Genomic DNA, 72,089 nt, shown 5'->3' on the forward strand with positions numbered 1-72,089 from the left:
ACCTTTTCCACTAAGATCAGGAACAAGACAAGGTTGCCCTCTCTCTCCACTATTATTCAACATAGTTTTCAAAGTTTCACAGCAATCAGAGAGGAAAAAGAAATAAAAGGAATCCAAATCAGAAAAGAAGAAGTAAAGCTGTCACTATTTGTAGATGACATGATACTATACATAGAGAATCCTAAAGATGCTACCAGAAAACAACTAGAACTAATCAATGAATTTGGTAAAGTAGCAGGATACAAAATTAATGCACAGAAATCTCTTGCATTCCTATACACGAATGATGAAAAATCTGAAAGAGAAATTAAGGAAACACTCCCATTTACCATTGCAATAAAAAGCATAAAATACCTAGGAATAAACCTACCTAAAGAGACAAAAGACCTGTGTGCAGAAAACTCTAAGACACTGATGAAAGAAATTAAAGATGATACAAACATATGGAGAGATATACCATGTTCTTGGATTGGAAGAATCAACATTGTGAAAATGACTATACTTCCCAAAGCAATGTACAGATTCAGTGCAATCCCTATCAAACTACCAATGGCATTTTTCACAGAACTAGAACAAAATATTTCACAATTTGTATGGAAACACAAAAGACCCCGAATAGCCAAAGCAATCTTGAGAAAGAAAAATGGAGCTGGAGGAATCATGCTTCCAGACTTCAGACTCTACTATAAAGCTACAGTAATCAAGACAAGATGGTACTGGCACAAAAACAGAAATATAGATTAATGGAACAGGATAGAAAGTCCAGAGATAAACCCATGCAATATGGTCACGTTATGTTTGATAAAGGAGGTAAGAATATACAATGGAGAAAAGACAGCCTCTTCAATAAGTGGTGCTGGGAAACCTGGACAGCTACATGTAAAAGAAGGAAATCAGGACACTCCCTAACACCATACACAAAAATAATCTCAAAATGGATTAAAGACCTAAATGTAAAGCCAGACACTATAAAACTCTTAGAGGAAAACATAGGCAGAACACTCTATGACATAAATCACAGCAAGATCCTTTTTGATCCACCTCCTAGAGAAATGGTAATAAAAACAAAAATAAACAAATGGGACCTAATGAAACTTAAAAGCTTTTGCACAGCAGAGGAAAACATAAACAAGATGAAAAGGCAACCCTCAAAATGGGAGAAAATATTTGCAAATGAAGTAACTGAAAAAGGATTAATCTCCTAAATTTACAAGCAGCTCATGCAGCTCAATATCAAAAAAACAAACAACCCAGTCTGAAATTGGGCAGAATACCTAAATAGACATTTCTCCAAAGAAGAAATACAGATTGCCAACAAACACATGAAAGGATGCTCAACATCACTAATCATTACAGAAATGCAAATCAAAACTACAATGAGGTATCACCTCACACCAGTCAGAATGGCCATCATCAAAAAATCTACAAACAATAAATGCTGGAGAGGATGTGGAGGAAAGGGATCCCTCTTACACTGTTGGTGGGAATGTAAATTGATACAGCCACTATGGAGAATAGTATGGAGGTTCCTTAAAAAACTAAAAATAGAACTACCATACGATCCAGCAATCCCACTACTGGGCATATACCCTGAGAAAACCATAATTCAAAAAGAGTCATGTACCACAGTGTTCATTGCAACTCTATTTATAATAGCCAGGAGATGGAATCAGCCTAGGTGTCCATTGACAGATGAATGGATAAAGAAGATGTGGCACATATATACAGTGGAATTTTAGTCAGCGATAAAAAGAAACGAAATTGAGTTATTTGTGCTGAGGTGGATGGACCTAGAGTCTGTCATACAAAGTGAAGTAAGTCAGAAAGGGAAAAACAAATACCATATGCTAACACATATATATGGAATCAAAAAAAAAAAAAGGTTCTAAAGAACCTAGGGGTAGGACAGGAATAAAGATGCAGACGTAGAGAATGGACTTGAGGATACGGGGAAGGGAAAGGGTAAGCTGGAACGAAATGAGAGAGTGGCATGAACATATATACACTACCAAATATAAAATAGATATCTAGTGGGAAGCAGCTGCATAGCATAGGGTGATCAGCTTGGTGCTTTGTGTCCACCTAGACGGGTGGGATAGGGAGGGTGGGAGGGAGATGCAAGCAAGAGGAGATATATGTATATGTATAGCTGATTCACTTTGTTATAAAGCAGAAACTAACACACCATTGTAAAGCAATTATATTCCAATAAAGATGTTTAAAAAAAAAAAAACCCTTCCCTTTTCTGTGTCCACCAATCCTAAACTATTCTGTGATGGTCATTTTCCCAGTCCTAATTAACACTCCCCTGCCTTGAAAGATTTCCCTTAAACCAAACCCTAAATCTCATCAACATCCCTGACTTTGCTCATAAATTCTCTTCAGACTTGGTCGTAATTGTGTTGAAACTGAGCAGGACACTGTGGGGCCCCTGGGCATGGAAGCCTTTCAAATGGTTGCTAATCAGGGAAGGGAGGGCATGCAGAGACAAGGGAGGAACAGCCAAGAAACAATAGTGCAGTCTTGAGGCAGGGTCCTTGTTCCACCTCAGGGGATACATATAACAATATCTTTGAGCTCTTCACAGAATCAAAACCCCCAATGAATGAAGATGTTAACTACTTGATGAAGCATTCTGCATTCCAAAGAGAAGACCATAGTTTGATAACCTCCATCACCACAGAAGCTCATCAAGAGACCACCTGAGGCCAGATTAAAGGAGTGCATGTCCTGCGTGCACCCTGATCTCTATCAGCAACTGTACCCTTGAACCAATGCTATAAAACTCCCCACCAAATTCTCCTGGGTTGGGACATACAGTTTTTCAGGGCAGAAGCCTGCTGTGTCCCCCTTTGCCTGGCAAAGCAATAAAGCTATTCTTTTTCTACTTCACCCAAAACTCTGTCTCTGAGATTCAATTTGGCACTGGTCACAGAGGCCAAGTTTTCAGCATCAGTGGAAACAATAAACTCAGCTTTGCCTTATTAGCAGGTTGTTTTGGTGGTGTTTGTGGGGAGTATGTAGATTCCCATTTTGTGGCCACCCTGCATAAACAGGAGGGACCTTGCACCTAAAATTTGGTTTGGATGTTGAGACTCAAGAGGCCACACACACCAAGAGGGTATAAAGAGTTCATTGGTCACATGGTGAGGCTTTCTGGGAACATGGGACAGATTCCTAAGCAGGTCTGATGATGGTTTAAGAAAGCAGACAAATTTTTCATGGCCTTTATGGTAGTTAGGCGCTAGGACTGGAGTGAGGGTTCCCTTTTATGGGTCAGAATTTGTATAGTTTTAATTCTGCACTGGCACCAAGGGAAGGAGCACTTAGATTTCTTAGCTGCCCAGTTGTGGGGCAGAGGGAAAGAGGGTGTGATGGGGCCTAAAAGTTGTCAGCAAATGCCACAAATGGAGTCAGACTCTGTATTATACCCCTACTCACCCCCTCCAACATTTTCCCCCCTCTCTCATTCAGCACCTAAAGAATCCCACGAATACTCTATCCACATATGCAGAGTATTGAGGGAATACAGGCATTAAAAGTTGTTATACTTGTCAATGAAAAATTAATCAGTTGATCTAAGAAAGAATTGAAAAGTTTTATTTGAGCCAGATTTGAGGATTATAACTCTGGAAGAGCATCTCAGAAAGCTCTGAGAACTGTTCGGCTGGTTAGAAATGAAAGCACAGTTATATACGTTTTTTGAGACCAAGGGCTGTACATCAAATGACATATTATTGACAGCTTACACAATGGAGATCTAAGTGCCTTTGTGGTGGGTCATGTGACCCTTTACAAGATCAAGGAGGAATGTTATCTTTTGAGGAATTGTCTTGTTGATGTTGGGAGAATGTTGCTTTTTATGGTTGAGCAGGTACTTGGAGAAGTAAGATGCCTTGTTGTAAGAGAGTTGATGGACAAGGCTGCATGGCCGGGAACTTTGGAGGGGCCTCTAGGAACTGAGATCAACCTCTGGCTGACATTCAGCCAGAAACTGGGGAGTTCAGCCCTAAAACTGAAAGTAGATAACTTTGCCAACAGCCTAGGTGAACTTGGAAGTGGATTCTTCACAGTCAAGCCTCCAGATGAGAATACAGCCCAGCTCACATCTTGATTTCAGCCTGGTGAGACCCTGTGCCAAAGACCCAGCTAAGCCACGCCTGAAATCCTGATCCCCAGAAAGGTGAGCAAAGAAATGTGTGTTGTTTAAAACCATGAGGTTTGTGGTCATGCATTAGGCAGTAATAGATAACTGATGCGTATATGTTAAAGTAATTCCTTATTCTCTTAAGGTAAAGAATGGAAATGTATTCTCTCAAATTGCCTTAAGAACATAAGAATAAGGGCAGTTAGTATACTTACTGTATTTAAGTATATTTAAAAGAGTGGCCTTATTATATAAAAGTAGATTGGGCCACTGTTTCAGTACTTTGTGCATTTCACTTTCTAAAGAATACTGTCTCTCTAGACCAGGTTTCCCCTTGCTGTCCAAGTGCTCATTACCTTACCTGTAAGGCTGGGAGGCAGCTGGGAGCTACAGGGCTCCTGACTCAGTTCGCAGATGTCACAAATATTACCTCCCTGTAATGGGAAGACTTTCTAGTTACACACTGACTGTTGGATCCATCCAGTCTTATGACTTTCCAAATTATCTACATCAGAACACAACCCCTAAGAACCATTTCCAGGTATATGGCACCATAAAACGTAACCTAAATTAACTTGGCAAGCAGCTTCATACCCTGTAGCTGAATATTTGCTAGCTAATATTTGCACAACTCGTTACAACCCATTTTGTGTGTTTAGACAGCTTATCGCCCATTTCTCCCTGTAATTAGCGTTTATTTAGATGTGGCCCTTTCTTTGCTATCTGGTCCAGCCCTCAGGCAGGAGCTGGGGGTAGTCATTTACTACATACTTGTTTATGGGGTGAATGATTTGCCTGCGGCTGCCTTCCAGGTTGCCTAAGGCAGTGACTGTGTATATTCTGGAATAAGTCATAAGCTACCAGTTTTTCTCTACCTGCTTGAGAAAATAGTAAGCTCTTCCTCTTTCAAATTTTTAAATAGTTTTCAAGGATTACACCTCCATTATCAATCTGCCCAATACCATTATGATGGATTATAGCTCTAGGAAACATGGCTTAAAGCTTCCTTTGACTGCTCAAAATTTTATATATCCTTACTCTTGTTCAAGAGATTCATTTCTAGAGAAGGTACAGGGCAGAATACACGTTCAATAAAATTATGAGTGAGCCAAAGCCTTCTTTGTGACAAAGCACACTTTGTGAAAATTTGTTCTCTCTGGGAAGCCCTTTGGCATCTGTATTAGTTTGTTAGGGCTGTCATAAGAAAATATCACAAACCAGGTGTCTAAACAAAAGAAATTTATTTTTCTCACAGTTCTAGAGGCTGGAAGTTCAAGATCAAGATGTTGGTAGTTTCCTTTCTTCTGAGGTATCTCTCCTTGGCTTGTAGATGGCCTCTTTGCTGGGTCCTCATGTAGTTTTTCTTCTGTGTGTGCATGTCTGTGTCCTAATCTCCTGTTCTCATAAAGGCACTAGTCATATTGGATTTGGATCTATCCTAATGACCTCTTTTTAGCTTAATTTCCTCTTTAAGGCCCTGTCTCCAAATACAGCCACATTTTGAGCTACTGGGGGTTAGGACTTCAACACATGAATTTGACAAGAACACAATTCAGCCCATAGAAACATCCCACTTGGAATCCAACTTCACCAGGGTAGTAAAGATTGACTCTGAAAGTGGAGGAGCTCCTGGAAACATCTGGAATGATAGCTACAAAACTGGGCTTCAGGGGCTTCCCAAGTTTTCCTTGGATAGTAAGTCAAGGATGGCCCATAGTCATTCCCAGATGTCAAATCAAAGGAGATGAAGCCACTGCCAGTTTTCTCAAAGATCCAAGAAGAAGCAGTAAACACCTGGAATTTAGATTTTTTCCCAGGACATTTAGAGGTGGGCTAGTGTCCAAGAAGTTGGGAAGAGCTTCACACTGTAATGATGGGTGGGAAGAGCTTCACACTGTAATGTACGAGGGAACAGAAGACAGAACATAAGACCAAGACAGGACCTACCTCTCTGCTCTACACTCATACAGAGAGTCAGGCAGTGGAGACAAAAGTGATTCAAGGCACCATGGACAAAAATAACCAAACAGCCAAATGGCGAGGAGACAGAAGTACTGAAGACACACAGTGAGGCAAGGACTACATGTTTGCCCAGTGGAACTCACCAGGAATCCAGGACAGCAAGCCTGGACACTAAAGCCTGACAGGACACGTTTCTTCTCCAAGATGGACAGACAGGTGAGCTTCTCTTGGTGAGACCCCAGAGAACTCATGGACAGTATTAAACACTGAAAGGAGTTTATGAGTTGCATGCCAGTGAGCAAATCTCTCAACAGAGGGGGCTCGGAGAGCAGGGAGAATAAAAAATATGTATGGTTCAAAGAAGTTCTTGGTCATCATTTTACTCTGTCAAGATGGCGCCCTTCCTCACTGCAGTTGGTAATAAACTTGGCTTGGCTTGATCAACAAGTTATTCTGGTGATCTTTCTGGAGAGTTGGCAGTTGATATGCCCCCAGATTAGCTTCTAGTGAAAAGTTAAGGTCTTGGATGGTTTCTTAGGTGCATTTTCTACCTGAATATTTTGGAAAAGTCAGAGATAGATACCTTGTAGGAAATCTTGGAAATGCAAAGTAACTCTATGTTTGCCTTCCTTGGATTTATTACTGTGGATAGAACTGTCTTCTTAAAAGGCAAAGGCAAATAGGATCAGGGAGCACCTTCAGGTGCCTCCCAAAGTTCTTAGAATTTCTGCGTGTCCATCTCCCAGCCCCTCACAACATTTATTCTGGGACTGAAGGTCTGGGGTAGGCTGTGGCACCTGTTACCGTATGCTTATTGTGGTCTGAGGTCAAGTCTGAGGGGAGGTGTGGCCTGTCTGGATCAGTTGAGGTCTGATCTTGAATTGGGAGTTGGCCACATGGGGGCGGGGTGGAGCTCATTCTTCCATTCCCATTGCTGGTCCCAGTGGCCTCAAAGGGGGCGTGGATCGGCTGACTACCACACACTGCCCCCACTCACCTCTGAGCTTTGGTCCCCTATGATCCAGGACTCTAAGTCACAAAATCCACTTTCAGGGACACTTTTCACAGAGATCAAATGATTTATGAATGACTTCCGGAACTCTCATTAATAACAACAATAACCAAAAGAAAGAAAGGAAAAGAAAAGGAAAGAAAAAGACATTCTCCTGTAATTTTATATGAATTAGGATGCTTTTCTGGCTGTAGATGACTCACATCCAACTAAAAGTGGCTGAAACAAATAAGGACACTTACCATCTCTGGCAGTAGAGGCCTGGGAGTGATACTGACCAGGGTTCTTGGTCTTCCCCAATCAATAGAAATTGCCTAGAGGTCAGACAAGAAATTCAGGCAAGGCTTTATTGGGGCTTCTGCGCTGGCTGCAGGAGGGAGTGAAAACAAGTAACAGGTTCCCTTGCTCGCTCCCTGAGGGGGCGGGGTGAGCTGGTTCCTTATGTGTGGTGAGGGTATGGGTGTGTCCAGGGGATGGGTCAGAGGGTGGCTTAGGTGGTCTGCCCACCCCTTAGGTGGTGGTGTGTGCAGGGGGCATGCACAGTGCCCTGCTTTTGCTCCCGACACCCAGTTTTTGCTCCCGGCTCTTCAGAAATTGCAGTTGGGTTTGTTTTTTTTTTTTGTCTTTTTGTATCTTTTGGTCCAGAATTTGCCTCAACTGTGCTGGCACACAATTATGTTTAGTCCCTTACAGTTTCTTTGTATTGTGTTGCTCAAGGAGAAGTGTGTCCAGGTGCCAGCACTGCAGCACTGCAGACAGGTCTCAGGCCTGTCTCAGGAGTGCCAGGAATGTCACCCACCGTGGTTGCCATGTGGCTGCTCCAGCCCGAGTATCATGTCCTCACAGGACTGTCTGATAGTAAGAGGGTAGAGATGGGGAAGTAAGTCTCCCCTGGATTTCTCAGTGTTCCTATGAAAAGTTCTGGCCTCCTAAGACTGTTCAGAAATCTAAAGAATCAGATCTATAGCTGTCTGGTTAATGTCCGTTGATGGATGAATGGATAAAGGAAATGTGATACACACACACATAAAGCACACATATACACAGTGAAATATTATTCAGCCTCAAAAAAGGGGAAATTGGGCCATATGCTACAACATACATGAACATTGAGGACATTATGCTAAGTGAAACAAGCCAGTCACAAAAGCACAAATACTGCATGATTCCATGTATATGAAGAACCTAAAGGAGTCAAACAGAAAAAGATAGTACAACAGTGATGACCAGGGCCTGGGGGGAGGAGGAATTGCTATTCAACAGGTATAAAATGACAGTTTTGTAAGATGAATAGGTTCCCGAGATCTGCTCTACAACATAGGGATTACAGTTAACAATGCTGTTTTGTACACTTAACAGTTTGTAAATCAACTGTACTCCAATAAAAATTAATTTAAAAAAAGAAGGTGGATCTCATACTAATTGTTCTTACCACAGTTAAAAAAAAAAAAAGAAAGAAATAGACTATTTCTAGCATTCCAGAAGCAAAATTCATGTCCCCTCCCAGTCAATACCTCCCCACTATCCTGAAACCATATATTATTTTTTTTTTCTAATTGGCCTTCATATGCATAGAATTTCAAAGAACATATTCTTTCACATCTGGCTTTGACATAATGTTCTTCAACTTTATATATGTGAGACCATCCATGTGGTTGTGTGGTTCATTCATTCTCATTGCTGTATATTATTCCATTGTATAAACCCACCAGACTTTCTACATTCTATTGTTGATGGATATTTAGATTGTTTCCAGCTTTTGGCTACTGCAAGTAGCACTGTTATGATTGCTTTTATAAATATATGTGATAATTTTGCTGAAAAAACAAAAATGAAAAAATCCAGAAGGATATTGAAATTTTTCTTATCCCCTTCAAAGGTCCAAATGGTTATAGCTCAGCCTCAGAACCCAAGTTAAGCCCCCTAGGTGCTAGGAAGACTGGAAAAACTACCTGCCTATTTGTTTACATTTCAAGGGGCAATGAGGCCTGGAACACCTCCAGATCTTAAATACTGAGACACACCTGGGGTTATCTGGCTTCTAGGAGAGATTTTATTTATATACCAAAGGGCTGAAGTAAGGGGGATCCTTTAAGGAGGAGATCTGCCTCCTTTTCTTCATAAGCAGAAAAATATTATTTCTCTTTATTCCATGCCTATGGGTGTAACAACTGTGAAGGAAAAATTCCCATCAGCTCTCATTATGCTGCCTCTTGAGTAACCACTGGGCCAAGGGGGTGGATGCATATTCTTTTTTTTTTTTTTTTTAATAAATTTATTTATTTATTTATTTTTGGCTGTGTTGGGTCTTCGTTTCTGTGCAAGGGCTTTCTCCAGTTGCGGCAAGTGGGGGCCACTCTTCATCGCGGTGCGCGGGCCTCTCACTATCGCAGCCTCTCTTGTTGCGGAGCACAGGCTCCAGACGCGCAGGCTCAGTAGTTGTGGCTCACAGGCCTAGTTGCTCCGCGGCATGTGGGATCTTCCCAGACCAGGGCTCGAACCCGTGTCCCCTGCATTGGCAGGCGGACTCCCAACCACTGTGCCACCAGGGAAGCCCTGGATGCATATTCTTTACTACAAGGTATTTAATAAGAAATTTGAGTGTGAACCAGAACATTTCGTGTGCATATTTAGGACAAAATGAATAAAACAAAACAGAAGGACACAGTCTCTCCTCTACCTCATTTTTCCTCTGTCTCTCTCTCCTCAGGGAGGAAAGCCTTTTCTAGAAACCTCTCCGGCAGAATTTCCATGCGTTCTTATTGGCCAGAACAACTGGAGTATAAACCCAATCTTAGCTGAGAAGGTGAGGCTCTGGCCTGTGTAGCCTCATATTGGAGGCAGGGTCCACCAAAATGAGGAAGGAACAGAGAAGCTGCCGTTGTGCAGACAATCAACATCACTTTCACATACTGTTGATATTAACAGTGACAGATGTGGTCTTCCAACAAAGTTTAAGTTTTTATGTCAATTTTAGAAAAGTCATTACTTTTCATCCATGACTCAATAATACTACATTTTATTGCCTGTTCCAATTTAATTTGTACTACATTGAAAACTACATGAGGAAAAGTTGCTCTGACAGAAGAACACAATATTAATGGAAATCATGGTGACACAATTACTCTTCTGCAAAAAATCCAGGCTGGCTGCAGTCTTTCTGGGCTCTGAGTTTGCAAAACCAAGCCAAGGATATACTTTTTTTGCATAGCAGCTGAGCTCTGCTTGCAGTTAAGGTCCATTCACTAACCCAAGATTAACCTCTAGCCATTAAAATGCCATTACTGTGTAAGCGAGACACATGTTGCCCTATCAAAATAAAATAATTCACCAGATAGATTTATGTCAGAGGAGGGTCAGAATGGTGGTGTACTGTAAGGATCTCTGAGTTTCCCTGCTGTTTGATTGTGATCAGAAGTACACGCAAGTCACTAGGTTTATTTACATCGTCCTTGGCAAATGTCTGTGTTTCTTATAAGAGAAGACTAAAGAAGGTTTCACATCCTCTCTGAAGAAGTAAACCAAAGACGCTGGTAACCTAGGAATCACACACACACACACACACACACACACACACACACACACATTCCCACATGTACGCACTCTTATACAGTCAGTCAGACACTTCCTCCCTCACCATATTCCAAGCCACAAAAGAGAAGGGTAGCGCCAAGGTTGGTATGATGCAGTCAGTTTGAATATATTCCAAATTTCTTCAGCTTCTTCCCCCTCATTACTCTGGTCTGAATATAGTTATACCAACACTAATTTGGACAGACTAGAAGAGAACAGAACTATCATCTCCCTTTTCTTTTTTTCCTTTCTTTTTTTTTTGAAGTATAGTTGATTTACAATATCATATTACTTCCAGGTGTACAACATAGTGATTCAGTATTTTTATAGATTATACTCCATTTAAAATTATTACAAAATAATGGCTGTATTTCCCTGTGCTGTACAATACATCCTTGTTGCTTATTCACTGCAGCCACTATGGAAAAGAGTTTGGAGGTTCCTCAAAGAATTAAAAATAGAACTACCATATGATCCAGCAAGTCCACTCCTGGGCATATATCCAAAGAAAATGAAAATACTAGTTCGAAAAGATACATTCACCTCAGTGCTCATTGCGGCATTATTTACAAAGGCCAGGACATGGAAGAAACCCAAGTGCCCATCATCTCCCTTTTCTTAAAGACATAATTCTATTCATACAACTTAATTTAACATTTATTCTTGGATGCTTCATATTGTGTCTATGATCTCGTAAGGCCTTAGGTTTTGTTTTTTAATCCTGATTGCTACTGTTAAGCCATATCTCCCAAATGAAATATAGGGAGGAAGTTGGGTTTTGGATTTAGACAAAGGACGTTCATTCCCTCTCCTAGTGTCACTCTCACTCTTTCCCCCTTTAGCTGATTTTTCCTTGGTCTCTCGCCTATGCTCCAGACTCAAATTCACCTGCTAAACTAACAACTTCTTTTGTCTTTCTAGTTGGTACCTACAGCATCACATTTTGTAATGATTGTTCACCAACTGTCCATGTGCTCATTTAGACAGAGCTCCTGACCAATATGCTGGAGGAGAAAGTAAAGAATGTCAGTTCTAAGGCAAAACTTCCAACATCTGGTGCCTGATCTTCCTGCTTTCTCTACCCAAGACACAATGGATGTCTTGCCTTTCAGAAGGTGTAGACTTTTTGAGTAGTGCTTATGTAGTTAAATCTCTTATCATTTAAATATTTGTATATGTCTATAATCAAATATATTAAAATGCTTTATATCAAACCAAACTGCTAATCATCACCTATCTATCTTGTCCTTTAATAGTTATATATGATTTATTCTTAGTAGGATATTTTAAGTTAATGTTGATATTTAATTAATGCCAAAGGACATTTTCTTCTCAAAATTGAAAATATTTCCCACATAAGAGGTGGATAAACACACGAAGCAGTACAAGATTTCTTTGATTTGTTTTTGGATCTCTTCCATTATTGTTGAATTCTACTTTCAACATTTTTGGCTGTCCTTAAAGAGTCATGAACTACAATAGCATAACAGCCTCTTTTAGCTCTAATTATAATTCATCAATAAAAATGTTCTATAGGAATATTTTCTAGATTGATTACCATCACATAAAAGACCAATTAGGTTGAGATCATCTATGACTACATCATATAGTTTAAAGCACTTCTCGGGAAACAAGGTGATGATTTTCAATTTTCCCAAATCATTGCATGATATCATTTTACCTGAAGAATTGCTGTCTACATTGAAATTATTATTCTCCATCAAATCATTTGTGTCTGCAGCCAGCTCATCCCAGTCTTGGAGATTCTTGTTTTAACTCTTTCTTGTGCTATAACTACATTTTTAGGACTGTTTCTGTGCTACAATGGCTGAGCTGAATTGTTACTCCAGAGATCATAAGGCGGAAAATCCTAGAATATTTACTATCTGACTTTTACGAAAAATCCTTGCCAACCCCTGGTTTAGATAAGATTCATGGGATCTGGAATGAAAATGGGTATCATTAGAGTCACTCTATTCCCTAGTTTTCGTGAGATGACAAAAGACTCCCCCCTCCTCAACCCCATTATCTTCGGCTTTTATAAATCTCAATACAAAACAAATAATGCTCCTCACCACGGAACATTTTGTTTCTAATTCATTCAATTTTTAAAATTTAAAAAAATTTTTAAACATCTTTATTGGAGTATAATTGCTTTACAGTGTTGTGTTAGTTCCTGCTGTATAACAAAGTGGATCAGCTATATGCATACATATATCCCCATATCCCCTCCTTCTTGCGTCTCCCTTTCAAGTTAAGAGAAGAGATACATGTCTAATTACCACTGTGATGAATACTATAAGAAGTCTCAAAAACATACAATAAAAATACCATCAGGTGGTAGTAAATGTTTTAGGTTTTAAATCTGTGTCAATCTGAGACCAGAACAGGAGAAGGAATTTTGATGCATATTCTTTTTTTTTAATTGTAGGTGAATATTTAATTTTATTTATTTATTTATTTTTGGCTGTGTTGGGTCTTCGTTTCTGTGCAAGGGCTTCCTCTAGTTGCGGCGAGTGGGGGCCACTCGTCATTGCGGTGCACGGGCCTCTCACTATCGCGGCCTCTCTTGTTGCGGAGCACAGGCTCCAGAAGCGCAGGCTCAGTAATTGTGGCTCACGGGCCTAGTTGCTCCACGGCATGTGGTATCTTCCCACACCAGGGCTTGAACCTGTGTCCCCTGCATTGGCAGGCAGATTCTCAACCACTGCGCCACCAGGGAAGCCCTGATGCACATTCTTGGAAATAGGTTTTGCCTCATGAGGCAGGTCATACCATTTTGCCTTTACTGGAGAACAGTGAACATTGCCAAGAAGCTCTCAGCATCCCCCTCTTCATCCCTCATACACATTTAGCCTAATAAAAATGGCCTGTTTCCCAAATCTATACTTTATTACCTTTCAGCTTTCTTTCTCCCCTATGAAAAAAGAGTAGTGATTTTTTTTTTTGCTACTGCTTTAAAAAATGAGTCTGACGGCAACTCCAGAACAAAATGATTTATCTTTCCTTAAAGTCATTCATAAATCATCTCTTATGATCATTCATTTTGCATTATGCTGGGTATTAGCAAAAAATGTAAGTTGAAAAGGGAGTCTTTTCAATGACTTACTTCTAGCTTCTGCTGTCTGAAGAAACCCTGTGAAGACAGGTGTGGAGTGATGGGTTTAAGGAAGAACTTGCCTGAAAGACAATGCCTCCAGAAAGGATATCTAAGGATGGTTGGGGTACTATTAAAAGTTCCCTCAAAATAGGATCACAACCACCTACCTTAGAAGATTTAGCTGTAGATTTTCTTATAGTCCTGGTAGGGTTGGGTTGTGTGGGTACTTTCAGTTTGCCAGCTCTGGGCTAAGCCTCTGACAATGGCCTGAGCTGTCCAGATATACTGACCTTTAAGAAAGAAGGAGGGGGCTTCCCTGGTGGTGCAGTGGTTGACAGTTTGCTTGCCAATGCAGGGGACACAGGTTCGAGCCCTGGTCTGGGAGGATCCCACATGCTGCGGAGCAACTGGGCCCGTGAGCCACAACTACTGAGCCTGCATGTCTGGAGCCTGTGCTCCACAACAAGAGGCCACGACAGTGAGAGGCCCGCACACCGCGATGAAGAGTGGCCCCCGCTTGCTGCAACTGGAGAAAGCCCTCGCACAGAAACGAAGACCCAACACAGCCAAAAATAAATAAATAAATAAATTAATTAATTTAAAAAAAGAAAGAAGGAGGGAGTGATGTGGTCCCTGTGTTGGAAGGTGACTCCTGGAGTAGACTTAACTTCTAGTGTCTTAGTTTCCTAGAACTGCTGTAACAAGTTACCACAGACTGGATGGTTCAAAATAACAGAAATGTATGCTCTTAGAGTTCTGGAGACTAGAAATCCAAAATCAAGCTGTCAGCAGGTTTGGTTCTGTTTTGGAGGTTCTGTGGGAGAACCTATATCCGTGCCTCCCTCTCAGATTCTGGCTGTTGGCAGCAATCCTTGGAATTCCTTGGCTTGTACATGCATCCTTGTAACAGCTACTTTTGTCTTCATATGGAGTGTCTGTGCCTCTGTCCAAATCCCCCCCTTCTTAGAAGGACACCAGTCAATGGAGTAAGACCCACCCTAATCCAGTCTGAACTTTATTATACCTCCAAAGACTATTTCCTAATGAGGTCACATTTACAGGTATGGGGGTTAGGACTTGAACATATCTTTTTGGGGGACACAATTATACTCACTACACTTAACATGGCTTTCTCAGGGAGACACATGCTGGTGAGCCAGGTAATTTCTCCTACAGCTTCTGCAAAAACCATGCACACATCACTTGCAGTGCATGTTTGTTTTTCTGGAACCCTGCAGTCTCTGGAAAGTCCCTCTGCATCTTTCTTTCTTCCACTCTTCTCTCATTACTCCACAGGGATGGGTCTGGGGTCTGGTTAGAAGCCCCCGAACAGGCAGCAGCTTATTTCTTTATAATGCCCTCTTGGCTTTAGAGTGAGCAGGAGACACTAAGGGTGGTTTGAAATTTAAAGACTTTGCCAAATGATTTCAACTTTTACCCCATGGGTTGGGGTGTATATTTTGCAAAAATTAAAAGAGGAAATTCTGGGTGGTGGCAGAAAGTCTAACACTGGGTCTCCTGTGGAAGCGTGTGTTTGGGTTTCAAACTCTGAGTCGAAAGAGGATAAAGGAAGCTGGGAGGAGAGGTGGCTGCAGTGAGCATCTACTGAGTGTCCCAGAGCCTGTGATTACTCCAAACAGAGCGGTATCCACACAGACACCAAGCCATCAGCTGCCTTTACATAGCATTCAGGGGGGTTGAACAAAATATATAGAAATCCTAACCAGTGTAGTGATAGTCTGTTCCCCAAGCAAAGCCTGTGATGGACAATGTAAGGAGAATCACTGTAGCCTTGACCTTCATGAAAGAAAGAAGGACCTTAAAGTCTAAGCTAATTTAAAGTTGGGATCTAGAAACCAATGTTACCTCAGCCCTACCACTTACCATTCATGGATTTTGGAAAGGAGTTGGTGGAGAGCCACCAAAGATATCTCACTTTATAGATGAAGTAAATGTAGAGAATGGTCTCACTGCTGGGTGGCAGTGAGACTGGGACCCCCTGGGCTGGGACTAGAGTCAGTGCCCCCCTCTTGCTGCCTCTTTTCACGGGAAAAGCTGGAGAGGCCATGGAGCTGACACTCCTGCTTGATCATGCCTATTGTGATGTTTAGGTTAAATAGATAGCAAGGCAGAATTAAACAAAACACCTTTTAAAGTTGAAAAGTGAAAACTGCAGTCAATGTTTTTATTGGATAACCTGGAAACTAAAACATAACAAACCCAAACCAAACAAGTGAAAAACTAAACAACCTACGAGTTCCTTCCCTGGCCCATCACCAAACAAACAAAATGAACTTCGTTGTGCTGAAGTCAACCTGTATTTGAAAAACTGAATTTGACCAGATGGCTTAGCAAGTAAACAGAAACTGAGGGTGTTACCTTGACCTTTGAATCAGCCTGGACCTGCTGACGGACCACACTGCTTTTCCCTTACCCGTGAAATGGGCAGGTGTTGGCCTCACAGTGTTACCAAACCAAACTTGGGTCCACTAACCCAATCAGAGTAGAGCCAATCTATTGACACTGGGTTAATGTGTCAGTGTTTATTGCAGGTGCCAAGCAAAGAGTCCAGGTAGGGGAGATATTTAATATGGCAGAGGAGTAAGATGTGGAGATCACCTTCTTCCCCACAAATACATCAAAAATACATCTAAATGTGGAACAACTACTACAGAATACCTACTGAATGCTGGCAGAAGACCTCAGACTTCCCAAAAGGCAAGAAAATCCCCACATACATGCATGGTGCAAAAGAAAAAAAGAAAAACAGAGACAAAAAAATAGGGATGGGACCTGCACCTCTGGGAGGGAGCTGTGAAGGAGGAAAAGTTTCCACACACTAGGAAGCCCCTTCAATGGTGGGGATGGGGGGTGGGCGAGGGAAAGCTTTGGAGCCATGGAGGAGAGCCCAGCAACAGGGGTGCAGAGGGCAAAGTGGAGAGATTCCCGCACAGAGGATAGGTGCCGACCAGCACTCACCAACCTGAGACAGTTGTCTGCTCACCCACCAGGGCGGGTAGGGTCTGGGAGCTGAGGTCAGACCCGAGGGAGAGGACTGGGGTTGGCTGCGTGAAGACAGCCTGAAGGGGGCCAGTGTGCCACAGCTAGCCAGGAGGGAGTCAGGGAAAAAGTCTGGACCTGATGAAGAGGTAAGAGACCATTGTTTTGGGGTGTGTGAGGAGAGGGGATTCCGGCTCTGTGTGCCCACAGAAAGCAGAATACTGCCTAAACGAGCTCCAGAGATGGGTGTGAGCCACGGCTATCAGCTCAGACCACAGAGACGGGCATGAGATGCTAATGCTGGCACCGCTGCCACCAAGAATCCTGTGTGCAAGCACAGGACAATACCCACACCCCACTGGGAGCCTGTCCAGCACACCACTGCCAGGGTCCTGTGATCCAGGGACAACTTCCCTGGGAGAACACATGGCACGCCTCAGGCTGTTGCAACACGACGCTGGCCTCTGGCACCACAGGCTCGCCCCGCATTCCAATTATGACTACCGTACCCCTCCCTCTCCTCAGCCTGAGTGAGCAAGAGAGCCCTAATCAGCTGCTACTTTAGCCCCCTCCTGTCTGGGAGGGGAACAGACTCCTGAGAGCAGCCTACATGCAGAGGCAGGGCCAAAACCAAAGCTGAACCCCAGGAGCTGTGTGAACAAAGAAGAGAAAGGGAAATTTCTCTGTGCAGCATCAGGAGCAATGGATTAAATCCCCACAATCAGCTTGATGAACCCTGCACCTGTGGAATACCTGAATAGACAATGAATGTTCTGAAAATTGAGGCAGTGGACTTTGGGAACAAATGTAGATTTGGGGTTTGCTTTCTTCGCCTGATTTGTTTCTGGTTTTTATGTTTATCTTAGTTTAGTTTTTAGTGCTTGTTTTCGTTGGTGGATTTGTTTATTGGTTTGGTTGTTCTCTTTTTAAATTTTTTATTTTATTTTATTTTTTATTTTTCTATTTTTTTCCTTTTCTGTCTTTTTTTGTGTGTGTATGTGTATGTTTCTTTGTGTGATTTTGTCTTTTAGGTTTACTTTTACCATTTGTCCTAGGGTTCTGACTGTTCATTTCTTTGTTTGTTTGTTTTCTTTTTATGAGTGTGTGCGTATGTTTATTTGTGAGATTTTGTCTGTTTAGTTTTGCTTTACCATTTGGTTTGGGGTTCTATCTGTTCGGTTTTTTTTTTTCCTTTTGTTTTCTTCCTTTTCTTCTGAGCTGTGTGGCTGGCAGGGTCTAGGTGCTCTGGCCAGGTGTCAGGCCTGAGCCTCTGAGGTGGGAGAGCTGAGTCCAGGACATTGGAACAACAGGGACCTCCCAGCCCCATGTAGTATCAGTTGATGAGAGCTCTCCCAGATATCTCAGTCTCAACACTAAGACCCAGCTCGACCCAACTGCCAGCAAGCTCCAGTGCTGGACACCCCATGCCAAACAACCAGCAAGACAGGAACACAACCCCATCCATTAGCACAGAGGCTACGTAAAGTCATACTAGATTCACAGACACCACAAAACACACCACTGGATGTGGCCTTGCCCATCAGAAGGACAAGATCCAGCCCCACCCACCAGAACACAGGCACCACTCACTTCCACCAGGAAGCCTAAACAAGTCACTGAACTAACCTTACCCAATGGGGGCAGACACCAAAAAACCACGAACTACAAACCTGCAGCCTGTGAAAAGGACAACCCAAGCACAGTAAGTTAAACAAAATGAGAAGACAAACATGCAGCAGATGAAGGAGCAAGGTAAAAACCCACCAGACCAAACAAATGAAGAGGAAATAGGCAGTCTACCCGAAAAAGAATTCAGAGTAATGATAGTAAAGATGATCCAAAATCTTGGAAATAGAATGGAGAAAATACAAGAAACGTCTAACAAGGACCTAAAAGAAACAAAGAGCAAACAAACAATGATGAACAATACAATAAATGAAATTAAAAATTCTCTAGAAGGAATCAATAGCAGAATAACTGAGGTGGAAGAACAGATACGTGACCTGGAGGATAAAATAGTGGAAATAACTGCAACAGATCAGAATAAAGAAAAAAGAATGAAAAGAATTGAGGACAGTCTCAGAGACCTCTGGGACAACATTAAACACACCAACCTTCAAATTATGGGGGTCCCAGAAGAAGAAGAGAAAAAGAAAGGGTCTGGGAAAATATTTGGAGAGATCATAGTTGAAAACTTCCCTAACATGGGAAAGGAAATAGTCAGTCAAGTCCAGTAAGTGCAGAGAGTCACATACAGGATAAATCCAAGGAGAAACACACAAGACACATATTAATCGAACTATCAAAAAGTAAATACAAAGAAAAAATATTAAAAGCAGCAAGGGAAAAACAACAAATAATATACAAGGGAATTCCCATAAGGTTAACAGCTGATCTTGCAGTAGAAACTCTGCAAGCCAGAAGGGAGTGGCAGGACATATTTAAAGTGATGAAAGGGAAAAACCTACAACCGAGATTACTCTACCCAGCAAGGATCTCATTCAGATTCAACAGAGAAATTAAAACCTTGACAGACAAGCAAAAGCTAAGAAAATTCAGCACCACCAAACCAGCTTTACAACAAATGCTAAAGGGACTTCTCTAGGCAGGAAACACAAGAAAAGGAAAAGATCTACAAAAACAAACCCAAACAATTAAGAAAATGGTAATAGGAGCACATATATTGATAACTACCTTAAATGTAAATGGATTAAATGCTCAAACCAAAAGATACAGACTGGTTGAATGGATACAAAAACAAGATCCATAGATATGCTCTCTACAAGAAACACACTTCAGACCTGAGGACACATACAGACTGAAAGTGAGGGAACAGAAAAAATGAGGGAATGGAAATACTCCATGCAAATGGAAATCAAAAGAAAGCTGGAGTAGCAATTCTCATATCAGGCAAAATAGACTTTAAAATAAAGACTATTACAAGAGACAAAGAAGTACACTACATAATGATCAAGGGATCATCCAAGAAGAAGATATAACAGTTATAAATATTTATGCACCCAATATACGAGCACCTCAATACATAAGGCAAATGCTAACAGTCATAAAACTTGAAATTGACAGTAACACAATAATAGTAATTGACAGTAACACAATAATAATAGTAGTAGGAGACTTCAACACCCCACTTTCACCAATGGACAGATCATCTAAAATGAAAATAAATAAGGAAACACAAGCTTTTAATGACACATTAAGCAAGATGGACTTAATAGATATTTATAGGACATTCCATACCAAAACAACAGAATACACTTTTCACAAGTGCTCATGGAACGTTCTCCAGTATAGCTCATATCTTGGGTCACAAATCAAGTCTTGCTAAATTTAAGAAAATTAAAATCGTATCAAGTATCTTTTCCGACCACAGCACTATGAGACTAGATATCAATTACAGGGAAAAAACTATAAAAAATACAAACCCATAGGAGGCTAAATAATACTCTACTAAATAACCAAGTGTTCCCTGAAGAAATCAAAGAGGAAATCAAAAAATACCTAGAAACAAATGACAATGAAAACACGATGACCCAAAACCTATGGGATGCAGCAAAAGCAGTTCTAAGAGGGAAGTTTATAACAATAAATTCCTACTTCAAGAAACAAGAAACATCTCAAATAAACAACCTAACCTTACACCTAAAGCAATTAGAGAAAGAAGAAGAAGAACAACAACAAAAAACCCAAACTTAGCAGAAGGAAAGAAATCATAAAGATCAGATCAGAAATGAATGAAAAAGAAATGAATGAAACAATAGTAAAGATCAATAAAACTAAAAGCTGGTTTTTGAGAAGATAAACAAAATTGATAAACCATTAGCCAGACTTATCAAGAAAAAAAGAGAGAAGACTCAAATCAACAGAATTAGAAATGAAAAAGGAGAAGCAACAACTGACACTGCAGAAATATAAAGGATCATGAGAGATTACTACAAGAAAGTATATGTCAATAAAATGGACAACCTGGAAGAAATGGACAAATTCTTAGAAAAGTACAAGCTTCTGAGACTGAACTAGGAAGAAACAGAAAATATGAACTGATTAGTCACAAGCTCTGAAATTGAAACTGTGATTAAAAATCTTCCAACAAACAAAAGTCCAGGACCAGATGGCTTCACAGGTGAATTCTATCAAGCATTTAGAGAAGTAACACCAGTACTTCTCAAACTCTTCTAAAATATAGCAGAGGGAGGACCACTTCCAAACTCATTCGACGAAGCCACCCTGATACCTAAATCAGACAAAGATGTCACAAAAAAAGAAAACCACAGGCCAGTATCACTGATGAACAGAGATGCAAAAATCCTCAACAAAATATTAGCAAACAGAATCCAACAGCACATTAAAAGGATCATACACCATGATCAAGTGGGGTTTATCCCAGGAATGCAAGGATTCTCCAGTATATGCAAATCAATCAATGTGATACACCATATTAACAAATTGAAGGATAAAAACCATTTGACAATCTGAATGGATGCAGAAAAATCTTTCAACAAAATTCAACACCCATTTATGATAAAAACTCTCCTGAAAATAGGCATAGAGGGAACTTACCTCAACATAATAAAGGCCATATATTACAAACCCACAGCCAACGTTGTTCTCAGTGATGAAAAACTGAAACCATTTCCTCTAAGATCAGGAACAAGACAAGGTTGCCCACTCTCACCAGTATTATTCAACATAGTTTTTGAAGTTTTAGCCACAGCAATCAGAGAAGAAGAAATAAAAGAAATTCAAATTGGAAAAGAAGAAGTAAAGCTGTCACTGTTTGCAGATGACATGATTCTATACATAAAGAATCCTAAAGATGCTACCAGAAAACTACTAGAGCTAATCAATGAATTTGGTAAAGTAGCAGGATACAAAATTAATGCACAGAAATCTCTTGCATTCCTATATATTAACAATGAAAAATTTGAAAGAGAAATTAAGGGAACACTCCCATTTACCATTGCAACAAAAATCATAAAATACCTAGGAATAAACCTACCTAAGAAGACAAAAGACCTGTATGCAGAAAACTATAAGACGCTGAAGAAAGAAATTAAAGATGGTACAAAGAGATGGAGAGATATACCATGTTCTTGGATTGGAAGAATCAACATTGTGAAAATGACTATACTTCCCAAAGCAATCTACAGATTCAATGCAATCCCTATCAAACTACCAATGACATTTTTCACAGAACTAGAACAAAATATTTCACAATTTGTATGGAAATGCAAAGGACCCCAAATAGCCAAAGCAATCTTGAGAAAGTGAAACGGAGCTGGAGGAATCAGGCTCCCTGACTTCAGACTATACTACAAAGCTACAGTAATCAAGACAGTATGGTACTGGCACAAAAATAGAAATATAGATCAATGGAACAGGATAGAAAGTCCAGAGATAAACCCACGCACATATGGTCACTTTAAGTTTGCTAAAAGAGGCAAGAATATACAATGGAGAAAAGACAGTCTCTTCAGTAAGTGGTGCTGGGGAAACTGGACAGCTACATGTATAAGAATGAAATTAGAACACTTCCTAACAGCATACACAAAAATAAACTCAAAATAGATTAAAAACCTAAATGTAAGGCTAGACACTATAAAACTCTTAGAGGAAATCATAGGCAGAACACTCTGTGACGTAAATCACAGCAAGATCCTTTTTGACCCACCTCCTAGAGAAATGGAGATAAAAACAAAAATAAACAAATGGGACCTAATGGAACTTAAAAGCTTTTGCACAGCAAAGGAAAACATAAACAAGATGAAAAGACAACCCTTAGAAAGGGAGAAAATATTTGCAAATGAAGTAACTGACAAAGGATTAATCTCCAAAATATACAAGAAGCTCATGCAGCTCAATATCAAAAAACAAACAATATAATCCATAAATGGGTGGAAGCCCTAAATAGACATTTCTCCAAAGAAGACATACAGATTGCCAACGAACACATGAAAGGATGCTCAACATCACTAATCATTAGAGAAAGGCAAAACAAAACCACAATGACATATCACCTCACTCTGGTCAGAATGGACATGATCAAAAATCTACAGACAATAAATGCTGGGGAGGGTGTGGAGAACAGGGAACCCTCTTACACTGTTGGTGGGAATGTAAATTGATACAGCCACTATGCAGAACAGTATGGAGGTTCCTTAAAAGGCTAAAAATAGAACTACCATATGACCCAGCAATCCCACTACTGGGTATATACCCTGTGAAGGCCATAATTCAAAAAGAGTCATGTACCACAATGTTCACTGCAGCCCTATTTACAATAACCAGGACATGGAAGCAACCTAAGTGTCCATTGACAGATCAATGGAGAAAGAAGATGTGCCACATATATACAATGGAATATTACTCAGCCATGAAAGAAATGAAATTGAGTTATTTGTAGTGAGGTGGATGGACATTGAGTCTGTCATACAGAGTGAAGTAAGTCAGAAAGAGAAAAACAAATACCGTATGCTAACACATATATATATAATCTAAAAAAAAAAGTTCTTATGAACCTAAGGGCAGGGCAGGAATAAAGACGGAGATGTAGAGAATGGACTTGAGGACACGGGGAGGGGGAAGGGTAAGCTGGGATTAAGTGAGAGAGTAGCATTGACATATATATACTAGCAAATGTAAAATAAATAGCTAGTGGGAAACAGCTGCATAGCACAGGGAGATCAGCTCAGTGCTTTGTGACCACCTAGAGAGGTGGGATAAGGAGGGTGGGAGGGAGATGCAAGAGGGAGGAGATATGGGGATATATGTATATGTATAGCTGATTCACTTTGTTTTACAGCAGAAACTAACACACAATTGTAAAGCAATTATACTCCAATAAAGATGTTAAAAAAGGGGGGATATATGTATATATAGAGCTGATTCTCTTGCTGTACAGTAGAAACTAATGCAACATTGTAAAGCAACTATACTTTAATAAAAATTAATTACAAAAAAATAAAAGGGATTCCAGGTAGCTAGTGTCCAAAAGACCCAAACTTCTCGAAGACTTTCAGGGAAAGGTTTTTAAAGACAGGGTGAGGGAAGAGGGTTGTGTGTGTGTGATTAGCTCATGAACATTCTTCTGATTGGTTGTTGGTGAGGTAATCGGGAGTCAACATCATCAGCCTTCTAGTTCCAACTGGCCTGAGGTCTACATGCTTCTGGGCAGCATAAAGTTAACTTCTTTCACCTGCTGGGGGTTTCAGTGTCTGCATAACAGCTCAAAGGATATGGCTCAGAATATTATCTATAGCCCTTGAGGAGGAACTAAAAGTCCTTGACTTTGTTTAATGGCTAATCTGTTATTATTTTGTTTTGCTTGACTTTTCCTTTCTTTTTTCATTTTCTCACTTCTCTGATTAAATTTACTCTTTGGAACTTGGGGAAGGCCTAGGAGGCTAAAGTTTTTCTACAGACAAGAGGTAGGTGGAGGAGACTGAGGTGAGTCTGTCCGGGAAGGCCCCAGTGTGTCCTACTTGGTTACAATAGGGCTTTTGTGTGGATAAATTGAATTATACACACAGGGCTCTGAAAGCATCGCTGGGCACATAGTGAATGCTTATTGTGGTGATTGTTGTTATTAAGTGGAAAATCTCTTTATATTCCTAACATGTACAAGAGCCTCTTCTTTAAAGAGTTTCTACCCACACTTCTTTTATTACATTTATTTATTTTTCATGTTGTAAATGCTCTAGTGAAAAATTTAGAAAACATAAATGTAAAGAAAAAAACACCCATGCATAAACACTGTTCCTTTGGTTGTATTTTACTTTAATTTTTAAAAAATGCTTGTATATTATTATTTTTATAAAATTGAGATCATATGGTTGTTTTGTATGCCTACTTTTAAATTCAGTATTATGCTTTGAAAAATTTTCTAGGTCATTGACTATCCTTTGAAAATAAACATTATTTGAAACACATACAGGGAGAACACCATGTGAGGACAAAGGCAGAGATCGGGGAGATGCATCTACAAGCCAAGAAAAGCCAGTGATGGCCAGGAAACCAGCAGAAGCTAGGAGAGAGCATGGAACAGATTCCCCCTCTCTGCTCTCAGAAGGAACCAACCCTGTCGACACCTTGATCTTGGATTTCCAGCCTCCAGAACTATTTTGACTCAAGGATAACAGAAGATCAAGAGATCACTTGAACACTATCATGATGGGGCTTTCTAAGAGCTGCATGGATGGGACATTAATTACATTAATCTCATATGTCAATGATTTCAGCTCTTACCTATGGCACGTACAGTTTCCAGTGCATGCCAACCAAGAAGATAAGTATTCAGATAGCTCATTCTCTATCTTCTGACTTCCTTACAATGAAGACAGTCTATAACTAGAAGATCAAACCATCAAACATAATAGCAAGCAAGCAAACAAACTAAGAACTGTCAGATGTTTGGAAGAGAACATCTGTGCATCTGAATACTTTGGAGAACCCTGATGGTAGAGAAAATTTTGTGGCAGGGTCCAGTCTCACCTGTCTGCACAAGGATGGATGACTATATTTTACATTCCAAATGCTCCCTCTTTCTGCCTCCTCTGATGTGGATCAATAGGCACATATGGTGTCTGTGTGTTTCTGGGCTTTTTAGTCTTTTCCATTGGTCTATCCTACAGAGATTTTGCATATCCTTTGGCAGTTTTTTTTTTAATTGAAAACTTATTTAAATTTTATTTTGAAACTCATTGTCACTGATATATAGAAATGTTATACACACACACGCACACACACACACACCTATATCTGCAGCAAATTTTTAAAGTATTACAAATTTTATTAAATTGCAGACTTATTTGGATTTTTTCCTTATTTTTTACTTATTATCTGTGATGAGGGTTTTGTTTCTTACTATACAATTTTTAAAGATTCATTTCTTTCACCTGCCTTGATGTAATGGATACTGTCTTCATTGCCAAATAGAAATTGTGACAGTGGGTATACTTGTGTTCCTCTGGATTCCAAAGCAAGGTTTACAATGTTTTGATATTAAATGTTTCATAGACACACTTTATCAGAAAAAAAGATGCAACCTTCTTTTGCCAATTTGCCATGAATTTTAAAAAAATGAATTGGTATTAAATTAATCAAATAGTTTTTCTGCATCTGCTGAGATGATCATTTTTTAAAACTTATTAATGTGGTTGATTGCATTTATTGGCATTCGATCGTTAAACCAAATTGTCATTCCTCAAAAAAAAAACCCAAACAATTTGTTCATGATGCATAAAAAAAATAAACAATTTTCTATTGTGGTGTAATATTCCATTGTCTAGATTAGTGCTTCCCAGACTTGCCTATCAATCCTCTGGATTTTATTAACACAGATGTGCAGATTCACTAGGTTTGGTCTGGGGCCTGAGATTTTGCATCCAGTGCCCATGTGATCCTGATGCTGGTCCCTGGACCACACTCTGAGAAGCAAGATTATAGACATAACATGATTAATGTAAATAATCACGTATTGATAGATACGTCAATTAGAATTTTTTGACTTTTAAAAATAACTCTCTGATGAGACTTGTATTTAAATCTTTTCCTAATTTCCTGGATATGGAATTGGTAGGTCAAAGACTCTTAAAACTTACTATCAAATGCTTCTGATAAAGGATGTATACATTATGGTCCCACCAACAATGTTAAGAGCTCCTCTATGTAGCAACTGGAAAGCTTCTAGAAACTGACTATAAATCCTTCTGTTTGTAAGTGCCCATGATACTTGTTTTCTATTATTAGTTTTCTATTGATGCATAACAAATTATCACAAACTTATCAGCGTAAACAACATCATACTAGCTTCCAGCTCCATAGGTCAGAGTTCTGCACACTGTGGCCAGATTCTCCGTACGGTCCCACAAAGTCAAAGTTAAGGTATTGGCAAGACTGTGCTCTTAACTAGAGACTCGGGGAAAAATTTGCTTCCAAGCTACTTTGGGTTGTTGGTAGAATTCAGTACCTTGGGACTATGGGACTGAGTTCATCATTTCCCTGCTGGCCTTCAGACGGGGACTGTCCTTAGCTCCTATTTGTCACCTGCATTCCTTCTCAGCTAGCACCCTCTCCATCTTCAAAACTGCAGTGATCATCGAGTCCTTCTCCTACTTTGAATTTCTCTGACTGCTCCACCACCAGCTGGAGAAAACTCTGCTTTTAAGGGCTTGTGGTGTTACCTTGGAGAGCCCAGGATAATCTTTCAATTTTAAGCTTAACTGTGCCATGTAACATAACATGATGCTATGTAGCAATTATCTCATCATATCCACAGGGTCTGGAGAGTAAGGTAGGACATCTTCGGGGGGCCCACTTAGAAATTCTACTTATCATACCATCCAAGTAAAAATTTGTTATTTTCTCTTCACTCTCTGTCTTAACTGTTTCAATTCCTCTGTAATAATCTTATGCCTCTGGATTGTAACATTTCCAACCCTGTTTTTTCTTTTGTATTTATCTGACATGTTAGGGTTAATGATATTGCTGAGGCACTCAAAATAAAAACTGAAAGCCAGTTAATGGATTATAAACTAAAAATCGCTTTGATGGCCAAGACTATCATTGCTCTGCACACTTGTTAACAGTCTTTAGGGGTGAGCAAATGGATGAGTTTTCGCTCTGAGGTTTAAATTTTTCTGTTTAATTTTGAAGGTTCATTAGGATGGAATACCATTTTCCAGCATGCCAGGGATCTGATCTGTTCCAGGTATATGGCATTTCCAGATTGTTGGTAACTAAATGCAAACTAGTGAACTTATTGATGCTGTTACCCACAAAATCACATTAGCAGTGAGGAAACATTGTCTGTTAGGATTCAGGCCATGCTTCCTTTATCATAAGATGGACCTGTCTTGACATCCCCAGCTGGAGGTGGCATCTCCCCATGCCACACATTATAGAAAAATATTCTTCATTTGTTACAAAGCCATGCTTTTTCCAAATGCAAGATTATAAAAATTCCCTTTGAAATAATTGTCATTTGGATGCATTTGTCTTGACTTTAAGAAGGGGAGGAGCTTCTATGTCCATTTTGTCACAACTTCACCAACTGTCAAAATTATTATTGAAACTTTGTTAATTTGATAGATGAAAAATGATATTCCAATTTGAGTGAAACAGAACATTTAATGCTAATTAGTCATTTATGTTTCCTCTTCTGATTCTGTTCTTGTCCATTTTCATTGATTTGTAACCACTTAATATACTCAGAGCATTAACATTTTATCCTGTGATATTTCTGAAGTACATCTTGTCTCATGGCATGCTTTAACACTTTTTTTTGACATACAGACATTTCAAAGTATTATGAGATAATTTTTTTTTATTTGTGATTTCTCCCATCATTTCTTATGCTCAGAAGTTTGCTTTTTCATCCCAAGATCAGATACATTTTTCCCCAGGCTTTTCATTATTTACATTTTTTTTTGATCCACTAGGAATTTCTTTCAGAGTACAATATGAGGTTGGGACTCTATATTTTTTCCCCCTCTAAATACTTAACTTGTTATTCTAAATTATTTCATCAAATAATTATATCCCTTTCTGTAATGATTTTAATGCCATCTTATATAATATACTGAATTCTCCTTTATATATTCAGGACTGTTTAAGGATGTCTGTTTTGTCTCATTGATTTGTCTGATGATTCTTCAGCCAGAAGCATTCTTCGCTAAGTTATAATTTTATATATATTCTCAAATATCTGATAGAATATAAGAATCATTCTTCACTATTTTATTTTTCAAAAACTACTGTTATTTCTCCAGATGAACTTGAGAATCAGTTTTCAAGTTCCATTTAAATTTTTCTGTTGCACTGAATGTACAAATTAATTTGGAGAGGGCATTGACATCTTTACTAAATTGAGTCTTTCAATTCAGAAATATAAAGAATCTACGTAGTTAAGTCTTTTTATGTTCTTCCTAAAGTTTTAAAGTTTTTCTCATGTGAGTCTCATACATGCCTCATTAATTTATATTAATAGATTTCTTATTACTTAATTGGTATTTTAAGTTTTTTGCTATTGTGACTGAAATCTTTTCTCAAACATGTTTTTGAATTGGTTATTAATGATACATAGAGAAGCAATTGATTTTAGAAATTTCTTTTGTACCACAATTTACCTTTGAGATACCTTACTCTTTATTGACAAGAGAAAAAGAAGAATTCCTGTTCTTCTGTTAAACATGAACGAAGTCATAACCTTATAGATTCTCTGCTATATGATGTGTTTCTGTCTTCAGGTAGAACAATCCTCGTAAATACTATCTGTCTCATTTCAAACATTCATTCATTTCCTCACCCAAGTTTTTATTAAACTACCAGTACCAATAAGATAGTGAATAAGGACCCCCCAAAGATGGCCATATCCTAATCCCTAGAACCTGTTAATATGTTACCTGACATGGCAAAACAGACTTTGCAAACACGATTAAACTAAAGATCTTGAGATGGAGAGATTACCCAGGAGTACCAGGGTGAGCCCAATGCAATCTCAAGGATCCTTATAAGATGGAGGCTGGAGGGTCAGAGTCACAGATGGAGGTGGGACAGTGCAGACAGAGGGAGATTGGAAGATACTACTCTGCTGGCTTTGAAGACAGAGGAAGAGGCCATAAGCCAAGGGATGCAGAGGTTTCTAGCTGCTGGAAAAGGCAAAGACATGGACTGTTTCCTGGAGCCTCCAAAAGGAACACAGCCCGACTGACACCTTGATTTGAGGACTTCTGATCTTTAGAACTGTAAGATAATAAATTTGTGTTGTTTTAGATCTCTAGGTTTGTGGCAAGTTGTTACAACAACCATAGGAAACAAATACAGGAGCTCACTGAGGAAGAATAAAGGACCAGAAGCCACAGTTTGTACTGTAATGACTTACAGAGTGCAGTTCCCATAACAATACAAAAATACAAGTATTTAAGGGGAAGACAACAGGTGTCAAGTGTGTGTTTTGAGAATCATAACTTTCTTGAAAGTCTGACTCTGGGTTTTAATTGCCTGCATTTCTCCCCTTGGTCATCATCACAAACTCATTCCTGCTCTGTAAATAATGCAGAGAACCAGCCTGGACACACTGGTCCCCTCAAGATTCTGCCTCCTCCCCCTTAAAGCTAGTGCTGGGCCTAACCAGTGACCTCTGATCAGTGGGTATGTCTTTGGGGGGCCTCAGTGCAGTGTCAGGAAAGGAAGGAAGAGAAAGATCACCTGTTTCAGCCTTTAACTTCCTCTCAGTGGTCTCCAGGGTTTCTATCCTGGTTCCAAACACTCCCAAAGCTGTATAAGAAAACCCTGTGGATGAAGGGACCCAGGCCCCTTGGTGGAGTTTAGTTTATCTGCACCTGGTGTGTCACATCCTCCTCCCTGTACCCTCAACATCTACACAAGAGCTCCTTTCAGCCCTGCCTGCTACTTATTTTGAGATGAATTCTGATAAATTCACTTTTCTTCTTTTTCTTCTTTTCCAGAGATGCTTGCTTCCCATGGTGTTTAGTGCACCTCATGGACCAGAGTTCCACAAGGCTCCCCAGCTGGCCCACCACTTCATGTGGCCCTGTGAGGACACAGCTCTACCTGCATTATATCCCCTCAGAGGCTGTACAGGTTCTGGAAACTCAGGCAGAGTCGGGGACCCTGTAACAACCTATGGTGGTGAGTCTGCAACTCACAGCTATTAAAATAAAAGCTGGATTTATGAACGCCATACATCAAAGCTCGACATTCTCTGTCATTCTTTAATGGGGCAGAACTGTGTTTCCAGAATTTGTGTGACTCCAAGCAGAAGAGTTGCTACATTTTGATGTTCCAGTTCTCTACTAAGACAATATAAGTAGTGACATATTCCTCATATATTCCTACTTTTTTTCAAGAGACCCTCAGGCTTTCAGATTAACTAAATACTAAGGTTGGGGTTATTTGTTTTTAATTTTTAATTTTAAAGTAATTATATATTCACAGGAAGTTGCAAAGATGGTGTAAAGAGATGCCATGTACCCATCATCCAGGTACCCCCAATGGTTACATTTTATACAACTATAGTTCAATATCAATACTGACATTGATACAATGTGTATGAAGTTCTATGTCATTTTATCACATGTGTAGATTTCTTGTAACAACTACCACATCAAGATACAGAATTGTTCCATCCATGCAAAGACCTCCCTCATGTTACCCCAGCAGAGTCATACCCCCCACACCACCTTGACCATTCCTAACCCCTGCAAACACTAATCTGCTCTCCATTTCTGTGCTTTTGTCATTTCATAAATGAAATCATAAAGTATATGACCTTTTGAGACTGACTTTTTTCATTCAGCATAATGTCCTTGAGATCCATCCAAGTTGTGACATGTATCAATATTTCAACTCCTTTTGAAAAGGAAACCCTCCTACACTGTTGGTGGGAATGTAAATTGGTACAGCCATTATGGAGAACAGTATGGAGGTTCCTTAAAAGACTGAAAATAGAACTACCATATGATCCAGCAATCCCACTCCTGGGCATATATCTGGAGAAAACCATGGTTTGAAAGGATATATGTACCCCAATGTTCATTGCAGCATGGTTTACAATAGCCAAGACATGAAAGCAACCTAAATATCCATCGACAGATGAATGGATAAAGAAGATGTGGTACATATATACAATTGAATATTACTCAGCCATTAAAAAGAATGAAATAATGCCATTTGCAGCAGCATGGATGGACTTGGAGATTATCATACTAAGTGAAGTAAATCAGACAGAGAAAGACAAATATCATATGGTATGGAATCTAAAAAAAATGATACAAATGAACTTATTTACAAAACAGAAACAGACTCACAGACTTAGAAAACAAAGTTATGGTTACCAAAGGGGAAAGGTGGGGCGGGGGAGGGATAAAGTGGGAGTTTGGGATTAACATATACACGCTACTATATTTAAAATATAGTAGTACAAGGACCTACTGTATAGCACAGGGAACTCTGCTCAATATTCTGCAATAACCTAAATGGGAAAAGAATTTGAAAAAGAATAGATACATGTATATGTATAACTGAATCACTTTGCTGTACACCTGACACTAACACTAACACAACATTGTTAATCAACTATACTCCAATATAAAATAGAAATTAAAATAAAAAAATTTCAACTCCTTTTAATGTCTGAAGAGTATTACATGCTGTGGATATTTTATAGGACCAAATTTGCATTCACTCTCCTGTGCACAACAAAGCCTATCTACTGACAGGGAGTTGTGGTAAAGGAAAGTGTGTTTATTTCAGGGTACCAAGCAAGGAGTCCAGGCAGTTGGTGCTCAAAAGGCCAGAACTCCTCAATGGTTTTCAGGGAAAGGTTTTTAAAGACAGAGTGAAGGAGACAGTTGCAGGCTGTGTGATCAGCTGGTGAACAGTCTTCCGACTGACTGGTGGTGAGATAACAGGGTGATATTTAGGGAGTCAACATCATCAACCTTCTGGTTCCAATGGGTCTGGGGTCTACATTGCTTGTGGGCAGCATACAGTTAACTTCTTCCACCTGATGGGGATTTCAGTATCTGCAAAATAGATAATATCCTGATCATTGCTCAGGATATTATCTATAGCTTGTGAGGAGGAATTAGAGGTCCTTGACTTTGTTTAATGCCTAAACACTTATTATTTTGTCTTTCTTGATTGTTTTCCTTTGTTTCTGCATTTTCTCACTCCTCTGATTAAATATATTCTTTGGAACTTGGGGAAGGCCTAGGAGGCTAAAGTTTTTCTACAGACAAGAGACAGGTGGAGGGAACGGTGGGGGTTGGTGTCTGTCCCAGGAAGGCCCCATAGGGTCCTCCTTGGTTACTGATATACCACAGTTTAACCATTCACAGATTGAGGGACATTATACTTGCTTCCAGTTTTTGGCTAATAAAAATAAAACTGTTATGAAAATTCAAACACAGGGTTTTGTGTGGACACAACTCTTCATTTCTCTGGGATAAATGCCCAGGAGAACTACTGCTGGGTTGTGTGGAAAGTGTATGTTCAGTTTTTTAATAAACTGCTAATTATTGTTTAGAATGGCTGTACCATTTCACATTCCCACCTGCAATGTATGAGAGGTCTAGTTTCTTAATCTCCTCACCAGCATTTGGTTTTGTCACTACTTTTCTTTTAGCTGTTCTGATAGGTGTGTATTAATCTCTCATCATGGTCTTAATTTGCATTTCTCTGCTGGCTAATAATATTGAACATTTTATTATGTGCTTATTTGCCATCAGTATAGTTTCTTTGGTGAAATGTCTCTTCATGTCTTTTGTCTATTTTCTAACTGGATTATTTGCTTTTTACTGTTGAATTTTGAGAGTTCATTATATATTCTAAATATGGGTCCTTTGTCAGATACATGGTTTGCAAATATTTTCTCCCAGACTGCAGCTTGTCTTTTCACTCTTTTAATGAAACCTTTCACAAAGTAAAAATTTTGAATTTTAGTGAGGTACAATTTATAAATTGATTATTTTATGCATATGTTTTTGACATCATGTCTAGAACCCTTTGCCATTCCCTAGGTTATGAAAGTGTTCTAGTCTTATCCTCTAAAAGTTTTATAGTTTTACACTTTACATTTAAATCTATGTTCCATTTTGAATTACTGTTTATAAGAGGTGAGTTTAGTCAGATTCATTTTCTTTTGCCTATGGATACCCAGTTGCTCCAGCACCTTTTGTTGAAAGACCATCCTTCCTCCATTGAATTGTTTTTGTATCTTTACCAAAAGTTTTGAATTTTGCCTCTTATAGAGCACGCAGCCCAAATTCAGATGCAATGAAACCATCAGTACTGTGGTTTCAAGCATCCCATTCAGGGGCTGTTTCTTACATGCATGTGTGTCATCAAGAACAAGTTGCTCTGGGGCTTCCCTGGTGGCGCAGTGGTTGAGAATCTGCCTGCCAATGCAGTGAACACGGGTTCGAGCCCTGGTCTGGGAAGATCCCACATGCCGCGGAGCAACTGGGCCCGTGAGCCACAACTACTGAGCCTGCGCGTCTGGAGCCTGTGCTCCGCAACAAGAGAGGCCGCGATAGTGAGAGGCCCACGCACCGCAATGAAAAGTGGCCCCCGCTCGCCGCAACTAGAGAAAGCCCTCGCACAGAAACGAAGATCCAACACAGCTAAAAATAAATAAATAAATTAAAAAAAAAAAAAAAGAACAAGTTGCTCTGAGAGCCGAATACAACAGACAACTTACTGGCAGGCTGAGCAGATTGAGAGAAATAGAGAGTTAGTTTGTAGACTGGAGAAAGCATTCTTACCAAGATGCACTGGGTTAGATGCAAGTGGCCTTTGAGGCCTTCAGACAGCCATCTTGGGAATGCTTGGAAGGTTCAGAGAAATGCTGGTGCATTGTTGAGACAGTCCTCGGGATGCAGCTTAAACCTAATGAGCCGTTGTCTCCCGTGTTAGCAGTGCTTATACTCCTGGTTCGCAAAAGACAACTATGATTTGGAAATGCCTCTAGCCTTAAGATCTCCCCAGAGAAGTGACAAAAAACAAGCAACTCCATTTTTTTTTTTTTTTTTGCACAATGTATGAACTGATGTCAAATTCATGGGTAGGATGCAGTTTATTTGCTTGAGTCACGGGACCCTGGATTTTCTGGGTAATAAGATGTGGTCACCATAACATAAACTTCCACTTGGGAAATCACTCCTTCAAATGAGGCTGTTGACTTCCCTTCTGGTTGACTTCTGCTCCTTTGCATACATGTCCTACTTTGGGCTTGGGGACACAGGACCACTGCACAGCACCAGGATTGACCAAGATGAAGGGCCTGCAGACTTTCTGCTGAGGGGCTTTGACTGAATGTAGAACAGAATGGTTGCCAGCTGGCCTCTGGAGTCCACCAGCACAGTTGGCTCCATGGAAACCACCACCAGCCTCTTGTCAGACCCAGAGTGACTGTGTGCTTAAAACAGGCTCTCAGCAATGTTATATCTGGCTGAAAATTTTTAAATGTTTATGACCTGGCAGGTGGTCAATTCAAGGACCAAACTGCAGTTTAATCCCCCAAGAAATAAAATCTAGGGTATAAAGGAAAGAATTTCCCCTAGAGAAGAAGAATAAAATTGAAGGACCTTGGAGGAGAAAAGCAAATCATAAGGATAGCAGCTTTGTTTGATCTGTTGAGGGCCCAGCTCATTGTCATGGGCACAGGAGGTGCTGTGCTTACCTGTCATGAATAATTTGTGAATTCACGCAGGACTCCTGCTCCACCGTATCTCCAGCAGCTTTTATGTGTTCACCATTTTTATTGAGTTTACTCCGTGTGTCTAGTGAACAGACTGCAGACCATAAGGTGAAGGGATGCTAGTGTGAATAGGAAAGAGACAGCCTTTGAAGGCCAAGTTAGACATTTTTTGCACTTTAAAAAAATTGTGGTAAAATACACGTATAAAATCTACCATCTTAACCATTTTTAAGTGTACAGTTCAGTGATATTAAATACATCCCCAGTGTTGGGCAATCATCACAATCATCCATCCCCATAACTCTTTTCATCTTGTAAAACTCTTATCTATAGGAAACTCTATTCCTATTAAACAATAGCTCCCTGTTCCCCCCTCCCCCAGTCCCTTTCACTCACCGATCTACTTTCTGTCTATGAATTGACAACTCTAGGCACCTCATATCAGTGGAATCATATTGTTTTTGTCCTTTTGTGTCTGGCTTATTCCACTTAGCAAAATGTCCTTAAGGTTCATCCACATTGTAGCATATTGCAGAATTTCCTTCTTTTTAAAGGCTGAATAACATTCAATTGTATATATAGACCACATTTTTCTTATCCATTCATCAGTTGATAGACACTTGGGTTGCTTCCACACTTTAGCTATTGTGACTAATGCAGCTATGAACATGGGTGTACAAATATCTCTTTCAGACACTGCTTTCAATTCTTTTGTGTCTATACCTGGATCACATACTGGATCATACGGTAATTATATTTACAAGTTTTTGAAGAACTGCCATACTGTTTTCCATAGTGGTTATACCATTTTACATTCCCACCAACGGTGCACAAGTGTTCCAGTTTCTCCATGTCCTTGTCAACACTTGCTATTTGCTGATTTTGTTTTATAATAACCATCCTAATGGGTGAGGTGGTATCTCATTATGGCTTACATTTCACTAATGATTAGTAATGTTGAGTGTCTTTTCATGTGCTAATTGGCCATTCAGTATATCTTCTTTGGAGAAATGTCTATTCAAGTCCTTTGCCCAATTTTGAATCGCCGTGTTTGGTTTTTCTTTTGTTCTTGGGTACCAGGTTAGACTTTTGAAAGGGAGTATAGGGCTGTTTAAAAAAAAAAAAAAATTTAGTGTGGCCCAGGAAGCTAAGCCTGAAATGGGGAGGCTAAAAACTTGTGTCAGCTTCAAAACCAAGTTGTTTTTTTGTTTTTTGAGATTAAGCCAATAATGTGGCTTCTGTGAGTCTCAGATTCTTTAAAGGCAAGAAGTTGGGGGCTTAGCTTGTGTTGCTCTCTGAGAGTGGAGGGGTGATTAGAAGTGTCTGGAAAACAGCCACATGGAAACCCATCCAAAATAGAATGAACCACTGCCTCAGCTTTCCATTTGTTTTATAGGTTTCATTTGAAAAGATGCTGCTCTTTAACTCTCCATACATTGCTGCCCATTTCTAGGACATGTCATGGCTGTGTCTGAAGGAGTAGGAAGTGTTCAGAGGGAGGCGGATGTCACTGGTGAGTTTAATTCATCAAGGATCTGCAGGACACCCACTGGGAAGCTGGCACTGGGCCTGGCGGGCACTCTGAAAGAAAAAAACAGGGAATGACAAGATGTCTGAATGATACAAAAACCCTGAAGAATTTCCAAGCTTACTATGGAGAGAAGATGTCAACCCAGGCACAGTGAAATAAAAGTGCAGTGGGGTTGGGCAGGCAGTTACCAGGATAGGGGAGTGTTGTCACCCTGGTCTGGCTCATGACACCTTAGCGGGTGGCACTGACCTTCAGGATCAGTGTCAGTAAGATCCATAATGCTTGCACTTCACTCCCCTTTCTCAGCACCTGTCCTCTCGCAGAGGGCAGTGGGTAGGCTGAGGGACAGATGGGAGGGGTTTGCCATCAACTGTTATGGTGGCAGATACTCATTCAGGGAGCGCTCCTTCTAACCCTGCTGGAAAGCTCCACTCTGAGACCGTAGTTTACCATCTTGGCTGGAAGGTCCTTCCCCGAGATCTAGCATCAATGGAGCAGAAGGGCATAAGTGCCTCCTCTCAACCAGGAAGGCGAAAGCAAAGTTTCCTTTAATCAGCAGGGGTTGTAGGTAATCCTGGTGGTTCTTTTCCATGGTTAAGCGAATGCAAGCCTCAATAGGGATATTAACCCAAGCCATTTCAATGTCAGTTTCTTGTCATCTTAAAGTTGAAGCCTAGTATGGGCTTCTCAACGCTCATTGAAGAAAACCTCTAAAATACGGCAATGTTGGTGAACCCAAAATACAACTGACAAATTGGACTTTTTAGACTTAGAGAGTTTGAAAATATTTGTAAGATGGGTATTTTCAAGAAAACTTTCACCATTCCCACCATTCAAATAGGAGTTGTTTCCTGGAATACCTTTAAATAAACCTGTATGTTCAGCCCACTCATCTGCCAAAGGTGAAGCCTGAAATAACCAGGATGTGGGCCTGTCACCCCAGCTGGGTCTCCTTTATCTCCTGTTGGTGTTTTCTGATGATGTCAAGCAGAGGACCAGAGGATATAGTCTGACCCCTTCATGTCATCTTTGCCTCATAATTCCCTCTGGTTGAGGGTCAGTTGGAGGTAAGCCTAGGCTCCTAGAAGCTCTTCTGATTATGTCCCATGTCCCTTCGATGTCTGCCTAGCAGATGTCTGTCCATAGGGAAATGCAGATCAAAACCACAATGAGATACGACTTCATACCCACTGGGATGGCTGTAATCAAAATGACAGATGGTAATATATATTGGCAAGGATGTGGATAAATTTGGACCCTCACAGACTGCTGATGGGAATATAAAATGGTGCAGCTGCTTTGGAAAGCAGTCCAGAAGTTCTTCAAAATGTCAAACATTGAATTACCATATGATCCAACAATTCCACTCCCAGGTATATACCCAAGAGAAATGAGAACAAGTCCTCTTCCATATGCTGGAAAAGCTATTCAGGAGCTGTTACAGCTGTAACCCATGTAGGCAGCCAACATGCATTCACTCATGTAATTCATTCATTCAACAAATGTTGAGTGTCTACTGTATGTCAGGTACTGGGAAACAGTAGTGAACAAAGAGATAAAAAGTCCTGCCCTCATTTACCTTACAAGGCAGTGGGGAGAAGGACACAGGCTATTAACTACATAAGTAGAATATGTACTGAATTAGATAGGGGTGTGGGGGTCAGGGGAGATATTGCAATTTTAAATATGATCATCAGAGAAGGCCTCACTGGAAAAGGTATAGCTTGAATGAAGACCTTAAGGAGATGTGGAAATGAGTCAGACAAATTTCTGGAAGAACAATGTTTAAGACAACAGTACCTCAAGGGCAGTGATCCTGAGGTGATTGTGTGCCTGGCACATCCCCGGGGCAGACCAGAGAGGCTGGATGTGAGTGGGTGGGTGTGTGAGGCTGCTGTAAGGGTGATGACTTTTTATCTGAATAAAATGGGAAGAGTTTGGGGCAGAGGGGTGACATGAAGTGACTTGGGCTTTAGAAAGATCACTCTGACTCTTTTGTGGGGTGAGTTGCTCGCTCACTGGTGCTCAGGACAAGGGGAAATCAGGGAGACCAGTTAGGAGGCTATTGCAATAATCCAGCAAGAAATGATAACATCTTGGACCAGGCGATCGCAGTGGAGCTGGTGACTTGAAGGATTTCTCCCAGTGCCCTTGGAAGAGTGGCGGTGGATGAAGTCGTGTGAGGTTTTGTTGTAGAGCTAGAAAGAGAGAGTAAACTCGAGATGGATCAAGGAATGTTGAGAGGCGATATGGGCTCTCAAGCAGGATGCTGTGTATTTATACACAGCAAAAGGAAAAGACTGGTGTCCTAGTCAAAAGATTGCAGCTGTCCATCTACCGTAAAATTACAGAATTAATCCAGTTGCTGATTTCACTATAAATGATGGCAGAAAGCAACATATGTAAATTGAGAGGATAAAATTGCTTCGTTGGTTTGGTTTCCAAATCATGGAGAGAAAAACACCACATCAGTTTATTGAACAAACACACAGAGGTGCTTCTGAGCCACAAGGCTGAAAACCGTTTATGTTTACTTTCATAATTGGTTTTCTGCATTGGCTGAGAACATAATACCACCATTCCCTTCAATAGCCTGTGGAAAAATTGATTCTTTTTCTGTCTTATAAGTTCATTTCTTTCTTCCTCCACTTTGTGTGGTTGTAATAATTGCCCCCTTTGGGTGGTTCAATTGCCCTGTGTGGAAAATAAAGCAAAATATATACACACACATATATATATAATGGATAGGTTTGGAAGAGCCTCTTTTTCTAAGGATATGTAATAAAAGATACATATTTACTTTAGGAAATTTGCTCCTTGATTGAATTTAAAATGTGTTGAATGTTGAAACTTTGATTTCCTTGTAGGTTTTCAGGAGCATAATTATTCCTTCAAACCCTTCCTGCCTGTTATAGGTGATGAGGATGGAGCAGTGAACAAAACAGATAAAACTCCACTTTATGGAGTTACAGCCTAGTTGGGGGAGACAGGAAATGAACAAATAAGTAAGTGTAATGTAGTGTGTCAGATATGAGCTCTACAGAGAAAAACAAGCAAAGATGTGGATGAGGTGCTCCAGGGGGAGAGGTGGTTGCCAATTAAATGGGGTGTGCAGGGAAGTCTCCCCAGAGACATTTATTTACTGTCTGCACTAAAGACCTAGAGGTGGTGAGGGAGTCACGCAGGTGTCTGGGGGAGGAGAGAATAGTTGGTGCAAAGGTCCAGAGGCAGGAGGACTGTCCTGGACCCCACGTGGTTGGGGCAGAGTGAATGGGCTGAGTAGTAAGGGATGGGGGCAGATTGGTAATGGGAGGGAGCACAACGGATAGGTGCTCATGGAACCTCAGTTCTCCTAACAGCCTTCTCTATGAGAAAGGATGCCAGAGGAGGGACAGGGCATGTTTAGAAGGACTGTGAAAAGACAGAATGGGTTAAGATGCTTGCAAATCATGTATCCAATAAGGGACTTGTATCCAGGTTATATAAAGAACTCTTACAAGTCAATAATAAAAAGATAAATAACCCAGTTAAAACTTACAAAACAGAAATAGAGTCACAGATGTAGAAAACAAACTTACGGTTACCAAGGGGAAAGGGGAGAGAGGGATAAAGTGGGAGATTGGGATTGACATATGCACATTACTATACATAAAATAGATAATTAATAAGGACCTACTGTATAGCACGGGGAACTCTACTCAATGTAATGACCTATATGGGAAAAGAATCTAAAAAAATAGTGGATATATGTATATGTATAACTGATTCACTTTGCTGTACAGCAGAAACTAACACAACATTGTAAATCAGCTATATTCCAATAAAAATTAATTTTAAAAAATGTGCAGAGGATTCGAATAGACATTTCTAAAAAGAAGAGCTACAAATGGCTAATATAAATTGCATTTCCCTAATAGCTCATGATATTGAGCATGAAAAGATGCTCAACATCATTAACCATTAGGGAAATACAAATCAAAACCACAATGAACTACCACTTCACATCCACTAGGATGGTTGTAATGAAAAAAACAGGTAATAACAAGTGTTGTCAATGATGTGGAGAAATTGGAACTCTCATAGATTGCTGTTGAGAATGTAAAGTGATTCAGCTTCTTTAGAAAACAACCTGGAAATTCCTTAAAATGTTAAACATAGGATTACCAAATGATCCAACAATTACACTCTTTAGTATATATTCAGGAGAAATGAAAACAATTACACTCTTTAGTATATATTCAGGAGAAATGAAAACATGTGCCCACATAGAAACTTGTACACAAATGTTCATAGCAGCATTATTCACTGTAGTCAAGGTTATTTGTGGAAACAGCCCACATGGCCATCAACTGATGAATGGATAAATAAAATGTGGTATATCCATATAATGGAATATTAATTGGCAATAAAAAGTAATGAGGGATGCTTAAAGGCTTCAACACGAATGACCCTGGAAGACATTTTGCTAAATGAAAGAAGCCAGATACAAGAGACCATGTACTGTGTGATTCCATTTATAGAAAAGTTCCAAGACAGGCAAATCCAGAGATAGAAAGCAGATTAGTGATTGCCAGGGCCTTGGGGTAGGGGATAAAGGGGTTGGGAGTTTTCTTTTGGGGGTAATGAAAAGGTTCTAAAATTGCCTGTGGTGGTAGTTGCACAACTCTGTGAATACATTAAAAACCATGGAATTGTGTACCTTAAGTGGGTGAGTTGTATGATACGTAAGTTACATTCTCTTAAAGCTATTAAAAACACACAAACAAGAAAGACCAGTCTGACTGCTCTGTGGAGAACCTTCTACAGGGATGCAAGTAGGGAGTAAGGATCCCAACAGGGGGACTGTTACATCAACCCAGGCACAGAGATGAGGGTGGCTGGACCCCAGTGGTGATTGTGGAGGTAAGGATTTTACATTCATTTCATAGCAGAGTGAGGGAGCTTTGCTGACTGAATTGATGTGGGGGGAGAGGGGAAGGGACTGTGCTATTACTCTATTATGAAGACTGGGAGAGAGGAGCCAAGAATGGGGAGTGAACCCCAAAATGAGCAGCCCCATGGCCCACCACTATGGCTAAGGTAGAATACTAGATGCTCAGGATGTGCAACAGGATGTAGACCCCAGTCCTTGCTGGGAAGCTTACAATCTGAGTGCAGATTTTGACACAGGAACATCAAAAAAGTTAAATGAGCACCAGTACCAGTGCCATGCTGTTTTGATTATGATAACTTTGTAGTATAGTTTGAAATCAGCAAATATGATACCTCCAGCTTTGTTCTTCTTTCTCAAGATTGCTTTCGCTATTCAACATCTTTTTGCTTTTGTGTAAATTTTAGGATTTTTTGTTCTAGTTCTGTGAAAAATGTCATTGGTATTTTGATTTTTTCCCATTTTTAAATTGAGTTGTTTACATTTTTATTATTAAATTGTAGCAGTTTTAAAAAATATTTCTTGACAGAAGTTCCTTAAAAACATATATGAATATCTTCTATCAGTCTGTGGCTTGCCTATTTGGTTTCTTAATAACATATATTAGATGAGCAGAAGTTTTAATATTGGTGAATTCCAATTTACCAAAATAATGATTTTAATGGTTATTACTTTCTGTGGATTCTCTAACAAATTTATGTCCACCCCCAAAGTCATGAAGTTATTCTCTTTGTTTTTCTTCTAGAGCTTTACAGTTTTAGTTTTTATGATTAGGCTTAGATCTCTCCCAGAATAATTCTTGTGTAGGGTGTGAAGTGGGAATTGAGATACTTTTTTTTTCCATATTCACTTGTTTCCACATCATTGTTTGAAAAAAAAATTTTTCCTTTGAATTGCTTTGGTATCTCTGTCGAAAAATTATTGGATCATATATGTTTGGTTTATTCCTGGAAACTCTGTTTGGTTCCATTGATCTATTTTTGCTTATTCTTTAACCAACACCGTACTTACTTGATGACTGTAGCTTTATTACATTTTAAGTCAGTTAGTGTAATTTCTCCACATTTGTTCTTTATCAAGATTGTGTTGGCTATTTTAGGTACTTTGAATTTTCATATATATTTTAGGATCAGCTTGTCAGTTTTTATTTTTAAAAAAGTGCTGGGGTTTGGCTTGGGTTTGCATTGCATCTACAGATAAATTTGGAGAGAACTGACATTATAACATGTTGTCATCTAATTTTTAAACATTGTACATTTATTTAGGTTTTCTGTTATATCTCTCAGTATTGTTTTATAGTTTTCACTATAGAGATCCTATACACCTTTTGCTAAATTTATCTCTAAGTATTTCATGTTTTGTGAATACTATTGGAAAGAATATTTTTTAATTTTTATTTTTAAATGTTATGTAATAAAATTCACATGTCTAAGTACATACACATATATATGTATGTGTGTATGAGTATATCTACATTTATCATCTATATTTATCTATCACTTATCATCTATCTAACTATCTATCTCTCTATCTATCTATCTTTTTTTGGTGTCCATTCCTCTGAAGTGGCTAAATTACATTCCTTAGTTCATGGTGCATTTTCATCATTGGCCCATGCATGGCAGGTATGTTTCATGTACATATGTATGTATTTTTAGTAGTGTAATAAGCACCCTTTAATCCACCTGCTATAGCAAAACTTCACTGACAATAAGCTACATCTAATCATATGCCCTCTCCCCAAATCTCCCTGCTCACCATACTCAAATACCATCATCCTGAATCTACCTCTTAATTTGTTGAATTTTTCCTTTGTGATTGGACTTTAAGTGGTCTTTCTAGGTTTCTTCTATTACAAGTAATTCTGTAATAAATATTCTTGTGCAGTATATTTAGTCCAAACACTGATTACGTACTTGGAATATATTCTTATAGCTGGAATTATGTCAAAGTACATTAAAAGACACGATTTTTAAGATTCTTGTATATTTTACTGCACCTGTAAAATGGGCGCATCTCCCAATACCTGGGCACTCGGCACAGATTGAGAGCATCACCCAGGCTTCTGGGAGAACACCTGGCCCGTGCCTGTGTGCAGGGGTCTTTCTAGTCCACAGTCCACACCTACCCTCCATCTGTATCTCATCCTCCATAACAAGGCAAAATGTTCCCTACACCTTGGTGTGTAGCCTGTAGAGAAACCCCTTTGTCCAGGGACTCAGGCCCCTCTCACCTGCCCTTAGTTATCCCTACCCTGGGGATAGCAATGACTTCATGATAGTCATTCCCCAGGGAGGAACCCTGTAGATACAGTTTGTTTATATGTTTATCCAGTTCAGTCTAACAAGCCTTTGTGATTACTAATAGTGTTCATGGCAATGACCTCTACCCTTTGAGGGGACTCTTCTATCTGCCCAGCTCTGTTGTAGGCATCCTACAGCATCGTCTGGCTCAATCCTCACAAGTGTGCTGGGGGATGACTGTCATCACCCTCTTTCAAGATGGGGAAAAGGAAACAAGAGGCAGTGACTGACTGCTCAAGGTGGCATAGGGGCAAATGGTGAGGCAGGACCCCGGGCAGCTGTCTCATCCTGGAGGCCACGTTTCTCCATAAGGTGACCGAGTCACACCCTGAGTGGAGGGCAGAAGGGGAAGGGGGAGGGGAGGAAAAGGATGTAGCCCTGCCCTCCAGGGACTTAACTGCCCAGCAGAGAGCAAAGGACACACATGTACCCACACACCCACACCACACATGCACACACGCTATCACACACACACATCCACACGGTTACACATATACCATACACTCACACACACACTGTTACACACATAGTCACATCACACATGCACTGTCACACACACACACACATACACTCTCACATAGGTATACACTGGTGCATGGGGGCGCGGACAGCCCAAAGGTGACACTGAAGCAGAAAGGCCTGCACTGCTCTTCACAGGAAGGGACCCCAGGAGCTGCCCAAGCAGAGGAGACCCTGGAGTGATGTGAGCTCTGGGTGCTGAGTGCTCACGAGCTGGAGGCTGAGGCTGCTCAGTGGATGTGGGGCCTCTGTCTGGGGAGCAGTGGAAGCAGGAAGGAGCAGCTCACATGCAGGGGACAGTGAGGACAGACCACAGGGGACATTGTGTGATCTGGGGTCCAAATTCCAACCTGGCTACAAGTAAACTGTCAAGGGTTACAAAGTATTTACGCTGATAATAACAATGTCAGATTGATAAGATAGATAGATAAATAGATGATAGATAAAAAAAGGAAAAAATAATAGAACAGAAGAAGAGAGGAGAGGTGAGGGGAGGGGAGGGGAGAGGCAAAAGGCTTCTCCCTCCTGCTTCTTCAAATTCCTTACCTGGTAGGGACTGGGGAGGGGCCATCCTTCCAGAATGTTTTCAGAATCCTCTATATACAAGCATCTTACCATTTCACTCAATAACATATTCTGGACCTGTTTATGGGACAATAGTCTCAATTCTATTTCACTCTTTTGAGGCCTGACTTCATATTAGGAAGAATATTATCATTTCTTCTGCCCATTTTGGATTCTTTTAAAATACCAACCACTTGCAGGTGCAGAGTTGGCTCCTGCTGCCCTGAAAGGGGTCTGACTTCCCCTGGGAGGAGGCCTTGCCCCCAGTGCCCATTTCATGTCCCATGGATCTCTTGATCCCTGGCACCCTCTAGGACTCTCCAACTGGCCTCAGATAACATTGTTCCCACAGCAGTGAAGGAACTGGAGACCAGGCTCTCACGGCAGAATCCTGGAGGATAAACTAGGAGGCTCTGAGCCTGGGTCTGCCTGAGAGATATTAGGAGAGCAAGGTGTGGCTTAATGAAATAAAAGTTGGTTAATTGAGCTGAAAGAAGGACATGCACCCTCCACAGAGGCCCACTTCTGAAGGTGACTTGGCAGATCGGAGACCCTCCCCAAGATGGCAGGACCACATGAGAGATGGAGCCATGGCGACTGTGTCACCCCCAGAACAGGGTCACCCTCTTCCAGGAGCACTTAAATTACACAGGGACATGCTGGCTCCACAGAATCCATGAAATTATAAGACCCTGCCAGGTCCAGTGAGATTTTCCAGAGTTGTTAGGATTAGAATCCAGGTCTTCCAATTAATACCTTTGGGACACCCTTCACCCTTCACCCCTGCCTGCCCTCAGTGACCACACACAAGGAGAGAGGGAGCCTCGGAGGAGGGAGATTCCCTGGGACTTTGAGGGTAGGACCAGGTTTCTCTGAAGCAGAAGAAAACTTTAAGTCAGGAGAATGGGTTTTACCCAGGGAAGAGGCCCCACCACTCTGCCCTGATGTGCTCTTGTGCACAGAAAGGGGTGTGGCCTGGCCCTGCTCTGACCCCTAGAGGGGCCCAGCTCCAGACTTCGATCAGCCCTTTCCACCTCCCCCAGGGCCTGTATAAGTGATTAGATCACTTTCTATTTCAGAGCAGTTGGGGAGAACTCTTTCCTAGAACCTGGCTGGTCTACTCTCCCCCAGCCTACCTGATCAGCCTTGGGAGGCTGGTGTGAGAATTGGTGTGAACTTTTCTTTAAATGTTCAGTAGAATTCACCTAGAAAGCCATCTGGTCCTGGGCTTTGGTTTGTTGGGAGTTTTTAAAATTACTGATTCAACTTTATTACTGGTCTGTACATATTTTCTATTTCTTCTTGATTCAGTCATGGGAGATTGTACATTTCTAGAAATTTATCCATTTCTACTAGGTTGTCCATTTTATTGCCATATAATTATTCTTAGTAAACTCTTATGATCCCTTGTATTTCTATTGTGTTGGTTTTAAGCTTCTCTTTCTTTCTTAGTTTATTTATTTAGGTCAATTTTGCTTATCTTTTCAGAGAACCAGCTCTTAGTTTCATTGATATTTTCCTTTTTTGGTCTCTATGTCATTTATTTCTACCCTGATATTTATGATTTCTTTCCTTCTACTATATTTAGATTTTGTTTATTCTTTTGCTAGTTCCTTCTAATCTGAATGATAATCTTGCGTGGTAGAGTATACTTGGTTGTAGGTGTTTTTCTTTTCATCACTTTGAATATATGGTGCCACTTCCTTCTTGCCTGCAAAATTTCTGCTGAAAAGTCAGCTGTTGGTCTGATGAGAGTTTTCTAGTATGCAACTAGTTGCTTTTCTCTTGATGTTTTTAAAGATTCTCTTTATCTTTAATTTTTGCTATTTTAATTATAATGTGTTTTGGTGTGGACCTCTTTGGGTTCACCCTGTTTTGGACTCTCTATTCTTCCTGGACCTGGATATCTGTTTCCTTTCCCAGGTTAAGAAAGTTTTCAGTTATTATGCCTTCAAGTAAGTCCTCTGTCCCCCTCTCTCTTCTCCTCCTAGAACCCCTATAATGTGAATGTTAGTAGGCTTGATATTATCCCAGAAGTCTCTTAAACTATCCTCATTTTAAAAAATTATTTTTTCTTTTTTCTGTTCAGCTTGAGAGATTTTCGGTACTTTGTCTTCCAGTTCACAGATCCATTCCTCTGTATCATCTAATCTACTGTTGATTACTTCTAGTGTATTTTTTATTTTTATATTTTTTATCATTATATTTTTTATTGTGTTCTTCAGATCTGTTTGGTTCTTCTTTATATTTTCTCACTCCTTGTTAATCTTCTGAATGTGTTCATCTATTCTTCTACCAACTTCCTTGAGTAGCTCTATGATCATTACCTTGAACACTTTATTCAGTAGCTTACCTATCTTTACTTTGTTTAGTTCTTCTTCTAGGTTTTGTTTTATTGCTTCATTTAAAACATATTTCTCTGTTTCCTCATTTTGCCTACTTGCTGAATTTATTTCCATATATTAGGTATGTTGGTTAAGTCTCGTGATCTTGGAGAAGTAGTCATATGTAGGAGACATGCTATGGGACACAGGAGCACACTCCCCTCTGGTAATCAGAGCTATATGCTCCAGGGGCGCCCACTATGTGGGCCGTGTGGTCCCTTTTGTGGTGGGGCTGACTATTGTGAGCATGCTGGTATATGGGGCTGGCCCCTGACCTGGTTAACTGCCAGGTCCTCCCTTGTGAGGTTGCTGCTGGCCTATTGGTGTGCAGGTAAGCCCCTGGAGTAACAGACTAGAGGGAGGACTCCAAACTAACACTTGCCAGCATCATGTCCTCATGGTTCAATGTGCTCCCTAAGGTGGCTGCCACCAGCATCTATGTCCCCAGGGTGAGTCTCAGTTGCCTCTTGCCTCTCCAGGAGGATCTCCAAGATCAGCAAGTGGGTCTCATCCAGGTTCCTTTCAAGTTGCTGCCTCTGCATTGGGAATCAGAACATGTAAGATTTTACATGTGTCCTTTAAGAGTGGAATCTGATTCCTCCAGCCCTCTGGCTCTCTTTTATGCAATCCCTGCTGGCTTTCAAAGCCAGACATTTTGGGGGCTCTTCTTCCTGGTGTAGGAACCCTGGGCTGGGGAGCCTGATCTGGGGCTCAGACCCCTTGCTCCTTGGGGAGAACCTTGGCAATTGAATTATCCTCCTGTTTGTGGGTCACCTACCCAGGGAATTTTACCATGTATCTGCCCCTCCTACTTAACCTCATTATGGCTCCTTCTTCATATTTTTGGTTGTGGAGAATCTTTTCTTGTAGTCTTCAGGTCATTCTCATAGATAGTTGCTCTGTAAATTGTTGTAATTTTGGTGTACTCATGGGAGGAGGTGAGCTCAGGGTCTTCCCACTCTGCCATCTCGGCCACCCCCACACCCCAGCACAAGACTTTAAGTGTACTGACAACACCAGAAGAGATATTGCAGGAAAATTAACTAGTAATTGCTGTATTCAAAATATGAATTCAAATATATGACTCAGGGCTGAAATAGCCCCCAAGGTAGGCCTGAAGGGAGGAGGAGAATGGGACTCAGAAAAGAGGGAAGGAGCCTCAGGAAACCCTGTGGTTTCAAGAGTCAGGAAATATAGGACTGCGGCTGAAGTCAATTTCCCATGGAGATGGAGAGGGAGATGAGGTTGGAAAAAGCAGAAAACAATTCCCTTTTAAAATGCAGAGGGGAAAATACTTTGTCATCATTTGACTGACCGTAAGAATGACCTCAGCAATTTTGTACCATATCATAAACCAATTGCCTCTTGTGCAAGATTAACTACTAGAAAGACCTACTGCCTTTCTCCTGTGATGGTATGATAATGCATATGACGGATTGCCTGGAAAATAAGACACAGTAATGAGGGTCAAACACTGTTATTAAATCCATGTGGAAACAGAATCAGGAGGAGGGGAAACTACTGTTAATTATGGCGAGAAAGCAGATTACAAAGTGGCTAGAGGGTTTTTTTCACAGATGTTTGAATTTAATATATTTTGAGACTGTCAAAGAGGCACATTAGAATGATTAAATATATTCAGACTACTCTGGGAATTAACTACCTGCTCTTCTTTCACAGGGAGTAAATAAGATGGCCAGGTGATATTTTTAGTAACTGAAAAATGTTTCTTTGATTTAGATTTTATTTATTTTTCTTGGGAAAGATGGATATTCCACCTGTGGGAATTGGAAATGATCTTCTTTATAGCCCAGAAGTGAGGAGTTTGTGTCTTAGAGCTAGGCTGTCTCTGCTCAAATCCCAGCTCCTCACTTCACTATTGTTTAATCTCTCTGTGCCTCAGTTTCTTCATTTGTAAAACAAGGATGATGGTAAGAGTGGTACCCACTTGGTGGGGCTACAAGAGGATTGACTGAGTCACTGTTTGTACAGCAGTTTGTCCACACCCTGTAATGTTAGCTGTGAATCGAACAGTCTGCTTTTTTACCAGTTCCTCACTTTCTGCTCACTGCTAAGCAGTGTATTTCTTCTTTATTATACATATTCATATGTCTCCAGTCGTAGGGTATGCAGTCTTTCTTGGAGGAGGAGCTACTTTTCATTTCCAACTGCCAGATAAGTGGCTGGAGGTGATGGGGAAATTTCAGCCAAAACCCACAGGATGCACATGGATGCTGGAGGTGGGGGCATGGGTTCACACACTCACCCCAATACCCTCCACTCAGCACAGTCCCTAGAAACCTCTACTGAGTATTGGCTGTTGACAGGAACTGGTTAGAGCAAAAGCTATGAGGTATGGTTTCCAAATCCACTGGGTGAGTCATTTTGATCAACTGTTAGGTTGAATTGTAAAAAGTGGCATTTATACAGGTCAGAAAGGATGAATGTTGACAATTCTGTATGATTCAACATAATATTTCATTTTTCCTACATCTGTTGATTAATGGATATGAATAGTTATATCATTTACTACTTTCCAGCCAGAGCTACCAATGTCAGCAGGCTGCATTAATGAGCCCCTGAGGACAAAAAGATAATTCTGTTCTACATCCGACCTCAGATCTTTGATTAAAGTACTTTCTGCAATTCATAGATTACATTTACTAGATTCCCTCCATATGCTGGGCAAGAGACAATACTTAATAACAGGTATTCACAGTTTAAGATCACTTAAGGTTCATCGCCATCATCACCATCATTAGTCATATGTAGAAACACTCAGCCTTACTGGATGGCTTACAGGAATATACCTAAGCATTTTGGGGAGGTCATAAAAGGACTCCAGGCTGAATATGAAGTGTAGGGATGGTCAACCTTATGTATAGGCTCACTTTGGAAGCATCTGGGTTATGATTTCGATATGTAGGGAAGAAGAGGAAGAGCAAAAATAAATATTCCCATGACCCACATGTCTCTCTTTGTCTCTGGTCTTACTTCGGGAACAGGAATTCCTGGGTTAACCATAACTAGTATGATTGAGGAACTAGTATTTTTTCTAGTCCAGTCTAAACTCCTCTTGTCCATAGGTACTGTTCTGGTGGTCCTCTCTGTTCATACCACTCTTGCCTGAAGCTGTTCAGCATCTGACTGGTTGTGTCTTCCTTCATGGCTCTTATGAATAATTACAGAGAGTTTCAAACTTTGTATCTCCAATGCCAAAAGCCTAATCTCTTCTTTGACAGTCATCTTCTACTGAGGGTTTTGCTTCATGTTATCTAAATGCTGGGTAGCAGATCCAGCTTTAGCAATATTATCAGTCAGGCTAGGCTAGGTTATGTTGCAATAACGGATAACTCCAAGATCTGAGACAGAAACTACCATGGTTTATTTCTTGTGCACACCACATACCCACTGCAGTTCAGCTGGGGCCTCTGTGCGTATTACTTTCACTGGGACATTCTGGCTGGGAAAGGCTCCAGCACTATGCTTCCACAATTGCTTAGCCAGAAGAAAGAAAATGTGGTGAGTAATACACCAGTTCTTAAAGCTTCCATATGAAAATGACTTTGTTGCAAATCACAAGACCACATGTCACTTCAAGAAGATGCAGAAAAGTGCAATCAATTACACATGCAGAAATTAGAGGGCTGAGATCATCTACTGAAAAACAATAATGAGCACTGCTAATGGACAGTGGAATGCATGCATGATGTTTGAGCTTTTACTCAGTACCCTAAGCATTCTGTCCTACATCCTTGTTTGCTCAACTGGTTGTGCTTTTTTGGGTATTCTGTGATGAAGGAAGGAGTCATCTTTCACTTTCCTTTTTGAAATATGACTTTTGATTATATGAGTTATAATCAATTATATACCATAACTTTTCTTGTGCAAGTCCCTGAAACATCAATATACAATAGCAGTAATATTTGTTTATTGTATATTATTATTGTTCCAAAATAAACATAGCATACAATTTACTAATTCAACCATTTTTAAGTGTACAATTCATTGACACTAAGTACATTCACATTGTTTTGCAACCATCAGGATCACACATTTCCAGAATTCTTTTCATTTTCCCAAACTGAAACTCTGTACCCTTTAAACAATAATTCCCTATCCCCCTTCCCCCCAGCACCTGGCAACCACCATTCCACTTTCTGTCTCAATGAATTTAAGTATTGCAGGTATCTCATATAAGTGGAGTCATACAATATTTATCCTTTTGTAACCAGCTTATTTCACTCAGCATAATGTTTTCAAGAATCATCCATGGTACAGCATGTGTCAAAATTTCATTTCTTTTAAGAATAGATAATATTCTGTTGTACTCATATTCCATTGTACTCATATTCCGGACATACCACATTTTGTTTATCCATCCATCTGTCAATGGACACTTGGGTTTCTTCCACCTTTTGTTTATTATGAATAATGCCACTGTGAACATTGGTATATACATATTATTGATTTCAATAATTCTGGGTGTATATCTAGAAGTGGGATTGCTGGATCATATGGTAATTCTATTTTTAACTTTATAAAGAAATGCAACAGCAATATTTAACTCAGTGTTTGAAAAGCTGTTTTCTGTGGAACTATGGCCCCATCGGTGACTCACAGTGCATTTTAGCCTTGTAAAGTTCTGAGAAATTCTACAAGAAAGAAATCTTTTTCTCTTGGATTAATGCAGCATTTACCAAATGTATTAAACCATAGAATTCCTGCCCCATTTTTTATTGAGCTGTCTATTAGGACCTCATGGAATATGATGTAATGTGGGAAATATTAGTTAACCATTCAACTCAGTATCATGTGGGCTATATGAGAAATGGCCAGATGATCGAAAGAAAAACCTAAAATGTGGAGAATAAAGATGCCATAGGGTGGTCAGCTCATTGGCCAGCATTCTCATTGGCTAAAAATTGCTAAAAATGTCCGATTCCACCAAAAGCGAAAAACACAGTTGAGTAAAAGAGATGAAAGCTGGCAGAAAGAGAGGAAGGAGTAGAGAGGGAGGTGGGGGGAGAGATTGCACGTCTAGGGAAGGTCTACGAGTACTGATGCTGTGAGGGCTACATTCACCTCCCTTGCTCATTCAATGTGCAATTTGAAAATGGATGTAATTTCTGTCCTTCCAGCTGAGGAAACGGAGGCTCAGGACCACACAACTGATAAGCAGAGGTTTTGGGATTGGAGTTGGTCTTGTGACTCCAAAGCAGAGAGAGAGAAGTGGCTTCCAGTGGATCCTGAGGGCGCACAGAGTTGGCTACAGAAGTGAGCTACACCTAGCTGCAGGAGCAACCTGGGGTTCTGGAGAGGAGTCAGTGTGCAAACAGGGAGCCCCTCAACCTCAGTGGACCTCAACATGATCCATCTTAGGTGGAACCCCCCAACATTTTTTTTTAGATTATATATATATATATATATATTTTTTTTTTTTTTAAATCTTTATTGGAGTATAATTGCTTTACAATGGTGTGTTAGTTTCTGCTGTATAACAAAGTGAATCAGCTATACATATACATATATCCCTATATCTCCTCCCCCATGCGTCTCCCTCCCACCCTCCCTATCCCACCCCTCTAGGTGGTCACAAAGCACCGAGCTGATCTCCCTGTGCTGTGCAACTGGGTCATGGTATATATAGAAAAAAGATAGTATTTGTATGATCACCTGGGATGAATGGGATAATGATGCTAGAGGCTGGCCCCAGACCTGGGGGCTGCAGACCCCCCGGACCTCCGTCCAGCTTCCCCACGGGCTGAGGGGATGACTCTCCACGTGTCTGTACCCCAGGCTGCCCCCTGTTGGGAGCGCTGCCCTAAGTGTGTCTCTATTACAACATAGAGCGTGGAGTTGTGAGGACCGCTGTGTGTGTTGGGGGCGGGGACAATGGGAACAACCAAAGGGAATAACCAAGATGCCAGCTGTGTGGCAAAGCTGAGGACACTGTGCTTAGTGTGCTCCTAAAAGGGGGTTGCAGGCTTTCACCAGTGGCCTAAGGAAAAGACTCTGTGGGACTGAGGCTTGGGGGAGCAAAGGGAGATTGGGTTCCCTTAGTGCTGGGAGCAGTCTGCTCCCTGCAGCTGTGCCTCTGGAGTGGAAACTGAGAACTCCACCCCCGAGAAGGGGCTTGATGGCAACAGGCGATGACCTTCCCGCATTGGCTGAAAGAGCAGGTGGAGGTGGAAGTGTGTTCCGCCTTGGACGCTCTCTCGTCCACCGGAGCCGATTCTTTTTTTAAAACTAAAATTGGAACACATTTTATCATAAAATATAACATCATTACTTTCTTAGAAGAGTAATGCGTTTTTATGGTATGAAACCTAAAATGTAACCTTAAAATAAGGCAGGGAAAAAAGATTGGTGACTGTTTATAAGAAGCACGCTTTTAAGAATGACCTTTCTGAAAATTAAATCTTGTTCAGAAAACTCTGCTTTCTTAGACGTCAGTGTGTGAGTATAGGTCAAATGATAATTTTTTTATTTTTTATAATAAAAATTGTTAAAATAGGAAGTTTTGTGTTTCCATAGGATTAGTGTTTTTAAATATAAGTTTTAAAATATGAAATAATTTTAGATCTACAGAAAAATTGCAAAGACAGCCCCTTGGGGGCTTCCCTGGTGGTGCAGTGGTTGAGAATCCGCCTGCCAATGCAGGGGACACGGGTTCGAGCCCTGGTCTGGGAAGATCCCACATGCCGCGGAGCAACTAGGCCCGTGAGCCACAATTACTGAGCCTGTGCGTCTGGAGCCTGTGCTCCACGAGAGAGGCCGCGACAGTGAGAGGCCCGCACACCGCGATGAAGAGTGGCCCCCGCTTGCCGCAACTAGAGAAAGCCCTCGCACAGAAACGAAGACCCAACACAGCCATAAATAAATAAATTAATTAAATTAAAAAAAAAAAAAAAAAAGAGTTCCCCTGGATACCTCTCACCAAGTTTTAGTTTCCCCTAATTAACATTATCCTGTCCTATTAACATTAACAGTAACATTCTCATTTCATGTTACCATGGTACCTTTGCAAACCTAATACACCAACGTGGGTCCATTACTATTAACTAAACCAAACAGACTTTGTTCGAGCATAGGTATACCTTTATATAACTGCAGTACCTCCCTACACATGCATTTTCCAGAGGAGTTATTGAAGAACTTATGTTTTCTATGTCTCATTCTTGAATTCAATATTTATATTTATAGTTATTGTTATCATTATTGTTATAGTTATATTTTCCTGACTTAAATCATCTGCCTCACATTTCTGGAACTCACTTTTACTGTGAAAGAATGCTTCCTATGATTACCAACTATGTTCTTTTATATTCAGTAGTTTAAGCAGAATAACTAAGCTACAATCCAATAGGCCTTCCTCATAATCATTATAGTCATCTTTTTTAAAAAAAATTTTATTGTGATATAGTGGATGCACAATAGTATATAAGTTTTAGGTGTACAACACAGTGATTCTCACAATTTTTAAAGGTTATAATCCATTTATAGTTATTATAAAATATTGGCTATATCCCCTGTGCTGTACAATATATCCTTGTAGCTTATTTATTTTATCGTCATCTTTATTGAGTAAATCCACATATTGAAGTTCCTAATGAAACTGAGTTCTTAAACACATGAAAATTATTTTATCATTCCTCTTTTTAACATCTATTATATTATCATAATAAGAAGAAAGGGAAGCTGTATCAGTCAGGGTCCTAGAAGGGAACAGGTGACATGCCTGGATGGAGTGATTGAGGACACTTCAGTAAGATGTCTATTTACAAATCTGAGGGCAAGTTGAAGGATACCCTCAAGGACAGAGTGACCCTCTGGAGCAACAACAGTGGGGGCTATCGTGACCCCCCCCCCGCCCCAGGCTTGAAGGTACCAGAGAGGAGCAGTTGCAAGAAATGATGGCAACATAAATGCAAACAGGAAGTCGGCAGAGAAGTCTCTATCCTGAAACAGACTTTAAAAACAATTCAACTACAACTGTTTGTGTCATTCATTCTAGATGTTATTGCCCACATCAGCTGTGCAGAGTCAAACAAAGGGAGAAATCAGACTTTTGGTTTAAAAAAAAAAAGGGAAAAATGAATAGCATGTCCGGTTTAACTTTAGGGTCACAATTCCCCTGCCGTTCCTGGTAAATGCTGGGCTTAATGGCAGCTGTGTCAGAGCTTTGCTAGTTTTCTAGAATCAAGGTGGTCAGCATCTTTGCTGCAGAATGAGCTGTCCCAGCTTCATTGTGTTAGCTACGTTGTGAAGGGACACTGCTACCTTGGGCATCCTTTGCTCTGGATGCTGGCTTTGGCTTTGTCTGGGTTTGTCCCTTCTCTGTGTTCATGTGGTTAGCAGTTGTTTCCTGCCTAAGGACTCTGTAAGCACGGGCACATCATTTTCTATCTGTTTCTCCATGTTTGGGTTGAAAGAATTCCTAGTTATGTTCCTTATCAGAATGTATTCATATGTCAGTTTAACCTCATTAAGTCAATGATGAATTTTAAGATTTCTTTTTTGACCTCCAGCACGTGGACATGGATTTTTAAGTTATCATTCCAACCAGGAAGAAAATACTCCAGTGTATGCCCAGACTACTGACAGGCTAGAAAGAAGAATGAGTTCTTTCTCCCTTTATTTATTCACACACTCGTGTTTTGACAAAGACATTTTGGACCCAATAGTTGACAGCTGGCTGAAACTCTGCTTTGACTGTCATAATAAAAAACCAATTTGGAGAATATATTTATTTTAGGATTTCATTAGTAAGTCATGAGTTTGTGATGAAAACAAAATAATTTGAAATTTTTCAAAAGGTTAAAAAAAAGACATTACTAGGCTTGTTGATTAGAGAAATAGGAAAATATGTGTCATATTCAAAATAAATTAGGAAAGGTCGTTTTTACGTTAAATGACTGACGGATGTTTCCATGGGGAAATTTTCTCTCCATGAGCTACAGTGCTTGCCTTCAATACTGACACCAAATGCTCTGGGAATTGAAATCAATGACATTCAAAGTATCATTACTGGTAACAATAATAAACACAAGTAACAATGAGTAAGTACTAACATTGTACCAGGCTTTGTGCTAAGCATTGTACAGGATGATCTCAGTTAATACCCACAGGAGATAGGTCTTATGATGAATCTGTTATTACATAAACGAACAGGCAAAGAGCTGAAATATACCCAAGATCACAAAGGGTTGGAGCCAAAATTTGGACCCAGTTTTTTTGATTCCATTGCCCAGGGTCTTAACTATAGGAGTCTGTAGTCTCCCTGTGATTCAAATTCATGCAGGATTGGAGGAAGGGCTGTCTATGAGAATCTTTACAGGTTTGAAAGATGATCAGAACTTAGTGAAATGAAATGTAGCATGGTTAACTTCTTAATGAAGCTGCACTCATGTCCTAAAACTCCCTGTGCAAATACAGAAAGGGGAGATGGTGTTTAGTATCCACAGCCACATAAAAGACCAGAGGTTCTAATTATTAGCATTTCTGAAGTGAGTCTACTGTGTTGATTTGGCTATAAATGCAAGATAGCATATGGGAAAGTGTCTTTTAAACCACAAATCACTACACAATGTCTCATGTACATACAAGTTTTGTTGTAGATATTAATTCTGCTTTAAAAGCTGGAGACAACACATGAGAAAGTGTTTGTAAATCACAAATCTCTACACAATATCATATTTGTACACATCTGTTTCAGTGATAGATCTTGATTCTTAAAAGGAGGAGGAATTTGGAGCAATTCTCCCTGTTCTTGGCTGGAACCCCACCCTTTGTCTGGAGCATGGATCTCATAGCTGGAGCCATACTTTACTCAGGAACATATTAGAGGAGGGTCTTCAGGTTAGTGAGGAAGCTAAACCCAGGTCATGTGATGAAGAAGAAAGAACTCACTGGGAGTTGATATCTATTCAAACAGCTAGAGCTTCCTTGAGAAAGGAAAGTTGGGCTTGTTACGTGTGACTGCGAAGTGAAGCAGAGTAAATGGGTATAAGATGGAAGGTGGATTTTGCTCCACACTATGTGGAAGGAGCAGGTTGGCTTTGCCTAGGTTGAAAAGGGCTATGGGGAGGCAGGATGTTCAGCCAGAGGCTGGATGAGCTGATGGCAGAAGGTGGTAGAGGGTGATGGCACATAGACCCTTAAGTTCCACTGCAAGCCCTAAAGGTGTGTGTCAGTCACTGTTGGACTAACCCACCAAATTAACTAGTAGCTGAGGCTTTGCCAAATCCATCAACAAAATCTCTTACTCTGATTCAAAGGATATGGATATATATATATATATAGCTAAACTCTTGTAATGTAAACTTGAATATCGCCAATGTGTGTCCTGAATTGACTGATAGGTGAAATCAGGTAACTGCAGGCACTGAGTGCTCTCTGATGATCTGGAAGTGTCTTTCTAGAATCAATTCACAGAATGTGTTTAGACCAGAGGGCAACTTGCCTTAGTTCTAGAGCTTTCTGGGAGGCCTCTGCACTTTCTAGATAGATCCTTGTGGTCTGTTGATGCCAGAGGCCAGCCAGTGGAACTGCCATGAACTGTTATCTCTGTCATTTTGGGGGTGGTGGTGGTAGTGGTTATTTATTGCTGTAATTGGAATGTTGAAGAAACACGGTACACAGGATGATTTAGTTGGTTCTTTCTCTACTTCTTCAACTTTGTTTGGTTCTTCTTGCCTTTGCAGGAAAATTCAGGCCATTGCATATTTCTGGTCTGTCTTATGGATTAAAAAAAAATCTTACGGCCACCTTAAGTCATGGTCTCAATTTTGTACTTAAAAGGATGAGTCCCTTAGAAGGATGTAAGAGTCTCAGCATCCACCTTCCATTAGAAATGACAGGTATTTCTGCACTAGCTCTTACGATGGCAGAGAAGCTTCAGCTTGGGAAAGGGATTTGAATGGATTCTCTTCTTCATGATTCTCCTTCCTCGTTTGTGAAACTTTTGACACAGCCCCTCTGAACTTGGAGAGTGGGCGGAGAAGAGTGATAAAGGATGTGCAGGAAAAATCTTCCTATCAGGTATTGCTGCAGCTGCCGTCAGGCCCTCTGGGGCTGGGCAATGTGTAAAGCTAATGCTTTTCTCTAGTGAGTTGCTTTTGTTCAGAGATTGTTCCTTGCTGAGGAATCCCTTCCCTGTGGGTGATGTCCCCTCCCACATAGCTCATCACTGACTCTGAAGACCCCAGGAACCCCCGATCCCTGTGGCTTCTCTCTGCCAATGGCTGTTGGCCCAGGCATCACAATCAAACAGCATCATGGTCCCCTGCAGGGACAGATGGATCCCCACCCAAAGATGGTTTTGTATGTCCACACTGATGAAGCCACACACCAAGGCGATGAAAAGGCTTTTAACTTACATAACTGAGGTCTCTGGGGAGAGCAGACAGGCCTCTTGAACAGGTCAGAAATGGCTTGAGAGAGCAAGGAAAGGAGACCGCTGGCCTGGGCTTTTACCTGGCTTGCAGGGTTTGAGGGAGTGCTCAGACTTTGTTACCAGCTTGTCCAGGTGTGGACCACCTGCAGAAGAAGGTGGGGGGAGGCTTGAGGGTGGTCAGCAGTCAGTCATCAAACATGGAGTCAGACCCCTCATCACACACAGGCCTGCACCAGCGAAAGCCAGCCTGAATGGGTCCACTTTCCCCCTTGAACCTGAGTGTCAGCCAATCCCAACATGGCCACGCTTCCTTGGAATCCTGTCAGCAGTCGACCAGGCAGTCTCTAGGACTTCAGAAGTCTCAGGAGGGATCAGACATGTGTCTGTCCCCCCAGCTGCACCCCAGGTACAGGGGTTCATGGCACACTTTTCTCCCGACCCCTCTGGCCTCCCTCACGAGGTTCTAGGTGAGGGGCCGACACTCCCACCTCTCATCACTGGAGTGAAACTCACAGTGTAGCTCATTCCTAAGAAATTCTCATCAAAACCCTTCCTGCCTCCTCTCCACCTTCCACTCTTTTGCGTTTGTAGTGTAGAGAGGTTCATGAGCGTTGGATCTGCTTGTGCTTCGGAGACTAAACCCAATGAGATTTATGTCTGGTCTTTCAGTTGGGAACTGCCATCTATTGTACCTTGGGGCTACATTTAAACATACTGCTACATCTGTTTGTTTGTTTATTACTTATTCATGACACATCCTCCAATTACTTTCTCAGAGGGATTTGATATGACTAAGGATATAAATTCACGTTCGGTCAGCCAGTTTCAAATACAGTCAGAGACTTATTTCTTCAGTCTTCATCCCCTGAAAAGCACTGCATCCCCATGGGAAATGGCTATGATGTTCCTCATGGTATCTCAGAGACACCAATAAAGGTGCTCAAGAGCGGGGAAATATGTCTATAGGAAATATAATTCTTAAAGCATTATTTGAGATCAATGAGTTGTAACTAGGTATATTCCGGAATCATCACTGGAGTTTAAACATCCACGCACCAGGATCCACCCCCTGGCATTCTATTTTAGTATACCTAGGGTATTTCTAGTACATCTAGATATTTGCACTGAAAAATAAAAGATGCACAGGTGATTCTGATGCATACCCTGGTTAATATCCTCCTTCTTCAAATCATATGTCATCTAATTAATCTCATCTGCAGGACTAAACTTCCTTATATTTTTTATTTTGTTTTAAAATCTAGAATTTCACAAATAAAATGGAGCATTCCTTGCTGTGTCTTGCACATAGTGGGATGTGTTTATTCATTCATCCAATATTTATAGTGTTACCTGCTGGGTCCCAGGTCCTGGGCTATTAGGACATCAGAGAGACCCAGGCTTTGAATGAAGTCAGAGTCATTGTCAGGAAGTGGCACCAGCTGACAGTGAGGCTTTGCTTCAGGGTAGGCTCCCTGGGGAGATTAATGATTTGTAATTCATCTCTGGAGTTAATTTACCCTCCAGGATGAAGTGCTCCACACAAAGGGCTGACATGGAAGAGACCCTACAAGTATGCACCCCACTGTAGAGTGGTGAATGGCTTCTTTGAATTTTAAAAGAATTTTTTTTTTTATTAAGACTTTACGTCCTAACTCAAATCTTCCTACCTAACACAATCAATATGTGAGTAGAATTTCTGTCAGCTACATTATTTATGAATGTATGAGAAGAGTTTACCACTTAATGTAGTCCTTTTGGTAAACTAAAATTTTTTAGTAAAGAATCACTCAGCAAAAAAAAAAAAAAAGAGTTTACCGAAATCTAGATGGAGGCAAGTTGGAGACTGAAGAGGAGTTCGGGACCTTCCAGCATCATCCAAGTCTCAAGCATCAAGGCTCCATTCTAAGATGGGGAATGTGGGAAGGGAAACCAGAGTATGGATTCAAAATACATTGTAGAGGGAGATTACCTGTGCTGTTTCCCACTCTCCAGGTTTTCTCAGCTTTCTTCCACTTGTTGTCAATCAATTCGTTTTGTGTTTACATATGTCCAAATAAATCAACTCACTTTTTTTAAAACAGTGAGAAACATAGAAATATATACTAATATAGCAAAACAGGCAATATAGACAGAGCCTCCGATGGACGGTGCTCTTTGTCCCAGTGAAAGGTTTTCTGAAGATGGTATACAAGCTGGGGACTCACAGGATGGTTAGCACTACACTAAGGAATTATAAGCGGGTGGATGGCATGCTTTGTGTACTTCTGTCCTTATCTGCCACTTCTAACGAAAAATGTCCTCCCCCCAGCTACATCCTCCCCATCTTTCACTGGACTGATTTTACCTTCATTCTCAACACTCTCATTTGTTTTGTCTTGCAAGCTTAATTAAGGTTTAAGGTGGGCAGTGAGCTCTTTTTAATAACGTGTCACAGTTGGAAGCTGGCCTCTTAGGAAGTGCAAAACTGGGAGGCATCTTGTCTGACTCTTGACTTGGTGCAGTGATTCAAGGACCCATTTAGACTTTGTTGAAATTATAGTAACATTTTAGAAAATGACACACATAAATGCAAATGATGCACGCAAATGCAAGCATTAGGATGCAGGAGCCCTTGACCATCTGTGTTCACCAAATGAAGTGTACATTTCTGTGAATATAATGGATGCATTAAGGATTGGGAATGCTGGTAACTCTGTGTTGGATTAATGTCTAGAAACTTCTGATTATTTTTGAATACAGTGACTTAGAACACAGAAGTTTCTTTTTTCCCTTTGTCATTTTTATTACACTAGATATTGTGTAGTAAAGTTTCCACTGTAGAAAAATTAGAATATGTTTTTAAAAATTGCCCCGATACCACCAGTCACTGAGAACCATGATGAATAATTTGGTTTATATGGCTACATAATTAGTTAAGAGGGTATCATATTATATACTATTTTTATTTGTTTAGTTCACTAATAAAAACCTCATAGAGCAGTCCTTTTAAAATAAACAGTAATTCCAGATTTATTAATTGAGCATCTACTATGTACCAGGCATATGAGATAGGAAAAAATGGGGGAACAAAACTCCTCTCACAGAACTTATAGTTCAGTGAAAGAGACAGTCCTCCATGAAGGATCATGGCAGATGTTGTTTCAAACTGTGATAACTGTGTGAAAGAAGCACACAGTGTGTGATGAGAGGATAAAATGGGAGGTGGGGCTGGTGTAATGAGGAAGGTCAGGGAGGTTCCCTGTGAGGAAGGGAGCTTTGAGCTGATATCTTAGGAATAATTGGGAGATAGCTAGGGGAGAACTTGTCAGTCAAGACAGTGAAAATCGGTGCTGTTTCAAACTTACCTCACTACAATCTTAATAATGTAAGCTCAGCCCCTTTCTCTCTCTCCTACCCCCTTCACCCCTTTCCTCTTTTCTTGGGTAAGTAGCCTTGAGATCCATGAGTCCAGATCTGTGTCATCTTTAATTTGCTGGCCTGACTCTTGCTTCACATGTCCTTTCATCCCTGTCCTATTATTCATCCTTCTCTTTCCAGCACAGGTTGCTCCAATGCTAGGTCTTTTCTCAATAGGGGCTCCTGTGTTAGGAGAGAAATTTTCTATCTTCATCACCAGTTGCAGGAGGCCAAGATAAGCTTGTTCAATAACATGTGTGGTGTGATTGTGAGGCCCTCTTGATTGCAAGTGAGAAGAAGTTTCTTCCAACAGAGCCAGAGTCAGATTTGCCCAGCAGTTACGGGCTGATGTTGCCATTATGAACACAACTGAAGGAAGTGAGTGGTAAGATTTCCTAGGCCCTCTGGTGTGTGTCATACTTGTTTGGGAAGATCTGGCTCGTCCTCTTGCTAGATCTGTACTCAGGCAGGTTGCTGACCTGAGTTTTCTCATAGATAGTATAGAATGATGACACTGGTGTGGACTTCTGTCATTTTGTCTGCTCAACACCTCTTTCCTTGGGGAATGGTCCTTCACCATCTGGTGCTGGAGAAGCTGCCAATCACAAGACACACCTTTCTGGCCACAGGGGTGTTTATGGAACTCAGGCTTGGCCAATGGCAGTGACCCATGCTCTTGGCCACAGTGATCAGCCCCCGAATGGGAATGTGACTCAAGTGAGGTCAATCAGTGTCCTTCTTGGGGGTCTTATTTATAGTGAGAGGGACAAACCCAGTCTTTCTCCTTGTATCAAAAACTAAAGGGAGATGCAGGCAGCCATGTTTCCTATCACACAGGGGAAATCCTGTCTGAAGTAGGAAAGAATAAACCAAAAAGAGCTGAGCATAAGTGGGAGGGGGAGAGATAGAGTGAAAGCAAGAGGCAGAGAGGAGGTGGGGGGGGGGTTCCAGGCTCATGATCCTGCAGGAGACCCTTGTCATCTCCAAGCCCACCTTCATCTCTAGACTTTCTTGTTATGTGTTTCTTTAAAATTCCTTTTTTTTGTTGGTGTCAGTTTTGGTTGGGTTTCCATCACTGGAAACTAAAGCTAAAAAAAGGTCCTGGCTAAAAAAAATATCTACTTTATAGAGTTGTGAGAACTAAATTAAAATCTGTGTTTTGTTAAGTGCATAATCAGCACAGTATCTGGAGAATGGCAAGTACTTAATACCTTATGGTTAATGCTGTTGGTAAGACTTGTCTATGTCTTAGAATCTGGCTAGTAAAGGGTGGTCTGTGTGATCCAGCATCATTGAGATCATCCAGGAGCCCATTAGAATTGTCAAATCTTGGTTCCCATCTATAATCTGCTCAGCCAGAACATAGCATTTTGCAAAGTCCATGCATGAGTTGTATGCAAAATAAACTGTGAAAAGCACCAGCCTGGTATGGTGATGAGTTTTTAGATACAGCATCAAAGGCACAATCCATGAAATAAATAATTGATAAGCTGGATTTCATTAAAGTAAAAAGCTTCTGCTCTGCAAAAGACAGTGTCAAGAGAACGAGAAGACAGGCCAGAGGTTGGGATAAAATATTTACAGAAGACATATCTGATAAAGGACTGTTATCTACTATATAACAAGAACTCTTAAAACTCAACAACAAGAAAACAAACAACTCAATTAAAAAATGGGCCAATGACCTCATCACCAAAGAATATACAGAAATGGCAAATAAGCATATGGAAAGAGGTTCCACATCATATGTCATCAGGGGAATTCAAATCAATACAACAGAATACCATTATACACCTATTAGAATGGCCAAAATCCAGAACGCTGACACCGAATTCTGGCTAGGTTGTGGAGCAATGGAAGCTCATTCATTGCTGGTGAGAATACGAAATGGTACAGCCACTTTTGAAGACAGTTTGGTTGTTTCTGACAAAACTAAACATACTCTTACCACTCAATCTAGCAATCACATTCTTTGGTATTTACCCAAAGGAGTTGAAAATTTATGTCCACACAAAACCTGAATGTGGTGTTTATAGTAGTTTTATTCATAGTTACCAAAACTTGGGAGCAACCAAGATGTCTTTCAGTAGGTGAATGGATTAGTAAACTGTGGTATATCAAGACAATGGAATAACCGACCGTGTTGTGATGTTCCAGACTAAAAGGCAAGCTGGAGATCGTTCTTTATACTGTTATTCTCATAAAGAGATAAAAGTGACATACTATATGTTTATGTAGCAAGGTCTGTTTTTAATACCAAATAGTTTATATCTCTATGCATTTATATCTCTGTGCATTTATATTTCTAATAATACGGTTCTTGTTGATACATGTTGAGACTTTGAGAATTTGTTAGGGTCCTTGACCTTGTGCATTAGAGTGTTACGTTCTCAACAGCTGTGTGCCTCCCCTTCCCCCTCCCCTCTCCCTTTCTAAGCTGCTTCACAAGATTTGGAAGCTCCCTGATTCACTTTTTCTTTCCTTTCAGTGGGTAGAAGAACGGTTGGTTGGTTGGTTGGTTGGTTGGTTCTTTGTTTTTCAGTTATGCTGTTAAACTAAAAATCTCTGTTAAACTCCCTTACTGTTTGTTCACGTGACTGTTCTCTTTATGGTGTTTGACCAGTGATGCCATGAGTTCGGGAAGATCTTTGCTGAAGAGTCTTTTCCCCTCTTGTTTATCCATTGTCAGTGTTTTATGTTGACCGTGCGAAGGACATTTAAGTCCTAAAACAAAAAAAAAAAAAAAAAAAAAAGACAATGGAATGTTATTCAGCAATAAAAAGAAATGATTTATCAAACCATGAAAAGACATGGAGGAATCTTGAATGTGTATTACTAAGTGAAATAAGCCAATCTAAAAAGGTTATATACTGTATAATTTCAAATATATGACATTCTGGAAAAGGCATATCTATGGAGACAGTAAAAAAGAAAAAAAAAAATCAGTGGTTGCAAGGATTGAAAAAGTGGGGAGGGATGAATAGGTGGAGCCCAAAAGATTTTTAGGGCAGTGAAACTATTATATATGACACTATAATGATGGATACATGTCATTATACATTTTATCAAAACCCATAGAATATAAACTATGGACTTTGGGTGATTATGATGTGTCAATGCAGTCTCATCAATTGTAACAAATGGACCACTCTGGTGGGAGATGTTGATGATGAGGGAGTCTATGCATGTAAAAGGGCAGGAGGTATATGGGAAATCTCTGTCCCTAGCTCTCGCTTTTGCTGTGAGAATTGAATTGCTGAAACTACTCTAAAAAAATAATGTCTTAAAAACAAATGAACAAACAAACAAACAAAAATACTGGCCTGGTCACACCAGACGCACAGGCAACAAAAGTAAAACTAGACAACTTAGACCACATCAAAATAAAAAAAAACTTCAGTGCATCAAAAACATATGAACAGAGTGAAAGGGCAACCTTCAGAGTGGGAGAAAATACATATAAATCATATATCTGATAAGATGTTAATAGGCAAAATATTTAAAGAACTCCTAAAACTCAACAACAACAACAACAAAATCCTCCAAATAATCCAATTATAAAATGAGCAAAGACTTGGATAGACATTTCTCCAAAGATGATATACAAATGGCCAATAACCACACGAAAATGTGCTTAACATCACTGATCATGAGGGAAATGCAAATCAAAATCACAATGAGATATCACCTCACACCCATTAGGATAGCTACTATCAAAAACCCCCAAATGTTTGATGATAAATGTTGGCGATGATGTGGAGAAATTGGGGTCCTTGTGCATTGCTAGTGGAAATGTAAAATGGTGCAGCCTCTGTGGAAAACAGTCTGGCAGTTCCTCAAAAAAATTAAACCTGGAATTACCATATGATCCAGTAATTCCACTTTCAAATATTTAGTAAAACAAATTGAAAGCAGGCAGTCAAACACATACATGTACACCCATGTTCACAGCAGCACCATTCATAATAGCCAAGATATGGGAGCATCTCAAGTGTTCATCGATGGATGAATGGATACAGACAATGGAACATTATTCAGCCTAAAAAGAAAGGGAATTCTGACACATGCTATGACATGGATGAACCTGAGGACATTATGCTAAGTGAAATAAGCTAGTCACTAAAAGACAAATATACTATATGATTCTACCTAGATGAGGTATCTAGAATAGTCAAATTTATAGGACACAAAATAGAATGGTGGGTGCCAGGGACTGCGAGAAGGAGGGTGAGAATGGGAAGTTACTGTTTTATGGGTACAGAGTTTTAGTTTTGCAAGATGAAAAAGTTCTGGAGATTGGTTGCACAATAATTTGAATACACTTAACACTACTGAAGTGTTCAGTTAAAAATGATTGAGATGGTAACTTTTGTTATGTGTTTTTAACATAAATTTTAAAAAGAGTAAGACAAATGGCAAAAAAAATTTAAACCACTGGTCAACTGGGGGTCCTTTGATGAAAGGGTCTGAAGAAAGGAGATGTTACAAGTGTTTGTCCCACTGATTCCAAATAGAGACTCTCAGACGTGTGCCTCAGAAGTCAGAAAGTCAGTGAGATGAAACAGTGACTTCATGGACAGGTTGACAGCGACAATATCACCAACAAAGACTTGACAACTAGCAGCCTTAGTCTGTCACCTGGCTCATAAAAGACTGTTCCTACTTTAAGTTTGACTTGGCGCTTGGATAATTGTTACCTTGTTCTATATAGTAAATGTCGTCAGAATTCTTTTCTACCCTAACTAGGGCAAGTTCATTTCTGGAATAAATGCAGCCCTCAAAATACAGAGGGGCTCTGTTCCAGAAAAATTCATTTCTAGGTCAGCTGAGTGAAAGTTTGAAAACAATTCTAGAAGCGGTCTTTAAGTTATAAGTTCTTTTGATACAAACTTAGGAAATTACCAATGACCTGACAGTTCTTAAAACTAATTTCATTCACAACCAATGGTCATTTCTTATAGATAGAACCTTCTGTAGTTCAGTCAAGGAAACTGGATATAGAATTCTAGGCCTAAGACTCTTCCCTCATGCTAGGATTCTGGTCAACATAGTATAGGCACAGATTACTATCCAAATAGAGGTCAAAATACTATAATAATGGTTAGGAAAGTGACTGATGCCCACTCAAATGCATGGCTTCTGGGAAACTTTGATGGAGACACAGGCTTGACCTCAGAGTAGGGCCTCTGAAAAATATCTCCCCCAAAAGGTATCCATGTCCTAATCCCTGTGAAAGTTACCTTGTATAACAAAAAAGGTGGGGGGAGGTCTTTGCAGATGTAATTAAGTTAAGGATATTGAGAAGGGCAGATTATCCTGGACTATCCAGGTGGGTCCTAAATGTGATCATATGTATTCTTCCTAAAAGGGAGGAAGGGGGAGATTTGACATTACACAGAGGAGAAGGTGACTTGAGGAAATAACAGAGAGAGATTTGAAGATGCTGGCCTTGAGGACTGGAGTGTCATGGCCACAAGTCAAGGACTACCGGTGACCACAAAGCAAGAAGGAGCAAGGGACGGATTCTCCCCTAGAGCCTCTGGAGGGAACGCAGCCCTGCTGACAACTTGATTATGGACCAACCATCCTCTTGCTTCCCCTTCTGCTCTCCTGCCCCAGGTGTGATCTTCCACAGAGGAGCCCCTCCCAGCCCCCAACCCAGCACAAGGGGCTCAGTGCTTCCCTCTCTGCTGGAGTGTGTGCAGGTGTGCAAGGGTTTTGCTTGAGGGGATAGTAGATCTCTAGGAAAATAGTATATTCCTGTATTGAAATAAGTTTGATGATACTCAGCTATTGATTAAGTACCAAAATTTTGAATTGTCTGAGCATTTGCCCAGAAGTTTTAAACCAGAGGTGACTTAGCTGTCTGGAAGAGTCAGGATCACATGTTTTTCCCCACCACCAGAGGAAATGAGGGCTCATGAGCATGGTGTATTCTGCTATGGAGAAATACACGTTGCATCTCTGCACATGTAAATATTAACCTACAAACATCCCACTGGGCAGAAGCCACGCCTGTCCCCGGAGGAGGGGACTCCTACATGGACTCCTTCAATTGACCTCCTTCCTACATGGATCACACTTTTGCTTCAGGTCAGGTTCTGAGCCTGGATCCAAACTGTTGCTTCTTGGAAACATGTTTGGTTTTACCCAAAGCACTCTTCATGAGCTGTAGCAACTTTTTCAGGAAAAGTCTATGTGTGTGGTGGGATCTACAATTCATCCCATGTATGCCCCATAGAAGAAAGTCCTTTTGCATCCTGCTTTTCCTGATATTCATCGACTGGTATTCATCACTAGCTATCTCTAGGCCAGGGGTAGATCCTGTTAATGGATAATGCAGGAAATTTTGCATACTTTATGCAAAAATGGTGGTCCTTTTAATGTCTAAGCCAACAGAACCTAAGATTTAGGTTTCCCTGCACTTTGTACTGAACTTACCACTTTATGCACTCTGAAAATGCAGGAGAGGAGATAGTGATGATGAAAAAGACCTAGAGCTTCTTAGTCATAGGCTCTGAAATGGTCCGCTCTACTGAGGATCATCGGACATTCTTAGCACGTGTTCAATTTTGGATCACACTGTGCAACCAGCCACCGTTCAGGTGGCAGACAGGGAGAGGGGGCTGCAGCTGTAGTGAGTGACACTAGCTGAATGTTTGCAGTGACCTCACTCTTAAAGCAAAGTCATGGAGATTTTTCTGGTGAGCTTTGTGAGAGTTAGACAGCTATCCTGGCAGCTCTGAGAAAACTAGTGCTGTGCCCAGCTCCACATTGTGGTCTCTGTAACACCCTTAGGCTCTATCTAAGGGAGTGAAGCAACCTCCTTCTACCCAACCCGACCTCCCAAATTGTACCTTCATTTGCTTATGCAGAAAATCACTGGAATTAAAGCCACATGCCCATTCTAATACGGTCCTTCGTCTAAACAAGACCAATAAATGTGGGAAGGAATAGCAGCTGAGGACCACTGCCTTTCAGAAAGTTTTCCATCTCCTTGCAGACACACACATCTGTGTCTTGATCACACTCCTGTGATCTGGTCTTCCTGTGGCAATTGGGTCCATTGATCTCCTGTTTCTATTTTCAGTGTGTTCTCTCCACAAACACCTAGGGCAGTGCTTCCACACATGAAAGCATAATTAATACTTTTCTACCGAATTCTGGACCTCTCTGGAAGTGTCAGCCAGCCAGTACTTGAAACAAAGCCCAATTTCCTATTAATTATACTCAGCAATGTGACTCATATAGAAGGAGCACAAAACAAATTGGAAAAAAATAAAATTAGGCAGGAGAAACTAAGGGAGTGAAATTGGACAAAGGTAATAGGAGAAAAAAATAACCATTGTGATGAGTCTGAATGAACAGAGTAGACAGAGTGGGGAGGTGATGCCTCCAGGAGGCTATCACAGAGAATAAGAAATCTAGGCGGAAATTATCACTGGCATATGAGTCATGGATAAATGAAATAACATGTTTTGTTTTGTAAGGTAGAGTGTCCAACCAATTTAGTTCACTGATTGGTTTTATTGTTTTGTTTTGTTTTTTTCCCCGTGGAAGAGACTGGTTGTCAGATTCTTCTTTTCTCATTAAGTTGCCTGTTTTATTTTAAGAATATTGCTACCCCACTCTTTTTTTGGGGGGGAGGTTGTTGGGATGCCGAATATTACACTCTGGGGCTGGGCTAGGAGGTGAGAAGACAGGGAACACAAGCTGACCTCAGAGAGAGTCAGAGCAGGTTCAAGTGCAGGACCAGTAAGTCAGGGACCAAGTGCTTATAGCTACCCAACTCTCAAAGACATACTGGGGGGGCTTCCCTGGTGGCGCAGTGGTTGAGAATCTGCCTGCCAATGCAGGGGACACGGGTTCGAGCCCTGGTCTGGGAGGATCCCACATGCCGCAGAGCAGCTAGGTCCATAAGCCACAACTACTGAACCTGCGCGTCTGGAGCCTGTGCTCCGCAACAAGAGAGGCCGCGATAGCGAGAGGCCCGTGCACCGCGATGAAGAGTGGCCCCCACTCGCTGCAACTGGAGAAAGCCCTCGCACAGAAATGAAGACCCAACACAGCCAAAAATAAATAAATAAATAGATTTTTTTAAAAAAGACATACTGGAAGATTGGTGCAGAGGAGAGAAACCTGTCCTGGAAACATGACAGAATCTTCTCAGGTAGGATGGCAGAGGGCCTTTGAGGAGCATAAGGAGAGAGGGGAAGGTAACAAAGAACATTGACAGAATTTATGAACTGATGAATTAGGGTGCCCTGTAGATTGAAAGATTCCTGGCCCCAGGATTATATTTTTCTGTGTGCTCTGCCCTCCAAGTTGGGAAGCTGGGAGTTAGGATACCCATCTAGTCTAATTCCACAAGAAACAGAGAATCAAAGAATAGGGAGCAGATCGAGAAGGACAATCCAGGAAACCAGTTCTTCCCAGCTTGATGGTCAGTCTCCTGCTTCTTCCAGCAGTGGCATCTCGCAGTTGATCTCCCAAGGTCTCCCAGTGCTGCCTTGGATCCTTTGGCAGCCTGAGAGCATAGATCATAGTAGGGTCCTTCCCAAGGCTGATAGGGCCAAGACTTATTGAGTAGCTATCATATTCCAAGCACTTTACATACAGTCTAGTAAGCTTTACAGCTGAGAAAACAGAGGGTGACAGAGTTAAGTGATTTTCCCAAGGTCTGGGAAGTGGTGAAGTTGGGATTTGAGGCTGTCTGTTGCACAAGCCTGCATTCTTTCCACTGAGACACACTGTCTCCTTCATAAGATAACGCTTTGCTCAGAGTGAGTAGTTGCATCAGGAAAACAAGCCGATGATACTGCATGATGTCACACTGTGCTGAGATGTTTATCAGTTGCTACTTTGAGAGAGAGTCCAGGTTTGCTGACTTTTCCTAGGATCCTTTCCATGTTTTAAAGCAAACATTTTGAAAGGTATTTTATGCAGACCCTATATCTCCTTCTTGAAAATTCTTTCCACAACCCTTCTTGGGTGCATACTAAGATCAGTTTCCATGTGAAGTTCTTAGAGATGATCAAACATACCACGCCTATGAGTGCAGCGGTACAGGTGGAGCACCAGAACCGAGAAAGAACATCAAACCTTCCACAACTATTTACTGAGTGCTTACTGTGCCTCTGTCTCTCTCTCTCTCTGTCTTTCTCTGTCTCTCATGCACGCATGCCTCATTTGGATTTTGAAATAAAGAGGATATCTCCTGTGTTCTCCTGTCCCACTTGCCCCATTCTTTTGCTGGCACTACACCACTCTTTTTTTTTTTTTCCCTGGGTAACTGTCTTTTCTCCACTCCTGGTCCATGTGACTCTAAGTGTGGCTTGACCCTGGTATGAATGCATAAATGAGGCAGCTCCCGTGAGCATATTCCACACTCCTGTCCAGTGAAAGGTTTGGGAATGGGCATGTGGTCCAGGTCAGACCATTCACGGGACCTATGGAGAAAGAATGCTCTCTTTTATGGTTGCTAAGTAGGTGATATGTACACCTGATTCTACTGGGCTCCCACAGCAGAAAGCCTGGCTGAGCATGAAGCTGACCTAGAAGAAAGAAAAACAAAAGGAGATGGACAAGCCCTGCTGGTAAGTTTATATCCTGGGACCAGCCCAGGATCTGTGACATAGATCCACCAGATCTCCAACACAATCTTTCACCTTTGGTCATCAGGAATAGCTTGAGCTGTTAACAACACGATACTCTGACTTTCACCTGCTATTGTTCTTGGGTGAAGAGCTTCTTTGGAGAGCCCACTGGAAGAGGGGTGACTGGCAGTTTAGGGGCCAGGCATCTTAGGTGTCTGGTCATAATCTCAGTCATAATACAGTTAGGCCTTCATATCTACTGGTTTCACATCTGTGGATTCAACCAAATTTGAATAAAAAATATTCAAGGAAAAGAGTTCTAGAAAGTTCCAAAAAGTAAAACTTGAATTTTCTGTGTACCGGTAACTATTTACATAGCATTTATATTGTATTAGATATTATAAGTAATCTAGAGATGATTTAAAATATATGGAAG

The sequence above is a fragment of the Balaenoptera musculus genome, chromosome 4 (assembly GCF_009873245.2).
Source record: "Balaenoptera musculus isolate JJ_BM4_2016_0621 chromosome 4, mBalMus1.pri.v3, whole genome shotgun sequence".
In the NCBI taxonomy this organism is placed as follows: Eukaryota; Metazoa; Chordata; class Mammalia; order Artiodactyla; family Balaenopteridae; genus Balaenoptera; species Balaenoptera musculus.